This window comes from Phyllobates terribilis, unplaced genomic scaffold (assembly GCF_046119375.1).
Source record: "Phyllobates terribilis strain yellow unplaced genomic scaffold, ASM4611937v1 Scaffold_12__6_contigs__length_324123572, whole genome shotgun sequence".
In the NCBI taxonomy this organism is placed as follows: Eukaryota; Metazoa; Chordata; class Amphibia; order Anura; family Dendrobatidae; genus Phyllobates; species Phyllobates terribilis.
The window spans coordinates 70,172,848-70,244,936 of NW_027362772.1; positions in this window are offsets into that span (position 1 = coordinate 70,172,848).

A 72,089-nucleotide genomic window follows, 5' to 3' on the forward strand; every position below is an offset into this window, starting at 1 on the left:
ACACCGGCCCGTCCTATCAAAAAACAACTGATAACTTCTGTTACTGGACGGGCTACTCGACTCCCTTTCTCTGGCAGCCGCACAGTTGTGTAGATGAGGGCCAGAAAGAGCATGTGCTCCACTGGATGGCAAATTCTGCATTAAGTGGCCTTGTCTCCTCTTTCTCCACCTTAACATCACACACAGTACAGTCTTCAAAGATGGAACCCCAATTACCCTTCTTTCCCCCCGCATCACAACTCTCCAACCCCCCAACTGACTGTGGGGAACCACAGACTGGTGACTCTGCAGAACTTTTCACACATTCTATGCCATGGGCATCAGAGGTCTGCTCCAAAGATTCACAGACTCAAAAAGAGGAAAGCATCTGCACCAATGCCCAAATATTTTTCAGCTGGATCCAGGGCCGGATGAAGTAGGGTCGGAGCATAAACCTGACCCTCGTCACCAGACAATAACTCCCATGTGTGGAGGTGATCCTGATGAGACTCAGATACCTGAGGAGTAGTGTTGAGCCACCCCCGTAGTGTTCGAGTTCGGTTCGGTTCGTCGAACACCCGTATGTTCGCCGAACTGTTCGTCGAACTGTTCGTCAAACACCGTCGAACACCGTTAAAGCCAATGGCAGGCAAACAAAAACACATAGAAACACATAGAAAATACCTTCAAAGGTGTCCAAAAGCTGACAAACTGCTCAGAAGACACAAATAACACATGGAAAAGTGACAAGTACATATAGTCATGCGAAAAGAAAAGAGGTGGAGGAGTAAAAGGAGGGGGAGACACAGATATAGGCATGTCATGCCCTTCTAAAACCAAAAAAGTGCGAAGCCGACACGGCCAGTCCGTTCCTGCCCGTGCGACCTCCGTGTCTCCGAGTTTGTGCCAGAGCTGCAGTGGACCCTGACGGCTAGATCCCCTCTCTCAATACTGGTGCCTGACCGCTGGTGGGTCGAGCCCCCCCGCGGTGGGGGGGAGTAACATCTGCAGAAGAAAGACCATCTTCCAGCCAAACTAAGATGTCTACTTCTTTTCGTGGACAATGTGATACGATCCCTTTCTTACGGACACGCCCATCGCTACAAATTCCAGATGAGGCACAAAAACAGCAGGTGCTTCAACGTATATCAAGTGCTCCTTCAAGTGGGCTCTCCTCCACCTCAACTTCAACATCACAAATACTCCAGTCCTCAGAGGTGTCACCCCAATCGCACTTGCTTCCTCACAGCTCCCAAGTCTCCAGCAGCCCATCTGAGTATGGGGTAACACAGATAGTTGAGTCTGCACAGCTGTTTACTCATACTATAGCCTGGGAAATGGAGGTCTGCTCCAGAGCTTCTGTTGCTTCAGACGAGGAAATGATCTGCACTGATGCCCAGAATCTTTATGAGTCGGATCCAGGACCAGATGAAGAAGGTTCTGAGCATAATGTAGACCCTCATTCCCAAACTGTAACTCCTGTTGGTGGAGACAATGATGAAGACGATGATGAGACTCAAATACCTGATTGGAGCGACAACTTGTCTTTTCGGTCAGGGCAGGAAGAGGTTGGCTCTGAGGACGACGGGTGTGAGAACACACAGGGTGATGATGACGAGGTTGGAGATCCCACTTACTGTCAACCCACAGTCAGCCAGTCGATGAGGTCAGTAGAGGAGGTGGAGGAGGATGTGAATAGCCCAGGGGATGGGCATGACTCGGTACCCGGGCCTTAGCCTGGCCTTTGGGATGTCGCGGTGGTCGGCTCCCGGGCCCGTACCCTATAATAATAATAGTTTTTATTTTTATATCGCCAACATATTCTGCAGCACTTTACAAATTTTAGGGGGGACATATACAGACAATACAGAATAAGCATATCTCATATCGAAAGGAGTGAGGGCCCTGCTCGCAAGCTTACAGTCTATGAGGAAGTGGGGGAGACACAAAAGGTAAAAAGTACATATATTGTATAATGCAGCCTTGATATACTTAATAGGATAAATAATAATACATGGACTGGTCGCCAGCCAGTATGTGTGCAGTCCTGACAGAGGCTATTATGTGCATGGTTGGTATGAACCCGAAGTTGAAGAAGATTTTAATATGGGGGAAAACTGGGACGGACAGAGTGTGTTTAGGCGATACGCCAGTCTAAAGAAATGTGTTTTTAGGGTTCGCTTGAAACTGTGGGTATTGGGAATTAATTGAACTGTCCTGGGTAGTGCATTCCAAAGAATTGGCGCAGCACGCGAGAAATCTTGGAGACGGGAGTGGGAAGTTCGGATTATGGAGGATTTTAGTTTTAAGTTATTTGCAGAACGGAGGGCACGTGTAGGGTGGTAGACTGAGACAAGGGAGGAGATGTAGGGGGGTACTGAAGTATGGAGCACTTTGTGGGTAAGCGTGATAAGTTTAAATTGAATTCTATATTGGATGGGTAACCAGTGCAATGACTGGCACAGGGAAGAGGCATCAGTGTAGCGGTTGGTGAGGAATATGATTCTGGCTGCTGCGTTCAGGACGGATTGGAGAGGGGAGAGTTTAGTAAGAGGGAGACCGATTAGTAGAGCGTTGCAATAGTCAAGACGAGAATGAATAAGAGCTACAGTAAGAGTTTTTGCTGAGTCAAAGGTGAGAAAAGTCCTGATTCTTGAGATGTTTTTGAGGTGTAAATGGCATGAACGAGCGAGTGATTTGATGTGAGGAGTGAAAGAAAGATCTGAATCAAAAATGACCCCAAGACAGCGGGCTTGTTGCTGGGAGTAATGGTTGAGCCACAAACGGAAATGGCAATATCGGGCACAAGTAGGTTAGTGGAGGGAGGAAAGACGAGTAGTTCAGTTTTTGACAGATTCAGTTTTAGGCAGAGGGAGGACATGATGTTAGACACAGCAGAAAGACAATCACTGGTCTTTTGTAGTTATTCAGGGGTGATGTCCGGAGCAGAGGTGTATAATTGGGTGTCATCAGCATAGAGATGGTACTGAAAACCGAATCTACTGATTGTTTGTCCAATAGGAGCGGTGTATAAGGAGAAAAGAAGGGGGCCTAGGACTGATCCTTGAGGAACCCCGACAGTAAGAGGAAGTAGGGAGGAGGAGGAGCCAGCAAAAGACACAGAGAAGGAGCGGTCAGAGAGATAGGAGGAGAACCAGGAGAGAACAGTGTCCTTGAGGCCAATAGTGCGGAGCATAGTGAGGAGGAGCTGGTGATCCACAGTGTCGAATGCTGAAGAGAGATCCAGGAGAATCAGCAGGGAGTAGTGACCATTAGATTTAGCTTTTAGTAAATCATTAGAGACTTTAGTGAGGGCAGTTTCAGTAGAATGTAAAGAGCGGAAACCAGATTGTAAAGGGTCAAGAAGAGAGTTGTCTGAGAGATAGCGGATTAGACGGGAATGGACCAGGCATTCCAGGAGTTTAGAGATAAAGGGAAGATTGGAAACAGGTCTGTAGTTGGCCGTGCAGTTCTGGTCGAGGGATGGTTTTTTAAGTAATGGTTGTATGCTGGCATGTTTAAATGAAGAGGGAAAGATACCAGATGAGAGTGAAAGGTTGAAAATTTTAGTTAGGTGAGTGGTGACAGCTGGAGCAAGGGACTGAAGGAGATGTGAGGGAATAGGGTCACTGGTGCAGGTGGTAGGGCGAGAAGATGCAAGGAGCCTGATCACTTCATCTTCCGTGACTGGTTCAAAGTCAGAAAATGAGCAAGATACAATGTGGCGGGGGAGAGCATGCATAACATTTGGGGATTGGGAGAAAATTTCCTGTCGGATATGGTCAATTTTTTCTTTGAAATAATTGGCCAGATCTTCAGTGCTGAGGTCGGTGGTCGGGGCCTGTGTTGTTTGATTGAGGAGAGAATGAAACGTGTCAAAGAGTCGTTTAGGATTATTGGAAAGTGAGATTATGAGGTTGTTAAAGTAGGTTTGTTTGGAGAGGTGAAGGGCAGAGTTATATGTTTTCAGCATAAATTTATAGTGGAGGAAATCTTCGGGCAGATTTGATTTTCTCCACACCCTGGGGTCACTCTTTAAAAGGGTGGATAATTGTTAATTTTATAAGAGTTCATGACGCCACCTGTGGTATCTGGTGAGAAGCACCAGCGCTGCAGTAGTCCACTGAGGCCGGTGATAAGGCAGCTCGATGGTATAGCTCCCCACAGGTGGAGCTAGGCCTCAGAGCAGCGTATGCAGGGGGAATGCAGGACAGGCGAGACCCAGCTGGGTCAGAGCAAAAACGGGAACGGACACGGTAGTCACTTCAGTACCTTTTACTGGTGGAAATTCAGGCACATCCGGAGCACTGTAGGGTGAAGGGTGCATATCAGGATCCTCCCCAATGAGCGGGTGTAGGGCCTCCTGTTTCTTGCCTCTGCATAGTAAGTTTCTGACCTGCCTGGAGCTAGGTCTAACTTTGTCTCTGTCCTGCGCTGGCTGACCTTGTGGTAGGGACTTGTCTTGGAGTTCACGCTCCCAGTATGCGGGGCCTAAGTGTCTCCTGGCTCTGTTACGTATCAGCACCTTAGCGATCCTGGGACTTGTAGTTCTCCAGGGATTCCGGTTATGCCTTACTGGGTCATAGAGATCCCGGTAAGCTCGGATCCGGTGTCCGGTAAATGCTTCGGGGTGAGCTGGTTAAGCTCCTCTGCCCCCTATGTACTAACTCTCCACTCGCCTTCGGCCTACTAGGGCCCTCACTAGGCTATACACACTAACGACAACTTGCCGCGCTTCACTGATCTTATGGCGCCGGCACACCTTAAGCTCTAACTGGGCTCCCTGAATTTAGCTAACGAGCCTCGTGCTCCACTGCTGAACTATTAACTGAGTTCTCTAGACTAGACTGAGCTCCACTGCAGACTGACCTCTCTTAGGCTTCTCTACTGCAGGAACTCTTCAGAGGAACTGAACTGCCTGGCTCCACCTTCCCTATTTATATCCCTAACGGGCTCCCTCTGCTGGTCTGAGGTGGAAGGTGAAGATGTGTGAATGTTTATGGGGGCCTCTTGTGGAGGATTCCATCAATGAACTCTTCTAGGATCTGTGATACCAAGCGCAGCTGGGTGTCACAGATGCTATTGACGACTAGGTTAGTTTGCGCCTTCCTGGACAGAGACGGAGTACAGGAAGCACGTCAACAACTGCATCCTCAACCACAACTCTGCCTCTGACCACAAGTCGTAGTGGCTCTTCAGGTCGCATGGGCTCTAAGCCTTGCATAGCCTGGGTATTTTTTCAGATCGATAAGGATGACCCAACTCGTGTTATCTGTAATATTTGTCACCAAAAGCTAAGTAGAGTACTTCATGCATGAACAGGCACATGGATATGAAGCATAAGTTGCAGTGGGAAGCTCACTGTGCTACAATGCGGCCTAGCGGGCCGTGCCAACCACCGTCTGCCCCATCTTGTGCATCCACGGCCTCTTCATCCTCTGTGACTGGGGGGACAGCAGTCACACATGTTTTTGGACACAGACCTGCCACCTCTTTACCCACAACAGCCAGTGTGATTGGCAGGTCATCATTTCATTTGGAAGTGGAAACACCAGCTGGTGTTGAGCTCTCTCCGACATCGAGAGCACCACCTTTGGATCAAGGCAACCTAACTTTTTCGCCTGCATCTTCCTCACAGACCAGCAAGTTTGCTGGGGACACCCTACTCAACCCCGTCTAAGCACAACAGCCAGCTCTCGGTCCCTCAGATGTGGACAAGTAAAAGACCATTTCCTCATAGCCATGAGAAAGCTAAGAGGTTGAATTTCACCATCTGCAAGCTGTTGGCTACAGAAATGCTGCCTTTCCACCTGGTGGACACAGAGGATTTTCGAGACCTTATGTCCGCCGCAGTGCCCCAGTACCAGATGCCCATTCGGCACTACTTCTCAAAGAAAGGTGTGCCTGCGCTCCACCAGCATGTTGCACACAACATCACCGCTTCTTTGAGAAACTCTGTGTGTGACAGGGTGCATTTCACCACAGACACTTGGGCGAGTAGGCATGGACAGGGGCGTAACATGTCGCTGACTGGGCACTGGGTAACTATGGTGACAGCATGACAAGGGGCTGCTGTCCAAGTCTTGCCGTCCCCACGAGTTGTACGTCAATCCTCTTTCTCTAAAAGTTCCTCCACTGCTTCTTCCTCCTCAACCTCCTCTCGGTCCTCCACCTGCACCCAAAGCCTGTCTGGTAATGCCACCCGCTTTCTAACTGCGCAGAAGGAATCCTGCACACCTCCTTACTATGCTGGCAGCAGGGCTCAACAGCATCAGGTGGTGTTTATGTGGCACCCCAGGGGTCTGGTTTCCACAGTAATAGCAATATTATGTCTGAGAGCAGGTGGGAGGTCTCTTGGTCAGGAATCCTATGCATGCCACACCTCCTGCCCAGTCCTGGGAGGGGAAGAACTTCCCCTATATAAAACTGGGGGCTGAGGCAGGGTTAGAGAGAGAAAAGAGTAGAGAGAGAAGAGGAGAAGCAGCTATAGGAAAGAGAGATCAGGAGCTCTGGGGAAGTCGTGCTAAAAGAAATCAGGGGCTGGCAGCTGTAGAGCTCGCCCTGATTGATGAGTTACCACCGGACCCGGAGTCCGAGGCTGTGGGGACTAATCCTTACCAAGCAGCAGAAACCGACCGGCAGGGGATTTCAGGTCCTCTGGCCAAGAAACCCGAAGGCACGGTCACACGCGTGGGACCAGCACCGCCGTCGTGGAGCGGAAGCCACTAGAAGGCCCCGAGTCACCGGCCATACGGGTGAGCACCACACGGTACACTCAGGGACGTGGGCTACTTTTACTCGCCTCTAGCAAGGTAGCCAGAAGAGTACAATTAGTTGGGGAGGCCTACAACTCCGCCTGGCCAGGGGAAATCCCATCTGCTCAAAGACTAACCAGGCCCCGATCGCTAGCCAGTACTCCGGGAGGGTCTATCTTTATCACCAGTAAAGATCCTGAACTACACCGCATCGTCTCTGAGTGGTTCCTGCTACCCCCATCATCCACGTCGGCTGCCCTGAGGCCATACCCCTCCCGTTGGGGGTTATACCATCCACGCTGCACAATCCTTCCACCGGCCTCAGCGGTCTGCCCTGCAGCGGCAGCTCCATAGCTGCATTCAACGGGTGGCGTAGTCGTCCAACATCTACTGCTAATACTTAGCCACACAGTTTGACTCCCTGGGCACGGACCGGGTCACCGCCACGAGACTACTACCCCCAACAGGCCCGGCTCCGGGTAGTCCCCGTGTGCGCAACGCTACACCAAGTAGGCCCAGGGGCGCGTCATTTACTTTAAAATGTCTGGGAAATATGAGTCACACAGCTGAGAAGTTGTGGTCAGCTCTGGAGACCCAGTTTCATGAATGGTTGTCTCCACTGGACCTGAAACCAGGGAAGGCCGTGAGCGACAATGCTGCAAACCTGGGTGCGGCCCTTCGCCGGGGCAATGTCACACAAGTGCCTTGTATGGCTCACGTGTTGAACCTGGTTGTCCAGCAATTTTTAGCCCACTATCCCGGACTAGATGGCCTTCTGCAGAGGGCACGGTCGCTGTGTGCTCACTTCCGCCGTTCGCATCCCGCAGCTCAACGACTTACATCTCTACAGAAGTCGTTGGGCCTGCCAGTTCACCGGTTGAAATGCGATGTGCCGACACGGTGAAATTCAACTCTGCACATGTTGCTGCGACTGTGGCAGCACCGACAAGCCCTGGTGCAATACGTTCTGACGTATAGCCTGGGCCAACGAGATCCAGAGGTGGGGCAAATCACGCTGCAGGAGTGGTCTCAGATCAGGGACCTATGAAGTTGACGCGCCGCCTGGGCCATGGGGTACCCGGAGCCGGGCCGGTATATGCTGGGGGTTGTAGTCACTGTGGCGGCGACCCGGTCCGTGACCCATGGCGGTCAATCCAAGGGTAATTTGTATGTATGGGTTTTATAATGTCCGACTACGCCACCTGTGGAGTGCGGCCAAAGGGGCCGCTGCTGCGGAACAGTTCTCTGAAGCTGGTGGTTTTGCAGCAATGGTATTATTACTCCCCACAGGAAGAGTGTAGCTTCAGGGCAGTGTGGGTGGATGATGGTGGTTGTAGTGCAGGGAGTCAGTAATGAACACAGAGTCCGTGTGATGCAGTCCCAAGATCTTTACTCACAGTTGTTGCAGTCCAGATTACAGGTACCAGAGCAATCTCCCCCGTCGAGCTGTGCGTACTCAGTGAGGGGTTCAGTACACCCCCAGATAGCTCCGGAGTACTTAGCAGGACCCCCTTCTGTGTGTCCTTTCTCTGGCCTTCTCCCTGCACCTCACACCCAGTGACACTTCTATCCGGTATCCTCGGGCCTTGGCTGGCGACGTGTGTTCCGTCCCCTGGGTCCTATGTGGCTACCTTCTTAGTGAGACTGGTGTGGACTTTGGCCTGCAGTACATGAAATGCTGCAGCCTCCGGTTTCTAGTTGAGCCTTGCTGTTTCTCTGCTAGTTGAGGGACCGGTTCCCCTTATCTGGCCTGACCCCTCTACCTCCTGGTAGCAGCGGTCGTACGGGTGGCCTTCTGCACGGCCCGTACCCCTAGGGTCCCTTCGGTTCCTGGAGCCTTCCTGCTCCCACTTCTCTCTTCCCTCCTTCAGTCCTGGGCCTCCCAGGCTAGGCCCACCTCCGGAGCAGAGCTCATGCAGAGCCTCTGCTCCTGTCACTTCTCCTCTGACTGGCTTGCTCTTTCTAAGATGGCTTCCTCATTATACTCTCCCTGTCATGTGCTCCCCTAAGCTGCTTTCTCCACCCACACCCACTACATAGGACCCTCCCACCAGCTAGGGACCTGGGACTGTGCTCTCCCTTAGGAGCAATCTCGCCCTACCCCCATTGCGGGTATGTGTTGGATGCAGGTGTTAGGGTCCCGAGCCATACTCCTTCCTTACCTGAGGGTGAGATACCACACCTCTGGGTGAGATGCAGTAGCTCTGTGGCGACTGAACCCTCAGGGGCGCCACACATCCTTCTGCACAGTTTTGAAATGGCGACGAAGATGTTTAGTGCTGACGACGATGCCATTATCAGCATGAACATTCTGGTGATTTACATGCTGGAGCACACGTTAAACAGAATTCAGAGTCAGGTGGTGGGACAACAGGAGGTGGAGGAAGTAGAGGAGGAGTCGTATGTGGAAGGGATAACATCTCCAAGGTCCAGACGGTTGGCAGCACCAAGGCGGCAGGCATGGGAGGGTGGGGGAGAGGGATTAACCAGGGCGCATGGTAGCAGCCAAACTGTTGAGGAAGGTGCAGAAGCCGAGGAAGAAGTGGAGGACGAAATGGCGATGGGCATGTAAGACTCATCAGATGAAAGAGACCTTGATCACATTTCTGTTCTGTGAGGTTGGGGGGAGAGGGCAGAGGAAGGAAGCATGATTCTTACCTCGCTACCAACACAACAAGAACTTGGTCCTCCTGGATGCGCTAGACACATGAGTGCCTTCTTGCTGCACTACCTGCAACATGACCCTCGGATTGTCAGAATTCGAAGTAATCCCGACTACTGGGTTGCCACACTCTTAGATCCCCGGTACAAAAGTAAATTTGCCAAAATAATTCCTGCCATAGAAAGGGATTCACGCATGCCGGAGTATCAGCAGAGGCTGTTGCAGAATCTTACATGTGCTTTTCCGCAAAACACCAGTGGTGCACGTAGTGAATCTCACAGTTCTAACTTGCCAACCGTGGGACTGTCGAGTCTTCATCACTCAAACCGTAACAGTAACACAGTATCTGCTGGTAACAGCAATTTTGTGGAATCGTTTCACCACTTTTTTTAGACCATCCTTTGCAAGGCCACAGGAGACAAGAAGTCTGACACATAGTCAACGCCTAGAGAGGATGGTACAGGAGTATCTCCAAGTGAACATCGAAGCTATGACTGTGTTACTGGACCCTTGCTCATTTTGGGCTTCCAATCTGGAAAAATGGCCGGAGCTCGCCACTCACGCCTTGGAGATCTTGTCATGCCCTGCAGCCAGCGTTCTCCCTGAACGTGTGTTCAGCGCTGCTGGTGGTGTGCTGACAGATAGGCACATGCGGCTGTCCACTGAGAATGTAGACAGACTCACGTTCATAAAGATGAACAAATCATGGATCCGCAAGGACTTTTCTACCCCTGTGTCATCCTGGGGAGACTAAAAGCTTGAGGATTTGGTAAAATCACCTCACCAACCGTTTTAAGCAACTCTGGGGCAATTGATGCCACTTAAGTGGTGTCTGTGCCACAATTTTTGGAAAAAATGGAGACTCTTTTTGGAGTCCCCTTGCTGTGTTTTACGTGACGTTGGCATTGTCAATTCCAGGTGGGTTGGGTTGCTCCCCCCCTTTTAACTGTAAGAAACTACATACACTATGGCTTGGGGTAACACAGATGGTTGAGTCTGAAGAGATGTTTACTCAGAGGTCTGCTCCAAAGTTTCAGTGTCTGCTAGTCAGCATAGAATTTTTAACTGCATCTAGCCTAGGCAATACTTTGGGCGTAGTAGCCCAGCTGCGAAGCAAGCTGCACCGCCTGTGTATCTAATAAGAATTTTTAAATGCATCTAGCCTAGGCAGACTGTGGGGACCCCCAACCAAACCCAGACGCTCAGCCCCCCTACCGCCCCCCTTTCCTTGACAATACAATAATGTAACTCTTACAACTGGATGGGTGAGGATCGGTCACAGCTTTATTAACTCTTTATACTCATTCTATTAGAAAGGCATTTTATTTCTAAAATAATTCAGCTTGTTGCAGCATGCCCTGGGTCTCCACACCGGCAAGTTGGCCAACAAGTGTAACTCTCCAACATGTACTTTCTATTTCCAGGCCACGGAGGATCCTGCGTACTCGTATGCAGGACTCTGACACCCATCCATCACTCTTAACGCTTGTTCCACTCCGTCCTGGAGTCCTGACAGGAATATGTCCAGTCCAATATCCATTAAGTGAACAACGTCGAGCCGTATGAGGCCTGCTTTATCTTCTTCCAGTTGTCGGTGTTGTATCACTACACCGCCTCTGTCTCTTCTAAATTTTGCTATCTGAATATTTATTACCCACCTTGTCCGTTCGATGGCCGTGATGTCTCGCGCACCTTGCCATACCGCTATCGGCACAATCTCTGACCATACTATAGTTAGTTTTGTGAAAAATTCTCTGAAGCGCTCAGTGTCTAGTTTCATTATTGCCATTAGTTATGCGTTCTTGTGATGACCTAGGTCGTTTCCCCGGGCCTGTATAACTAAGATGACCGGACCTCTTGCTTCTCTCCCTACTTTGATTACCTCCATTAGTACCTGTGGCCATAGCAGGCCTCTAATACCTCTCCAGTTGAAATATGTGTTATGAAACTCTAATTTCCTCCCGCCTGGGTGGACTTTCGCCCTTTTTTCTGCCCAATATATATACGAGTGGCCTATCACCCACACTGTTGGCTTAGCGTCACCTGTAAAAGAAACAAACCAGGATAACAAGTCCTATGTATCTCGCCAAACACGTGGATCGCCATCTCCCTATCCTCTGAACTTCCGTTTCTGACAGTCCTGCCCTTGCTGCTTCCGTGGCCGCGCCTATGCGGAATGAGTGTGTCCCGTAATCTTTGGGGTAGTTCCCTGCTGATGTTATGCATTTATTAAGTATAGCTTGGAACTGGTATCTTGATAATGGCGTTCCATCAATGTGTGATAGGAAGAACTTTCTTTGTGATCTGACAGTTATATATGTTTTTACTATTGTTACCCGACTCAGTGTAACATTTGTGGGTTGTAGAAGTACCCAAGTGCCCCTGCCCGCTTGAACCATTTTCGATTGGCGTATCCGTAGACGTATTGCATTATTGGCTATGACTACGTCCTGGTGTAATAAGCCTCCACTGGTGGTAATTTTGGATTGAGGGACTAATTCGCTTATGCATAGCGCCCCGAAGAAGGCTATCGCAAATGCAGTAGACAGTAGTGTTGCTTCAAATTGTGAGTGTCATGTTAATCGTGTTAGGGATATGATGTGAGAAATCAGTTTTAGTGACACGGGACGGGACGTCTACACTCCTGACTGGGCTGACCCCTTTTCCACCTTTTTATGGATTGTCTGATGATTAATCTCTTTGTCACATCTCCCAAATTCAGTAGTTGGAAGTGAAATGCTACTCCGGTCAGACACCGCTGTGCTGACGCCCCTGATATGCCCCTCATCATTAGCTGGTGGAGAAATTCTATGGTGACTTGTAATCTGGCTTGTTCACATTGGTCAACCGGTCTGCCTGCTACTAGTCGTGTCCACTGTTCCCATGCCTTACCGTATGCTTGCCACGTCGACGGGGCAACTGACGCTCTGATTAATGGCATCAACTATTCGCCACTAGATCCCAAAGGGAGGGTGGGCAACTGTTGCCCGATGGGTGGGCGTTGGGGAGGAGCTCTGTGAAAATCTGCCAATTGAATTGTGATAAAGCAATAGCAGCAGCTTTAGACCCCTCAGCATCATGGCTAGCGCAGACCCATGCATTGTGTTTTAGGCACAGGAATGCTAGCCGGCGTAGACGGGAGAGACGATGATGCCATCTTATTAATACAGTGCGCTAGGCTGGTGTTTTTTGTTATGAAGCGTATATTTTTGTTAGCCAGGAGCGCGCCCCATATTTCTATTGCTACCACTATTGGGAAGAAAAAAAATTTTCCGGGCTAGATGCAGCTAAAAATTATTATTAATTTCAAAGCTGGTGGAGCTTGGTATAGATGGCCTAATACAATGAGCACCACACACTGCTACTATGCCCAAAATTATTTTCCAGGCAAGATGCAGCTAAAAATTATTAGTAATTTGAAAGCTGGTGGAGCTTAGTATAGATGGCTTAATAGAATGAGTACCACACACTGCTAATATGCCCAAAATTAGTTTACAGGCAAGATGCAGCTAAAAATTATTATTAATTTGCAACCTGGTGGAGGTTAGTATAGATGGACTAATAGAACAAGTCCCAAATACTGCTACAAGCCGAAATATTTTTTCAGAGCTAGATGCAGATAAAAATTATTTTGAATTTGCAACCTGGTGGAGGTTAGTATAGATGGACTAATAGAACAAGTCCCACACACTGCTACAAGACTAAATATTTTTTCAGAGCTAGATGCAGAAAAAAATTATATTGAATTTGCAACCTGGTGGAGGTTAGTATAGATGGACTAATAGAACAAGTCCCACACACTGCTACAAGCCGAAATATTTTTTCAGAGCTAGATGCAGAAAAAAATGATATTGAATTTGCAACCTGGTGGAGGTTAGTATAGATGGACTAAAAGAACAAGTCCCACACGCTGCTACAAGCCGAAATATTTTTTCAGAGCTAGATGCAGAAAAAAATGATATTGAATTTGCAACCTGGTGGAGGTTAGTATAGATGGACTAATAGAACAAGTCCCACACACTGCTACAAGCGAAATATTTTTTCAGAGCTAGATGCAGAAACAAATTATATTGAATTTGCAACCTGGTGGAGGTTAGTATAGATGGACTAATAGAATAAGTCCCACACACTGCTACAAGCCGAAATATTTTTTCAGAGCTAGATGCAGGAAAAAATTATATTGAATTTGCAACCTGGTGGAGGTTAGTATAGATGGACTAATAGAACAAGTCCCACACACTGCTACAAGCCAAAATATTTTTTCAGAGCTAGATGCAGAAAAAAAATATATTGAATTTGCAACCTGGAGGAGGTTAGTATAGATGGACTAATAGAACAAGTCCCACACACTGCTACAAGCCGAAATATTTTTTCAGAGCTAGATGCAGATAAAAATTATTTTGAATTTGCAACCTGGTGGAGGTTAGTATAGATGGACTAATAGAACAAGTCCCACACACTGCTACAAGCCGAAATATTTTTTCAGAGCTAAATGCAGAAAAAAATTATATTGAATTTGCAACCTGGTGGAGGTTAGTATAGATGGACTAATAGAACAAGTCCCACACACTGCTACAAGCCGAAATATTTTTTCAGAGCTAGATGCAGAAAAAAATTATATTTAATTTGCAACCTGGTGGAGGTTAGTATAGATGGACTAATAGAACAAGTCCCACACACTGCTACAAGCCGAAATATTTTTTCAGAGCTAGATGCAGAAAAAAATTATATTGAATTTGCAACCTGGTGGAGGTTAGTATAGATGGACTAATAGAATGATGCTGTGCCCAAAAGGTTTTACTTCACTAGGTGCAGTAAAAAAATTGGTATTCTATACACAGGTGGTGTAGCTTGCAACACAGATAGGCTACTCCACTGACTAACACACACTGCAAGAGGCCAAAAAGGATTTGCTTTGCTAGATTTAGCCAAATGCTGTGAAAAACACTTGCACAGCACTAAAACAGACCTGCCTGGCAAAAACTGATAGGAACTGATGTAACCTAGCCCTCAAAAGGACTGCAATTACAATTAGTCTTTACTCCAAACCTATCTATTTAAGAGCACAGACCTGCCTGATAAAAGTCGTAGGAAATGATGTAACCTAGTCCTTAAAAGGACTGCAATTACAACTATTCCCTACTCCCAAGCTATCTGTAGATTTGTGCGAAAATTGGCTTGAAATTAACAAAGTATAGCGCACACAGCAACAGCGGTGCCGTCTAACACGCAGCTGCAGCAGTGAGAAAATGGTGGCGACGGGGAAAATGGCTGGGTCTTATAGGGCAAGGACATGTGACATACACTGCCAATGACACATGCCCTTGCTTGTGTGAAAAAAAGCAGTTCGCTCCGTGTGTGCTCTGCTGATAGGCTGACAGATTGCACCTCCCCACTGTAAATGCGGGAAAGAGAAAAAAAATGGAGATCTTCATTATTTCTGCAGAGATCCATCCCCTGCCCCTCCCCCCGCCCCGCTGTACACTCAAACTGTGTATTAACATTAACTTTCAGCATTACTGAGAAAAAATCCAGTTATGATTTTGGTGCACGAACAGTTATCGAACATAACCTTGAACAGCCGTATTTTTTTCAAATTGTTCGTGTTCGCTGAACGGCTCGAACACCGCCCAAAACAGCTTGAATTTGAGATTGGCGAACAGTTCGAGTCGAACACCGCTCATCTCTACTGATGAGAACATGGACTGTACTGTTCTGTCAGGGCAGGAAGAGGAGGAGGGTGACTCTCAGGGCGAAAAGGGGGAGAAAAGAGAGGATGACGATGAGGTTGTAAATCCCACTTGGTGTGAACCCAGAGGCACACAGCTGAGTAGCTCAGCAGAGGAGGTGGAGGAGAAGAAATATGAGGGAGTTATGTTGCAGTTTCCCACACAGACATGGAGTGATACAATCATGACAAGCACTGCATCCTCAGTCACAGGCATCCTCAGCAGTCAGGGGTCTACAGCTCACAGGGGTGGCAAGGGTTGCCTACCCTGGGCCTTTTTTGAGACCGCAAATGATGACCTAACTCACACTATCTGCCAACTTTGTAAGAAACGATTCAGTAGAGGCAAAAATTCCCATAATTTGACTACTACATGCATGAACCGGCACATGCGCTATCAACATGTGTTAGTCTGGTAATCTCACTGTGCTAAAATGCAGACTAACGAGCCTCGCCAAAAACCGGCCGCCCCATCAACCGCATCTGCTACTTCTTCCTCCTTCATCACCATGGCAAGTGTTCTCACACAGGTCTCCGGCCGCAGAACCTCCACTTGTTTACCCGCTACAGTCGAGGTGAGTGAGAGCCCGCTGTTACAGAAGTGGACATGCCTGCTGTTTTTGACCGATCTGTGATACCAAGCACACCACATCTTTCTCAATCCAACATAAAATCTCCGCCTGTGCCTCACTTACAGTCCATCAGTTTGTCGTATTTACCCTACTCCACCCTCTCTCAGCACAGTAGCCAGCCCTCGGTCCCACAGTTGTGGTCAAATAAAATATTGCTTCCTCCTACACATGCCAAAGCTAAGAGCTTGAACTTCACCATCTCCAATCTGTTGGCCATGGAAATGCTGCCTTTCTGCCTGGTTGATACGGACGGTTTCTGAAAGCTGATGGTCGTCGCAGTCCTCCAAGAACCAGTTGCACAGTCTCCATTACTTCTCTAAGAAAGCTGTGCCTTCACTACAGCAGCATGTCGCAGACAACATCACCCGTTCCTTGAAAAAATTCATGTCTAACTGTGCATTTCATCACTGACACCTGGACGAGCAAGCATGGCCTTGGGCTTTACATCTCGCTGACAGGTCACTGGGTGACTCTGGTGGCAGTGGGGGCAGGTGGGGAAGGGTCTGCTCCACAAGTCTTGGAATCCCGAAGGCTTGCAGGGCAAACCTCTGTATCTAACACTTCCTCCACTGCTTCTGCCTCCTCCACCTCATCTAGGGCCTCCACCTGCACCCCCAACCTCTCCCTTAATGAGACACGCGTTCCAACAGTGCAGAGAGAATCACCCCCACCTCCATACTGCACAGCCAGGGCTTACCACAATCAGGCAGTGTTTAAATTAATATGCCTTGGAGAACGCAGTCATTCCAAAGACATACTGATAGGGAATTTAGATTGTGAGTCTCCATGGGGACAGTGCCCATAATGTCTATAAAGTGCTGTGGAATAAATAGCGCTATATAAGTGAGTAAAAATACTAATAATAATAATAATACAGCTCAAGAGTTGTGGCTAGCTATCCAGGCCGAATTTGAGCAATGGCTGTTTCCACTGAACCTGGAGCCAGGAAAGGCCGTGTGTGATAACGGTGCCAACCTAGTGGCGGCCTTATGCCAAGGCAACCTCACACACGTGTCTTGCATGGCTCACTTCCTGAACCTGGTGGTACAGCAATTTCTCCGCCACTATTCCGGCCTGGATGTGCTGCTGCAGAAACCATGGTTGCTGTGTGCTCATTTCTGCCGTTCGCACCCCGCAGATCATCGACTTGCATCGCTACAGATGTCTTTCGCTCCTTTCCAGTTCACCGGTTGATATGCGATGTGCCGACACGGTAGAATTCCACTGAGCACGTGTTGCAGTGACTGTGGCAACAGCAACGAGCCCTTGTACATTTAATTTTGCATAGCCTGGGCCAACGCAGTACGGACATGGTGCAAATCATGCTTGTGGAGTGGACACAGATGAAGGACCTCTGCCCCCTTTTGCACAGTTTTGAAATGGCTACTAAGATGGTTAGCGCTGACAATGCTGTCATCAGCATCACTATTCTGGTCATCTACATGCTGGAGCCCACTTTGAATAGCCTGCGCGAGGAGGTGGTGGTGACGCGCCCCCTGGGCCGTGGGGTACCCGGAGCCGGGCCGGTAGATGCTGGGTGGTTGTAGTCACTGTGGCGGTGACCCAGTCCGTGACCCAGGGCGGTCAATCCAGGGGTAGTCTATGTGTAAAGGTGTTTAATGTCCGACAATGCTACCTGTGGAATGCAGTCAATAGTAACCGCCACTGCGGAACAGTCCTCTGAAGCTGGTGGTATAGCAGCTAAGATAGTGTAACACCCCACAGGAAGAGTGTAGCTCCAGGGCAGCGAGTGTAGATGATGGTGGTTATGGTGCAGGTAGTCAGTAATGACACGGAGTCAGATCGTGCAGTCCCAGGGTCTTTACTCGTGGCAATTATACAGGCCCCAACGGGAGTACTGGCTAGTAATAAGGGTCCGGTCAGTCTAGGAGCAAGCATAGAGTCCCCCTGGCCAGGTGGAGTTGTAGGCCTGCCGTTCTTACTATGCTCTTTGGCTATCCTGCTTATAGCTGTGTTGTAGCCCACGTCCCTGAGTGTAACGTGCTGTGCTCACCCGTATGGCTGGCAACTCGGGCCTTGTGGATTCCTCGCTCCTCCGTGGCGGTACTGGTCCCCTTTGTGCTGCTGAGCCTCCGGGCTTCTGATGGGGCCAGGAGACCTGCAATCTCCTGCCCTGTGGTATCTGCTGTTGGGTTTGCAATCCCCACAGCCTCGGACTCCGGTGTCCGGTACTCTGTGTATACTGGCCAGGACGAGCTATCTCCAGCTCCAGTCCCTGGCTCCTTGCTCCTTCGTGTCCACAACTCGACTCCTCACACTGAAATCTCCTAACCCCGCCTCCATACCCAGTTATATAGGGCAGGATCCTCCCCTTTTTGGTCTGGAGCCAGGATGTGTTGCATGTATTAGGTTCCTGACCAGGGAACCCCCCACTTGCCTCCAGACATGGTATTACCTCTTTTAAGGGAAGCAACACCACTGTGGCAACCAGACCCTCTGGGGTGCCACAGTGGTCCCAGAGGAAGAGGAGGATGCAGAAGGGATAACAATATCTCTAATTTCCGGACTGTCGTCGCACATGAAGGTGCCATGGGAGGTTGGATTACAGCAATTGACGGGGGGCTCTTGGTTCCAGACAAACTGATAGTGAAGGTGCAGGGGCCAAGGAATAAATGGAGGATGACCAGGAGGAAGAGGTGATGGGTGTGCAATAGTCAGGAGATGAAGAGGATAATGATCCCTATCTGTTGTCCGTGGTTGGCGGGAGGGGATGGAGGAAGCAAGCTTGAATGTTACCCCGCCACCAACACACCATGGACTTGGATCTCATGGAAGTGCCCGACACATGAGCGCCTTCTTGCTGCACTATCTGCAACATGATGCCCGTATTGTTAGGATTAGAAATAGTGCTGACTTCTGGGTTGCCACTCTATTTGATAGATGGTAAAAGAGTACATTTTGCCAGATGCTTCCCATCCTGGAAAGGGATGAGCACATGCTGGAGTATCAAAACATGCTTGTAGACAATATTAAGAGGGGTTTTCCCCAATAGAGCAGTAAGGCACACAGTGTATCGCAGTTCTACACTTCCAACCCCGGAACATTGAGTCGTCAACACAAAAACATTAGCAGCAGCAGTGTAAGTGGCAGAAGAAATTTTGTTTCGTTTCACACATTTTTTAGACCAGCCTGTGCACCAGCAGAACAGAGTACAAGTCTGACACATAGAGAATGAGTGGAGAGGATGGTGCAGGAGTATCTCAAGCTCAATATCAATGTCATCAAGGGGGGTTTGGACCCTTTTGCATTTTAGTCTTCAAAAATGGAAGAGTGGCCTGAGCTCGCCTATCATGCCTTGGGGGTTTTGTCATGTTCTCTTTGAACGTGTCTTCAGCGCTGCTCGTGGTGTTCTGAGGGATAAGAGCATCCGGCTGACCCCTGAAAGTGTAGACAGCCTAACTTTTATCAAGTTGAACAAGTCATGGATTTCCAATGACTTTTGCACCCCAGTCGCAGACTGGGCAGACTAGGCGATGGTGTAGTTTTTAGTGTGCTGTATTGATCTCTCATTATTGCAGTCTGTGACATCTTTGTTATCGCTTCTGTGCCTGCTGATGCTACTGCTGCTGATGTTACTAACAAGTTTTTGAAATGTGGAGACTCCAAGTTGGGTCTCCATCTGTTGAGTTGTCTGTAGTGGAAGGAGTGTCAGAGCCCCATTAAACTATTTCTACTCTGGGGAAATTGATGCCCCTTTAGTGGTGTCTGCCCCCATTTTTTGGAATTGTTTGGACTCCAATTTGGGTCTCCTTCATGTGTGTTGCCTGTAGCAGTAGAACTCCCAGACTGGCAGGCCTGCACTTACTTTCAGTCAACTACCTGTGTTACTATTAGAGATGAGCGTTGTTCTACTCGAACTGTTCGCCAATCTCAAATTCGAGCTGTTTTGGGCGGTGTTCGAGCCGGTCGGCGAACACGAACAATTTGAGAAAAATTCGGCTGTTCGAGGTTATGTTCGATAACTGTTCGTGCACCAAAATCATAACTGGATTTTTTCTCAGTAATGATGAAAATTAATGTTAATACGCAGTTTGAGTGTACAGCGGGGCGGGGGGAGGGGCAGGGGATGGATCTCTGCAGGAACAATGAAGATCTCCATTTTTTTTTCTCTTTCCCGCATTTGCAGTGGGGAGGTGCAATCTGTCAGCCTATCAGCAGCGCACACACGGAGCGAAGTGCTTTTTTTCACACAAGCAAGGGCATGTGTGATTGGCAGTGTATGTCACATGTCCTTGCCCTATAAGACCAAGCCATTTTCCCCGTCGCCACCATTTTCTCACTGCTGCAGCTGCGTGTTAGACGGCACCGCTGTTGCTGTGTGCGCTATACCTTGTTAATTTCAAGCCAATTTTCGCACAAATATACAGATAGCTTGGGAGTAGGGAATAGTTGTGATTGCAGTCCTTTTAAGGACTAGGTTACAGCATTTCCTACGACTTTTATCAAGCAGGTTTGTGCTCTTAAATAGATAGAATGTGGGAGTAAAGACTAATTGTAATTGGAGTCCTTTTCAGGACTAGGTTACATCAGTTCCTATCAGTTTTTGCCAGGCAGGTCTGTGCCAGTGCTGTGCAAGTTTTTTTCACAGCATTTGGCTGAATCTAGCAAAGCTAATCCTTTTTGGCCTATTGCAGAGTGTGTTAGTCAGTGGAGTAGCCTATCTGTGTTGCAAGATATACCACCTGTGTATAGAATACCAATTTTTTTACTGCACCTAGTGAAGTAAAATCTTTTGGGCATAGCATCATTCTATTAGTCCATCTATACTGACCTCCATCAGGTTGCAAACTGAATATAATTTTTTTCTGCATCTAGCTCTGAAAAAATATTTGGGCTTCTAGCAGTGTGTGGGACTTGGTCTATTAGTCCATCTATACTGACCTCCATCAGGTTGCAAATTAAAAATATTTTTTTTCTTCATTTAGCTCTGAAAAAATATTTGGGCTTCTAGCAGTGTGTGGGACTTGTTCTATTAGTCCTTCTATACTGACCTCCAGCAGGTTGCAAATTGAATATAATTTTTTTCTGCATCTAGCTCTGAAAAAATATTTGGGCTTCTAGCGGTGTGTGGGACTTGGTCTATTAGTCCATCTATACTGACCTCCATCAGGTTGCAAATTGAATATAATTTTTTTCTGCATCTAGCTCTGAAAAAATATTTGGGCTTCTAGCGGTGTGTGGGACTTGGTCAATTAGTCCATCTATACTGACCTCCATCAGGTTGCAAATTAAAAATAATTTTTTTCTGCATCTAGCTCTGAAAAAATATTTGGGCTTCTAGCAGTGTGTGGGACTTGGTCTATTAGTCCATCTATACTGACCTCCATCAGGTTGCAAATTGAATAAAAAAATTTTCTGCATCTAGCTCTGAAAAAATATTTGGGCTTCTAGCGGTGTGTGGGACTTGGTCTATTAGTCCATCTATACTGACCTCCATCAGGTTGCAAATTAAAAATAATTTTTTTCTGCATCTAGCTCTGAAAAAATATTTGGGCTTCTAGCAGTGTGTGGGACTTGGTCTATTAGTCCATCTATACTGACCTCCATCAGGTTGCAAATTAAAAATAATTTTTTTCTTCATTTAGCTCTGAAAAAATATTTGGTCTTCTAGCAGTGTGTGGGACTTGTTCTATTAGTCCTTCTATACTGACCTCCAGCAGGTTGCAAATTGAATATAATTTTTTTCTGCATCTAGCTCTGAAAAAATATTTGGGCTTCTAGCGGTGTGTGGGACTTGGTCTATTAGTCCATCTATACTGACCTCCATCAGGTTGCAAATTAAAAATAATTTTTTTCTGCATCTAGCTCTGAAAAAATATTTGGGCTTCTAGCAGTGTGTGGGACTTGGTCTATTAGTCCATCTATACTGACCTCCATCAGGTTGCAAATTAAAAATAATTTTTTTCTGCATCTAGCTCTGAAAAAATATTTGGGCTTCTAGCAGTGTGTGAGACTTGGTCTATTAGTCCATCTATACTGACCTCCATCAGGTTGCAAATTGAATAAAAAAAATTTCTGCATCTAGCTCTGAAAAAATATTTGGGCTTCTAGCGGTGTGTGGGACTTGGTCTATTAGTCCATCTATACTGACCTCCATCAGGTTGCAAATTAAAAATAATTTTTTTCTGCATCTAGCTCTGAAAAAATATTTGGGCTTCTAGCAGTGTGTGGGACTTGGTCTATTAGTTCATCTATACTGACCTCCATCAGGTTGCAAATTAAAAATAATTTTTTTCTTCATTTATCTCTGAAAAAATATTTGGGCTTCTAGCAGCGTGTGGGACTTGTTCTATTAGTCCATCTATACTGACCTCCATCAGGTTGCAAATTAAAAATAATTTTTTTCTGCATCTAGCTCTGAAAAAATATTTGGGCTTCTAGCAGTGTGTGGGACTTGGTCTATTAGTCCATCTATACTGACCTCCATCAGGTTGCAAATTAAAAATAATTTTTTTCTTCATTTAGCTCTGAAAAAATATTTGGGCTTCTAGCAGTGTGTGGGACTTGTTCTATTAGTCCTTCTATACTGACCTCCAGCAGGTTGCAAATTGAATATAATTTTTTTCTGCATCTAGCTCTGAAAAAATATTTGGGCTTCTAGCGGTGTGTGGGACTTGGTCTATTAGTCCATCTATACTGACCTCCATCAGGTTGCAAATTAAAAATAATTTTTTTCTGCATCTAGCTCTGAAAAAATATTTGGGCTTCTAGCAGTGTGTGGGACTTGGTCTATTAGTCCATCTATACTGACCTCCATCAGGTTGCAAATTAAAAATAATTTTTTTCTTCATTTATCTCTGAAAAAATATTTGGGCTTCTAGCAGCGTGTGGGACTTGTTCTATTAGTCCATCTATACTGACCTCCATCAGGTTGCAAATTAAAAATAATTTTTTTCTGCATCTAGCTCTGAAAAAATATTTGGGCTTCTAGCAGTGTGTGGGACTTGGTCTATTAGTCCATCTATACTGACCTCCATCAGGTTGCAAATTAAAAATAATTTTTTTCTGCATCTAGCTCTGAAAAAATATTTGGGCTTCTAGCAGTGTGTGGGACTTGGTCTATTAGTCCATCTATACTGACCTCCATCAGGTTGCAAATTAAAAATAATTTTTTTCTGCATCTAGCTCTGAAAAAATATTTGGGCTTCTAGCAGTGTGTGGGACTTGGTCTATTAGTCCATCTATACTGACCTCCATCAGGTTGCAAATTGAATAAAAAAAATTTCTGCATCTAGCTCTGAAAAAATATTTGGGCTTCTAGCGGTGTGTGGGACTTGGTCTATTAGTCCATCTATACTGACCTCCATCAGGTTGCAAATTAAAAATAATTTTTTTCTGCATCTAGCTCTGAAAAAATATTTGGGCTTCTAGCAGTGTGTGGGACTTGGTCTATTAGTCCATCTATACTGACCTCCATCAGGTTGCAAATTAAAAATAATTTTTTTCTTCATTTATCTCTGAAAAAATATTTGGGCTTCTAGCAGCGTGTGGGACTTGTTCTATTAGTCCATCTATACTGACCTCCAGCAGGTTGCAAATTGAATATAATTTTTTTCTGCATCTAGCTCTGAAAAAATATTTGGGCTTCTAGCAGTGTGTGGGACTTGGTCTATTAGTCCATCTATACTGACCTCCATCAGGTTGCAAATTAAAAATAATTTTTTTCTGCATCTAGCTCTGAAAAAATATTTGGGCTTCTAGCAGTGTGTGGGACTTGGTCTATTAGTCCATCTATACTGACCTCCATCAGGTTGCAAATTAAAAATAATTTTTTTCTGCATCTAGCTCTGAAAAAATATTTGGGCTTCTAGCAGTGTGTGGGACTTGGTCTATTAGTCCATCTATACTGACCTCCATCAGGTTGCAAATTGAATAAAAAAAATTTCTGCATCTAGCTCTGAAAAAATATTTGGGCTTCTAGCGGTGTGTGGGACTTGGTCTATTAGTCCATCTATACTGACCTCCATCAGGTTGCAAATTAAAAATATTTTTTTCTGCATCTAGCTCTGAAAAAATATTTGGGCTTCTAGCAGTGTGTGGGACTTGGTCTATTAGTCCATCTATACTGACCTCCATCAGGTTGCAAATTAAAAATAATTTTTTTCTTCATTTAGCTCTGAAAAAATATTTGGGCTTCTAGCAGTGTGTGGGACTTGTTCTATTAGTCCTTCTATACTGACCTCCAGCAGGTTGCAAATTGAATATAATTTTTTTCTGCATCTAGCTCTGAAAAAATATTTGGGCTTCTAGCGGTGTGTGGGACTTGGTCTATTAGTCCATCTATACTGACCTCCATCAGGTTGCAAATTAAAAATAATTTTTTTCTGCATCTAGCTCTGAAAAAATATTTGGGCTTCTAGCAGTGTGTGGGACTTGGTCTATTAGTCCATCTATACTGACCTCCATCAGGTTGCAAATTAAAAATAATTTTTTTCTGCATCTAGCTCTGAAAAAATATTTTGCTTCTAGCAGTGTGTGGGACTTGGTCTATTAGTCCATCTATACTGACCTCCATCAGGTTGCAAATTGAATAAAAAAATTTCTGCATCTAGCTCTGAAAAAATATTTGGGCTTCTAGCGGTGTGTGGGACTTGGTCTATTAGTCCATCTATACTGACCTCCATCAGGTTGCAAATTAAAAATAATTTTTTTCTGCATCTAGCTCTGAAAAAATATTTGGGCTTCTAGCAGTGTGTGGGACTTGGTCTATTAGTCCATCTATACTGACCTCCATCAGGTTGCAAATTAAAAATATTTTTTTTCTTCATTTATCTCTGAAAAAATATTTGGGCTTCTAGCAGCGTGTGGGACTTGTTCTATTAGTCCATCTATACTGACCTCCATCAGGTTGCAAATTAAAAATAATTTTTTTCTGCATCTAGCTCTGAAAAAATATTTGGGCTTCTAGCAGTGTGTGGGACTTGGTCTATTAGTCCATCTATACTGACCTCCATCAGGTTGCAAATTAAAAATAATTTTTTTCTTCATTTATCTCTGAAAAAATATTTGGGCTTCTAGCAGCGTGTGGGACTTGTTCTATTAGTCCATCTATACTGACCTCCATCAGGTTGCAAATTAAAAATATTTTTTTTCTGCATCTAGCTCTGAAAAATTATTTGGGCTTCTAGCAGTGTGTGGGACTTGGTCTATTAGTCCATCTATACTGACCTCCATCAGGTTGCAAATTAAAAATAATTTTTTTCTGCATCTAGCTCTGAAAAAATATTTGGGCTTCTAGCAGTGTGTGGGACTTGGTCTATTAGTCCATCTATACCGACCTACATCAGGTTGCAAATTAAAAATAATTTTTTTCTGCATCTAGCTCTGAAAAAATATTTGGGCTTCTAGCAGTGTGTGGGACTTGGTCTATTAGTCCAACTATACTGACCTCCATCAGGTTGCAAATTGAATAAAAAAATTTTCTGCATCTAGCTCTGAAAAAATATTTGGGCTTCTAGCGGTGTGTGGGACTTGGTCTATTAGTCCATCTATACTGACCTCCATCAGGTTGCAAATTAAAAATAATTTTTTTCTGCATCTAGCTCTGAAAAAATATTTGGGCTTCTAGCAGTGTGTGGGACTTGGTCTATTAGTCCATCTATACTGACCTCCATCAGGTTGCAAATTAAAAATAATTTTTTTCTTCATTTAGCTCTGAAAAAATATTTGGGCTTCTAGCAGTGTGTGGGACTTGTTCTATTAGTCCTTCTATACTGACCTCCAGCAGGTTGCAAATTGAATATAATTTTTTTCTGCATCTAGCTCTGAAAAAATATTTGGGCTTCTAGCGGTGTGTGGGACTTGGTCTATTAGTCCATCTATACTGACCTCCATCAGGTTGCAAATTAAAAATAATTTTTTTCTGCATCTAGCTCTGAAAAAATATTTGGGCTTCTAGCAGTGTGTGGGACTTGGTCTATTAGTCCATCTATACTGACCTCCATCAGGTTGCAAATTAAAAATAATTTTTTTCTGCATCTAGCTCTGAAAAAATATTTGGGCTTCTAGCAGTGTGTGGGACTTGGTCTATTAGTCCATCTATACTGACCTCCATCAGGTTGCAAATTGAATAAAAAAATTTTCTGCATCTAGCTCTGAAAAAATATTTGGGCTTCTAGCGGTGTGTGGGACTTGGTCTATTAGTCCATCTATACTGACCTCCATCAGGTTGCAAATTAAAAATATTTTTTTCTGCATCTAGCTCTGAAAAAATATTTGGGCTTCTAGCAGTGTGTGGGACTTGGTCTATTAGTCCATCTGTACTGACCTCCATCAGGTTGCAAATTAAAAATATTTTTTTTCTTCATTTATCTCTGAAAAAATATTTGGGCTTCTAGCAGCGTGTGGGACTTGTTCTATTAGTCCTTCTATACTGACCTCCAGCAGGTTGCAAATTGAATATAATTTTTTTCTGCATCTAGCTCTGAAAAAATATTTGGGCTTCTAGCGGTGTGTGGGACTTGGTCTATTAGTCCATCTATACTGACCTCCATCAGGTTGCAAATTAAAAATAATTTTTTTCTGCATCTAGCTCTGAAAAAATATTTGGGCTTCTAGCAGTGTGTGGGACTTGGTCTATTAGTCCATCTATACTGACCTCCATCAGGTTGCAAATTAAAAATAATTTTTTTCTTCATTTATCTCTGAAAAAATATTTGGGCTTCTAGCAGCGTGTGGGACTTGTTCTATTAGTCCATCTATACTGACCTCCATCAGGTTGCAAATTAAAAATAATTTTTTTCTGCATCTAGCTCTGAAAAAATATTTGGGCTTCTAGCAGTGTGTGGGACTTGGTCTATTAGTCCATCTATACTGACCTCCATCAGGTTGCAAATTAAAAATAATTTTTTTCTGCATCTAGCTCTGAAAAAATATTTGGGCTTCTAGCAGTGTGTGGGACTTGGTCTATTAGTCCATCTATACTGACCTCCATCAGGTTGCAAATTAAAAATATTTTTTTTCTGCATCTAGCTCTGAAAAAATATTTGGGCTTCTAGCAGTGTGTGGGACTTGGTCTATTAGTCCAACTATACTGACCTCCATCAGGTTGCAAATTGAATAAAAAAAATTTCTGCATCTAGCTCTGAAAAAATATTTGGGCTTCTAGCGGTGTGTGGGACTTGGTCTATTAGTCCATCTATACTGACCTCCATCAGGTTGCAAATTAAAAATAATTTTTTTCTGCATCTAGCTCTGAAAAAATATTTGGGCTTCTAGCAGTGTGTGGGACTTGGTCTATTAGTCCATCTATACTGACCTCCATCAGGTTGCAAATTAAAAATAATTTTTTTCTTCATTTAGCTCTGAAAAAATATTTGGGCTTCTAGCAGTGTGTGGGACTTGTTCTATTAGTCCTTCTATACTGACCTCCAGCAGGTTGCAAATTGAATATAATTTTTTTCTGCATCTAGCTCTGAAAAAATATTTGGGCTTCTAGCGGTGTGTGGGACTTGGTCTATTAGTCCATCTATACTGACCTCCATCAGGTTGCAAATTAAAAATAATTTTTTTCTGCATCTAGCTCTGAAAAAATATTTGGGCTTCTAGCAGTGTGTGGGACTTGGTCTATTAGTCCATCTATACTGACCTCCATCAGGTTGCAAATTAAAAATAATTTTTTTCTGCATCTAACCCAGCCAATAGTTTTGGCCTAATACCACAGTTTGGCCACTCAGCTCTGCTCGGTTACCATCCATTGTTTTTTTGTGCAAACAACTCCAGAGTTGTGAATTAGTTAACCACCAAAATGAGTGGAAAAAGGCCTGCTGCTGGTGGAAAGGGGAATAGGCGTGTTGGGAAGGGGAAAAAAGGTTGTGTCCGTGGGGTAGGTGCAGAAGAAAGACCATCTTCCAGCCAAACTAAAATGTCTACTTCTTTTAGCGGACAATGTGATAAGATCCCTTTCTTACGGCCACGCCAATCGCTACAAATTCCAGATGAGGCACAAAAACAGCAGGTGCTTCAACGGATATCAAGTGCTCCTTTAAGTGGGCTCTCCTCCACATCAACTTCAACATCACAAATACTCCAGTCCTCAAAGGTGTCACCCAAATCGCACTTGCTTCCTCACAGCTCCCAAATCTCCAGCTGCCCGTCTGAGTATGAGGTAGAACAGATGGTTGAGTCTGCAGAGCTGTTTACTCATACTATAGCCTGGGAATCAGAGGTCGACTCCAGCGCTTCTGTGAATCCAGACGAGGAAATGATCTGCACTGATGCCCAGAATCTTTATGAGTCGGATCCAGGACCAGACGCAGAAGGTTCTGACCATAATGTAGACCCTCATTCCCAAACTGTAACTCCTGTTGGTGGAGACAATGAGGAAGACGATGATAAGACTCAAATACCTGATTGGAGCGACAACTTTAGTTTTTTGTCAGGGCAGGAACAGGTTGGCTCTGAGGACGACGGGTGTGATAACGCACAGGGTGATGATGATGAGGTTGGAGATCCCACTTATTGTCAACCCACAGTCAGCCAAGAGATGAGGTCAGCAGAGGAGGTGGAGGAAGATGCTAGTGACGACGAGGTCAGGTTGCGCCTTCCTGGACAGAGACGTAGTACTGGAAGCACGTCAACAACTGCATCCTCAAACACAACTCTGCCTCTCACCACAAGTCGTGGTGGCTCTTCAGGTCGCATGGGTGCTAAGCCTTGCATAGCCTGGGCATTTTTTCAGATCGATAAAGATGACCCAACTCATGTTATCTGTAACATTTGTCAGCAAAAGCTAAGTAGAGGCCAAAAAATACATAGTTTGAGTACTTCATGCATGAACCGGCACATGGACATGAAGCATAAGTTGCAGTGGGAAGCTCAGTGTGCTACAATGCGGCCTAGCCGGCCGGGCCAACCACCGTCTGCCATATCTTGTGCATCCGCGGCCTCTTCATCCTCTGTGACTGGGGGGACAGCAGTCACACCTGTTTTGGGGCGCAGACCTGCCACCTCTTTACCCGCAACAGCCAGCGTGATTGGCAGGTCATCATTTTCTTTGGAGGTGGTAACACCAGCTGGTCTTGAGCGCTGTCCGACATCGATAGCACCACCTTTGGATCAAGGCAACCTAACATGTCCGCCTGCATCTTCCTCACAGACCGGCAGTTTGCCGGGGACACCCTTATCAACCCCGTCTAAGCACAATAGCCAGCCCTCGGTCCCTCAGATGTGGACAAGTAAAAGACCATTTCCTCCTAGCCATGAGAAAGCTAAGAGGTTGAATTTCACCATCTGCAAGCTCTTGGCTACAGAAATGCTGCCTTTCCGCCTGGTGGACACAGAGGATTTTCGCGACCTTATGTCCGTCGCAGTGCCCCAGTACCAGATGCCCAGTCGGCACTACTTCTCAAAGAAAGGTGTGCCTGCGCTCCACCAGCATGTCGCACACAACATCACCGCTTCTTTGAGAAACTCTGTGTGTGACAGGGTGCATTTTACCACAGACACTTGGACGAGTAGGCATGGACAGGGGCGTTACATGTCGCTGACTGGGCACTGGGTAACTATGGTGACAGCAGGACAAGGGGCTGCTGTCCAAGTCTTGCCGTCCCCACGAGTTGTGCGTCAATCCTCTTTATGTCAAAGTTCCTCCACTGCTTCTGCCTCCTCAACCTCCTCTCGGTCTTCCACCTGCACCCAAAGCCTGTCTGGTCATGCCACAAGCTTTCTAACTGCGCAGAAGGGATCCTGCACACCTCCTTACTATGCTGGCAGTAGGGCTCAACGTCATCAGGCGGTTTTTACATTGAAATGTCTGGGAAATGTGAGTCACACAGCTGAGGAGTTGTGGTCAGCTCTGGAGAACCAATTTCATGAATGGTTGTCTCCACTGGACCTGAAACCAGGGAATGCCGTGTGCGACAATGCTGCAAACCTGGGTGCGGCCCTTCGCCGGGGCAATGTCACACACGTGCCTTGTATGGCTCACGTGTTGAACCTGGTTGTCCAGCAATTTTTAGCCCACTATCCCAGACTAGATGGCCTTCTGCAGAGGGCACGGTCGCTGTGTGCTCACTTCCGCCGTTCGCATCCCGCAGCTCAGCGACTTACATCTCTACAGAAGTCGTTGGGCCTGCCACTTCACCGGCTAAAATGCGATGTGCCTACCCGGTGGAATTCAACTCTGCACATGTTGCAGCGACTGTGGCAGCACCGACAAGCCCTGGTGCAATACGTTCTGACGTATAGCCTGGGCCAACGAGATTCAGAGGTGGGGCAAATCACGCTGGAGGAGTGGTCTCAGATCAGGGACCTATGCACCCTTCTGCACAGTTTTGAAATGGCGACGAAGATGTTTAGTGCTGACGATGCCATTATCAGCATGACTATTCCGGTGATTTACATGCTGGAGCACATGTTAAACAGAATTCGGAGTCAGGTGGTGGCACAAGAGGAGGTGGAGGAAGTAGAGGAGGAGGAGTTGTATGCGGAAGGGTTAACATCTGCAAGGTCCAGACGGTCGGCAGCACCAAGGCGGCAGGCATGTGAGGGTGGGGGAGATGATTTTACCAGGGCGCATGGTAGCAGCCAAACTAGTGAGGAAGGTGCAGGAGCCCAGGAAGAAGTGGAGGACGAACTGATGGAAGACTCATCAGATGAGGGAGACCTTGATCACATTTCTGTTGTGCGAGGTTGGGGGGAGAGGACAGAGGAAGGAAGCATGATTGTTACCTCGCCACCAACACAACAGGGACTTGGTGCTCCTGGATGCGCAACACACATGAGTGCCTTCTTGCTGCACTACCTGCAACATGACCCTCGAATTGTGAGAATTAGAAATAATCCTGACTACTGGGTTGCCACACTGTTAGATGCCCGGTACAAAAGTAAATTTGCAGATATTATTCCTGCCATAGAAAGGGATGCACGCATGCAGGAGTATGAGCAGAGACTGTTGCAGAATCTTACATGTGCTTTTCCACAAAATACCAGTGGTGCACGTAGTGAATCTCACAGTTCCAACTTGCCAACCGTGGGACCGTCAAGTGTTCAGCACTCAAACCGTAACAGAACCACAGTATCTGCTGGTAACATCAATTTTGCGGAATCATTTCACCACTTTTTTAGCCCATCCTTTGCAAGGCCACAGGAGACAAGAAGTCTGACACATAGTCAACGCCTAGAGACGATGGTACAGGAGTATCTCCAAGTAAACATTGAAGCCACGACTGTGTCACTGGACCCTTGCTCTTTTTGGGCTTCCAATCTGGATAAATGGCCGGAGCTAGCCACTTACGCCTTGGAGATCTTGTCATGCCCCGCAGCCAGCGTTCTGTCTGAACGTGTGTTCAGCGCTGCTGGTGGTGTGCTGACAGATAAGCGCACGCGGCTCTCCACTGATAATGTAGACAGACTCACGTTCATAAAGATGAACAAATCATGGATCCGAAACGACTTTTCTACCCCTGTGTCATCCTGGGGAGAGTAAAAGCTTGATGATTGGTTAAAATCACCCTACCAACCGTTTTAAGATTTCAAATTACTAATCATGTTTATCTGTATCTTGACTGGAAAATAATTTGGGCTTTGTAGCAGTGTGCAGCACTGATCCTATTAGGCCATCTATAATAAGCTTCACCAGATTTAAAATTAAAAATAATTTTTAGCTGCATCTAGCCCGGAAAATAATTTTGGGGCTCCGAGATGCGCAAGACAGATAAGTGCCTTCTTGCTGCACTACCTGCAGCATGACCCTCATATTGTCAGAATTCGAAGTAATCATGACTACTGGGTTGCCACACTCTTAGATCCCCCAAACTTTTCGATCAACCTTTTCATTTTAATAAAGACCAAAAAAATGGTCATTTTTGAAATTATAAGCATTAGCAGGTTGTTAGAAACTGAAATCAAACAGTTTTCAACTCAAAACTTTATTCTAGGTGATGTTATATTTTCACATAGGACCCCTTGTTCGAAAGGAGCTTCTGAACTCTCTCGTCCATTGAATTTGTCAGGTTTTGGATGGTTTCTGCTTCAATTGTTTTGCATGAGGACAGAATACCCTCCCAGAGCTGTTGCTTAGATGTGAACTGCCTCCCGCCATCATAGTCACTCCTTTTAATGATGCTCCAAAGGTTCTGAATGGGGTAGAGGTCAGGGGAGCATGGGGGTCACACCATAAGTTTGTCCCCTTTTATGCCCATATCAGCCAGAGATGCAGATGTTTTATGTGCAGCATGAGATGGTGCATTATCATGCAGAAAAATGATCTTGCTGTGAAATACACGGTTCTTCTTCTTCAACCATGGCAGGAAGTGCTGTTTGAGAAAATCCACATACATTATGGAGTTCATCTTTAGCGCCTTCAGGGATCCTAAAGGGGCCGACAATCTCTCTCCCCATGATTCCAGCCCAAAACATTACTCCACCTCCTCCTTGTTGGCGCTGTAGCCGTGTTTGCGTGGGGTGTCCATCAACCAGCCATCCTCCACTCCATTCATCTGGACCATCGAGCGCTGCACGGCACTCATCCGTGAACAAAACAGTTTTGAAATCAGTCTTCATGTAATGTTTGGCCCACTGGAGCCGTTTCTGCTTGTGTGAAGTGGATAGAGGAGGTCGACAGGATGGCGTATGCACAGCTGCAAACCTCTGAAGGACCCTGCATCTTGTTGTTCGGGGGACGTTGGAGGCACCAGCAGCTTCAAAAACTTGTCTGCTGCTATGACAAGGCTTTTTTGCCGCTGCTCTTTCAACCTGACGTAATTGCCTGTAGGAAAGAGTCCTCAATTTGCCCTTATCAGCACGCACACGTGTGTACTGTGAATCAGCTACATACTTCTTGATTGCCAAGACACTTCATCGTGATCATCGCACAATGTTGATTGTAGTCATGCCTTGACCTAAACACTCCACAATTTGTTGCTTCTCAGCAGCCGACACATCCTTTTTCTTTCCCATTTTGGCAGAAAATGTAGGCTGCTTAATAATGTGAGAGAGCCTTCTTAAGTAGTCTTGCCTTTCATTGGACACACCTGCCAAACTAATTAGCACAGGTGTCTGCAATTGCTTACAGTGATATAAAGAGCCCTGACACACATCACCATCAATGAGTTTAACTGACAAACAAACAAATTCTTCCCTTATCACTCCTAAACACTTTTTGCATAATAATTTGGAACGCGGTGTACATGTGCTTTTCCACAAAACACCAGTGGTTCACGTAGTGAATCTTACAGTTCTAGCTTGCCAACCGTGGTCTGTATGGAATTGTTCAATAAAGGGCCCAAAATTAAGATAACATAGATGGGAGAGGTCTCTATGAATAGGAATTCCTAAGTATTTGATACCCTGTGAGGGCCAGGCAAAGGGAAAGTTGGACTGGATGGAATCCTATATGGATTTAGGGAGGGAGACATCGAGGGCCTCAGACTTCGCTGCATTGATTTTAAAATTTTACCATGTAACAAAGTGATCTATTTCAGCCATAACAGCAGGGATGGATATATGTGATTGAGTGATATATACTAGGACATCATCAGCAAATAGAGAGCACTTGTACTCGGTGCCTCCCACCTCAATCCACCTAATATTGGGGTTATGGCGAATTGATGAGAGCAGGTGCTCCGTCACTAGGATGTATAAGAGAGGGGACAGAGGACATCCCTGCCTTGTCCCATTGGTGATTGTGAAAGGTGATGAAAATGTTCTGACGCACCCCCTGGGCCTTGGGACACCCGGAGCCGGACCCTTTTTGGTGGATGCTGGTGGTTGTAGTCTTCGTGGCGGCGATCCGGTTCCGTGGCTCAGGGCGGTCAAACCAGTGGCGGAACTATTTATGTGGTTTTGATGTTTAAATGTCCGACTACGCCACCCGTGGATTGCGGTCAGAGTGAACCGCCGCTACAGGGCAGACCGCTAAGGCTGGTGTTGTGGGTGCAGCAGAGCGTAGCATAACTCCCCACGGGAGGAGTATAGCCTCAGGGCAGTGTATGCGGAGGATGGGGGTGATGGTGCAGGGCAGCAGCAGTAACGACACGGAGTCAGTGATGCAGTTCAGGGCCTTTACTCACAGTTCTTATTATCCAGACCACGTCTGCAGGTAACGGCTGCCCACGTCGTACTGTGCTCACCAGGTGAGGGGCTCAGACAACTCCCAGATAACTTTGGAGCGCTTCACAAGACCCCCTTTGTGTGTCCTTTGTCTGGCCTTTCTTACCAACACTTCTGTCCGGCTGCCTCGGGCCTCCACTTGGTAAACTTGGCGCCAGTTTCCCTGACCCTATGTGGTGCCTTCCTAGCGGGTGGAGCAAGGGGCTGCGCCACATAAAATGTCAGAGCCTCCGGTTTCTAGCTGAGGGTCGTTTCCTGCCTCCACTAGTTCGGGGACCGGTCTCCCCCTTTGGCCTGACCCCTCCACGCAGGTGGATTCGGGCGTGCGGTGGCGACTCGCCCGTCCGCACCCCTGGGATCCCTTCATTCCTCGTTCCTGGAGCCTTCTCCGCTCCTCTTCCTTCCTTCTCCCTCTTGCAGGCCTGGGCCTCTGTTACTAGGCCCGCCTCCGGAGCAGAGCTCATGCAGAGCCCCTGCTCCCTGCCACTTCTGCTCAGACTTCTCTGCACTGAACTAAGATGGTGCCCACCTTTTATACTCCCTTCTCAATGCACCCAGGAACTGCTTCCTCCCTGCTCCTGCACTACAGGGTTCCCCTTCCTCAGTGTTCCCTCCCCCCACTCCAGCCAGGGACAGGGACTGTCGTGCCCATCTCAGGGGCATATTGGTCGCCCTGCCCCACGGCAATGTGGTGTAATGCATGCAGGTGTCGGGTCCTGATCCACACTCCATCCTTACCTGAGAGTGAGATATCACACCTCTGGGTGAGGTGCAATACGTCTGTAGCAACCGAGCCCTCAGGGTGCTACAGTTCCATTTATCTTCAGCCTAGGTGACGTATTGCGATACAGGGCCGTGATTTTGGCTATAAAAGGGTCCCCTAGACCCCTACCCCAAGCTCTTTAAGAGAATCATATATGGCGTGCCAGGAGACTCTATGGAATGCTTTCTCAGCATCCAACGAGAGTATCTAATTACAAATTTTTAACTGCATCTAGCCCAGGAAATACTTTGTGCCTAGTAGCAGTGTCTGCTAGTCAGCGGATTATCCCGGCTGTTAAGCAAGCTACACCACCTGTAGTTTAGACACTTAATTTTTTCAAAGGAAATGCTTCGGGACCATGGGATACTTAGTGAAGAGCATCAGGTGGCACCCCAAGGCATAGGGGCTGGGACTGGCAGTAGGATGCCTTGCGGTGGACAGCCGAGCTCGATCCTTATAAAAGCTTTTTAACTGCAGCAGCTTTAGTGGACGCTACTGGAGCTGGAATTACCGCGGCTGCTGGCATGAGACTTGCCCTCCAATAGATCCTTGTAAATGGATTTAAAGTGTATTCATTCAAATTAGAGAGACAATTTAAATTAAAAAGCTTAGAGCTGCCTCCACCACAGGGGGGCTCGCTCGACCCACCAGCGGACAGGCACCAGTATTGGGAGAGGGGGGCTGGCCGTCAGGGTTCACCGCGGCTCTGGCACAAACCCGGCGACACGGAGGTGGCACGGGCAGGAGCGGACTGGCCGTGTCGGCTTCTCACTTTTTGGATTTTAGAAGGGCATGACATGCCTATATCTGTGTCTCCCCCTCCTTTTACTCCTCCACCTCTTTTATTTTCGCATGACTATATGTACTTGTCACTTTTCCATGTGTTAGTTATGTCTTCTGAGCAGTTTGTCAGCTTTTGGACACCTTTGAAGGTGTTTTCTATGTGTTTCTATGTGTTTTTGTTTGCCTGCCATTGGTTTTAACGGTGTTCGAAGGTGTTCGACGAACAGTTCGACGAACAGTTCGGCGAACACACGGGTGTTCGACGAACCGAACCGAACTCGAACACTACGGGGGTGGCTCAACACTAGTTACTATCCTTAAATTTTTCTAACAATAGTAGTCTACAAAGCTGATATTTGTGCCTCTTGAGTGTGGCTGAGCTGAAAAGCAGTTTGAGCTGTTGCATGAGGTATTAGGGCTTCCAGCACAGCACACCTACACCGGTCCCTCACCCACCTCTTAACTTGAACTTAAATTCAAAGCTGTAAATGCTGGCATACCCTGCCTCACGCATGGCCCATGACTGACTGCTGCTGTGCCTTTATAAAATGTCTACTCTGGATCAATTGATGCCACTTTTCCTGGTGTCTGCCCATAATTTTTGGAAATATTTGGACTCCAAGCTGGGTTTCCTTCATGTGTGTTGCCTGAATTTGGCAAGGCTATCAGAGCACCAGGCCTACAACTGTCACTCATCCACCTGTTATTGATCAATGTTTAAGCTAGAAATGCTGGCTCAAGCCCTGTCCTAGGCCCTGTTCCATGCATCCATGCTGCACAATTATATTATTTGTACTCTGGGTCAATTGATGCCACTTTTTCTGATGCCTGCCCCTAATTTGAGCTGTTTTGGCAGCTTTTGGGCCACCGTGAAGGAGTTGTCTATGCGTTTGGTTTTGCCTCCCATTGAATTCAATGGGGTTCAGATATGTTCGCTCATCTCTAGTGGTAAAGGCCATTATGTTCGTCAGTGCCCAGTGAAGCCTGGAGAACCCTTGCATTTAAGGTTCATTGGAGAGGAGACCCTAGGCGTGAGAGATTGCTCTCAAAAACTGATGACTGCAGTTACCCTGGCCTGGAAGGAGAGGTTTTTCTCCATGGTTTCCCATCTAGCTATCAGGTCCTCGGGCAACTTCATCCATCAGGATCCATTATTTCTACTTCAGCTCCCTATGCAACAGCTTGATGATCCTCTGGTTTTTGCTTCTGTTAACTGACAACTCCTTGCAAAACTTATTCATTATATCACGCTTCCAGTCACCCTGCAGATGAGATTTCAGCATTTCAAAAAAAAATTATTTTTACGTGCTACCTAAGTTTCCTAGGTCTCCCATGGTTGCGTCGACAATTGCCGGTTGTTAACTGATCCACCAGCCATGTGCATCAGTGGAGATCAATGGAGATCGTATTGTCCTACCAACTGCCTTGCCAAGATCGTGCCCAAGATTCCTCCTTCTGTGCCTTGGGGCCGTTCCTCTCCAACCTGTGGCTGGGTGTTTCCTCTATCCCTGCCTGAAACTTGTGTCTTGTCTTGATCCTTCGTTATGACTAGTGATCGATGAACCCGAACAGTAAAGTTCGGGGTCCATACCAAACACCTGCTGTTCAGATTCTGGTTCGGGTGTTTCCCGCACTGTCACTTGCATGACAGCGCAGGAAACACAGGCTCTGATCGCATTGTAATAGCATCAGAGCACTGTGGCATCATGCTGACAGTTGTCAGCATGATGCCACAGCTGTGACAGTGACCCTTGGTAAAAAGCTTACCGCGGGTCATAGGCGCTGGTTAATGGTACTACTACCACCATCAGCCGGCGCCTACTGCCATAGGAAACAGTGAGCGCAGGCACCACTGGATGGGAGCAGTAGTCTCTAGTGTTGAGCGAGTATGTTCTGTTCCGAGTATGCTCGGGCCGAGCTCCGAGTATTTACAGCTGCTCGGTGATATGGTTGAATCGCTCCAGTGTGCATGATTTGCAACTGTTTGACAGCTTTATTACATGTGAGGAATGTGTAAGAAATAGACATTCCTCACATGTATTAAAACTGTCAAACAGTCACAAATCATGCACACGGGAGCGATTCAAACATATCACCGAGCAACTGTAAATACTCGGAGCTCGGCCCAAGCATACTCGGCGAAAGGGTTAATAGAACATAATCGCTCAACACTAGTAGTCTCCCATCTGCCGGCGCCTGTGCTCTGATGAAAGTAAAAAAACAATGTCAAAATGAATAAAAAAATATTAAAATAAAACACATTATACTCACCTACACCTATTTTCACGTATTTACACGTATTTTCCCACCCTTGCACTGACGTCAATGAGTTGAACTGAGTTGAACTCATTAACGCAAGCGTGGGAAAATACTTAACGCGCATGCGCTGACCTCATTTGCCAGCAATAAGCTCAGTCTATTGCTGGCAAATGAACAGAGCGGTCACATTTTACAATGTGGCCATTCTGTTCATGGGATCTTTGTGGGACCTTCGCTATTTGGCTGCGGTGGACAGGTGAGGATGAGGTTGCTTTATTATTTTAACTTTATTACAGGTGATCATGGGCTTCAGGGATTAGCTGTAAGATGAGTATGTGTTTTTTTTTAGTTTTTGCAGGGGCGGAGAACATAGGGGACAATGTGTAGGTGAGTATAATGTGTTTTATTTTTATTTTAATATTTTTTTATTAATTTTAATATATATTTTTTTACTTTCAGCAGAGCACAGGCGCCGGCAGATGGGAGACTACTGCTCCCATCCAGCAGTGCCTGCGCTCGCTGTTTCCTATGGCAGTAGATGTCAGCTGATGGTGGTAGTAGTACCATCAGCCGGCGCCTATGACCCGCGGTAAGCTTTTTACCACGGGTCACTGTCACAGCTGTGGGATCATGCTGACACGTGTCAGCATGGTGCCACAGCACTTTGACAGTGGTAATGCTATTACCGCCGATCAGAGCCTGTGTTTCCTGCGCTGTCACACAAATGACAGCGTGGGAAAACAGGTAAATTTGGCTCCCCCATTCACATGAATGGGGTTCATGTTCGGGTTCGGGGTTCGAGCACTGTTTTGGTAACCGAACCCGAACTTTTAAAAAACTGTTCAGGGTTCGGCTCAATTAGCCGAACCCGAACAGTCACAGGTTCGCCCATCACTAGTTATGACTGATTCGGAGGAGGAACCACAACACATCCCTTGCTCGGCTATGGTTGGAGAAGCGGCTCCTGTTCTTTAGAGGGACATTCCTCCAGCTAAAACCTTTGTTCCACTGGCTATCAGGAGAAGTCTGTCCGGGGGACATAAATCCAAGTTGGTCGGCCATGTGGGCATATGCAAGTCTCTAGCTTCTTGCTAAGGTGTACCTCTGTTTAGTCTCATCTGTTATTAACCCTGTTATCAAACCAATGTGTCCATCGGTTAATTCCTATGTTCCAAATACAGCACAGGAGAGTCAATACTTTTCCAGTCTAAGGCTACAAAATCTACTAGCTCTTTAGGGACCACACAGGCACTTACTTAACTTGAAGCAGCAAAAATAATTGCCAGGTTGCAAACCATGATTTTTTTCACACTGTCTGGTTCTGAACATTTTGGAGAAAGGTATCATCCCCATATCTCAGGAGCCCAAACATTAGGGGTCCCCAGAGAAAGATTACTTTCCATCTTTCCCCAGAACAGGGGAATGTTGCTCCTGCCTGCATCAGAATTAGGCAGTGCACAGGCCTATGCTGGTGCCAGGTTCCTCCATCTCCCTACCGGATGGCTGTATACTCAATTTTTGGTGAACCAGAAACACTTTAAGTGTTCATCAGCTGCTTCATCCACAGCCTACCAAACAAACGTGTTATCATGTGAAACTAACTCTTGATGGGGGAATTCATTTTGACTTTTGACCCCTTTTAGTACATCACTTTTTAAAGTACACATGAGTATCTTGATTTTGTGGGAAGTTGTCAGTAAAGATGTGCGAATTGTGAATTTTACTTAGATTTTCTTGTAATTTGCTTCAGTGCAGATTAAGCAAAATGTCAGTTGCTGACCACCATTTTTATGAACCTTTATTGGCCATGAAAAGGTAAAAAAATAAAAAGTAATACTTATACCTTACCGCTCTCCACTCCGGGACCCTTCGCTCCTCTCCATCACCTTCAGTCCTCATTGCATGTTCTGATTGCTGCCGTGAGTGCTTAAATCTACGTTCCTCTCCTGTTAGGCCAGGACCTCTGGCTCTGATGAACCTTTAAGGGATCGAGCGATCACGACTTGAGCTATGACCTTGTATACACATCAACAGAACCCTCTTGGGCCTTTCACGGTAGGCTAGGACTTTTGACTCTCAAGGGATTTCGGTGCTTATGGCGGCAATTGGAAGATGCAATGAGGTCCGGATTGGTGACAGTAAGGAGCAGAGGGTCTGGAGAGGTGAGCTGTGTGGTGAGTATACATATTCTTTTTGTCTACATCATATGTTTAGTATTATCTGGGGTCTGCAGAGACCACAGAGCATAATAAGGAATATTCAATTCGTGAAGAACAAATTATTTTTAAATCAAATTTCCCAGGAAAATCCTCACAAATAGGCAAATTCTAATTTTGCCTGATCCGTTCATCTTTAGCAGTCACCCATCCATCTTGTCAAGGGGGTATTAACTATGATAAGACATAACATCCATTGGTATATTAAATATATTACCTTCTCAATTAAAGTTCACGAGGCAGTTTGCATAGATATTGAATGGTGAAGAGCAGGAAATTCTGGATTGTCACACTCCCTGCATTTCTTTGCAATTCTAAATAGACGTTGACGAGCTACTGACAAGTGCCTCTGAGTGCTTCAGTACTGTCTATATCATGTCCAGCGAACTCTGGATAGATCTGCTTCTATAATTACATAGCTTATGCTCTTCTATCTATTCCAAGCATAATTACATTTTTGATTGACCCTTGTCATACGTTACATTAACATCTCTCATAATTCCCAATTATTAACTGCCCCTCTCTGGGACGGCTCTGTGAATGACTCAGGTGGTCACTGATGGGTTGCAGAAGATGTATATAAAAGGTAAGATAGGCTATGTTCAAAACACCAAAAGCAATTAGAAAATAATTTCCAAAGTCGACAAAAGTCTTTTTTATGGATCAGGGTATTTTTGGACTTTTTTAGTTACTATTCTTTATCTAGATAGGAAGTGATGGCTTGTGGTTGTTACTGGGACAAGTAGTAGGTAACTGTAGGTAATAATGAGGGCACTGTGGTGGATTTTAGATTGCCATGGCTCTCATTGTGGTCAGTGTGGCTAGCCCTGTGATAAGACACTGTGGGATCTAAGATATTGGTTGTGATACACTATAAAAGCTGTGTCGATAATGGGAGAGACAGAACAAAACATGCACCCACAGGAACCAGAGACAAGCAACTAGGAACCAACCATCGGGCAAGGAGTGGTGGGAGGAGCTGCCTAATAAACCCCCTTCTGCCTAGGGATAGGCTGGGGAAGGCAAACCCTGCAGGATGCAGCAGGGTTAAATTTCTGCATGATCTGGCCATGCTTCCCTATAGCCAGGTGGAGAATCTCTAAGAGAAGAGTTGGCAGTGAGCACAATGCAACTCAGGGTGATGGTCTGAAACTGGGGAAGCAGAGTGGTGAACATAGTGAGTAGGGCGACGTTGAGAAGGCATGTGAGACAGTGTGACATAAAGTTTGCCAGTGCCGTATGCTGAAAAACAGCCCCGCACCATGATGTTCCCAACTCCAAACCTTACTGTTATTATGGTGTTTTGGGGGGTGATGTGAAGAGCCTTTTGGCCTCCAAGCATGTTGTGTATTATGACATCCAAAGAGTTCAATTTTGGTCTCATCTGACCAGACTATATTCTCCCAGTATTTCACAGGCTTGCCTAAATGTTGTTGAGCAAAGTGTAAACATGCTTTTTGCTCAGTAATGGAGTCTTGTGTGGTGAGCGTGCATACAGGCCATGGAAGTTGAGTGCATTACTTATTGTTTTCTTTGAAACAATTGTACCAGCTGATTCCAGGTCTTTATTTAGATATCCACAGGCCGTCCTTAGTTCTTGGACAACTCTTCTGATAATTCCTTTCAATAATCTGTCTGAAATCTTGTGCAGAGCACCTGGTCGTGGCTGGTTTATGATGAAATTATGTTCTTTCCACTTCCGGATTATGGCCTGAAGAGTGCTCATTGGAACCTTCAGTAGTTTAGAAATTCTTCTGTAACCAATGCTATTAGTATGTTTTGCAACAATAAGGTTGTAAAAGTCTTGACACAGCTCACTCTTTTTACCCATCATGACATACTTCTTGCGTGACTCCTTGGTAAAGAAACACCTTTTTATAGGTCATCTGTTGAACCAGCTGATATTATTTTTCACTAAGTGGCAGGATTGTTTTCTAATTACTGATAGATTTCAGCTGGTGTCATGACTCTCCATGGCTTTTTGCACTTCTCTCTCTTCATGTGGTCAATACTTTTTCCCTGTTTCATTTTTCATTATTACACGTAACTTTATGGACATTTATGGTTTAATTTCTTTGCCTGTGTGGATTGTATGGATTGTTACCGACATCAAGTGAGAATTTCATGTCAATAGTACCTTTAGAAATATATTTACTTTGAAAATTGGTGACGTGTTCAATACTTATTTCCCCCACTGTACATCATATTTAAATGTCCTTCATTTGACATGGATATTAACTTCTTGACTATTGTCAAGACCTTGAGAGAAGAAAGTAGAGAATCCCTGGTCTACCATGACTATTTTACACAAACTTGCTTGATAATATTCCTGAGTTAAACTGGGATCCTGTGGACAAGAATCCTTGATCTACATAAAGGGAGGGATTGTCTGATTATTACTGATGCTTGGAATGAAGAGTCTCATATCCCTTTGACCCAAGAAAATACATTAGTTGCATAGATCAGATTGTCAATGCTCAGAAGACTTATTATTTCAGAGGAGTCATAAATTAGTACATACAGTCCTCACACAACTGAAATCACTGTGCTAGCCCTACTCTAAAGAAGACATGTTGCGTTTGGGTGAAAATGTAGTGTGATATAAATGGACTGCCAAATGACTAAGTCATAGTTGGCCCAAGTCTTTTTTTATGTAGTTGTCTTCTGCTCCGGTAGACCTCCTCCATAATACCTACTGTATATGCCCTTATGTTGATCAGACCTGAAACTTTTAATTAGGCCATTTTCATGCTCTACGTGTATCAGTGATTGAAAAACCTCTTTTGTGTTTTTTTTTCTAAAAAGCATCTAGATGTCGTGTTAAGTTATTCTAAAAAAGACAGTGATGGAAAGTTTCAAAGAACCTACCCATAGCAGAATGAACTGGTCTTTTCAGAAATTTGCCACTTTAGCTTTGTAACAAAAGTCCCACGGGTAAGAAACAGAAATTAAGCTACAGTATGTATTTATCACAGCCCATCTGTATATTATTTATAATTTATTTACTTTGTTTTATATATATATATATATATAAATTATATTTGTTATCAAGTATCAATCAATAACTGGCATGATGTATTCATCTAATTTCTTTCTATTTACTAATGTATCTACCTATCTAACTACATTGATGCTCGGTAGTTTGTGAACCCTTCAGAATTTTTCATCTTTCTGCATAAATTTGACCTAAAACTACATCAGATTTTCACACAAGTCCTAAAAGTAGATAAAGAGAAACAAATATAACACACAAATCAAAAATATTAGAGGATAATTATTTAATATCACATGTCTGTGAGTGTCAAAAGTGCGAAAAGTTTTGTTATCAGCAGATGATTCGAAGGTGAAATTAAGAGTCAACAGGATGTCAATCAGGTGTGAGTGGGAGACCTGTTTTATTTAAATAACGGAAATCTATGACTTATTTGGTCAGTTTTTTACATCAGTATTTCTAAGCCAAAATCAGGAGTGGAAAAATCAGAGGAAAAGTATCATAGAAACACGTCACCACTTCTGTATTTTTTCCTACTCTTGATTTTGACATATAAATACTGATGTAAAATACTGACCAAATACTCAAATACTGAACGTGTGAAAGTAGCCAAAGTCTAATCCTCACGACATACATTGGGTAACTGTATCTTGGCCCAAGCAAAGAAGATTTCTTACGATGAGTTATTGATGCTCATTAGGCTGGAAAAGGTTACAAAAACCATCTCTAAAGAGTTTGGACTCCACCAATCCAGTCAGACAGAGTGTGTACAAATGGAGGAAATGTAAGATCATTATTGTTCTCCCAATTCATGGTCAACCAGCAAAGATCCCTTCAAGATCCAGGTTCATAATAGTGCCAGAGGACACAAATGAACCAATGAATCTGGTTTGTGTCACCATTTTCTGAGGTCTGTTACTTTTTACTCTTCTAAGCTGACAATTTTACTATTTTGCAGTACATGTGATATTTTGATCAATTCTATTTTTTCTAGTCGTGCCGATTTTAGCATTTCGATTTTTTTTTACTCTTTACGATTTTTATCATACGGTTTACATCATCTTATATTTTCATAGCTCAGACTTTTACAGTCCCCGAGATCCTTATTTTATGCCTTTTTTAACTAGGCATTGAGATGAACTACTGTATGTACTATATTTGTCAGACTATAAGACGCACCTTTTTCGCCCAAATTTGGAAGGAAAATGGGGATGCACCTTATAGTCCGAATGTAGCTTACTGGGGGGAGGAGGCGGCAGTGGAGAGGGGTCACAGGAAGCAGAGTCGCTGCTTTAGGGAGCCAGCAGCAGGAGTGGAGCGATGTGGCGGACCCTGGGCTGGGAGGAGGGGTTATCCCCGGTGGTGCGAGGTTGGAAGGCACTGGGATTCAGCAAGATGTCGGTGTTGAGGCACGAGCGGAGACCCCCTCCGCCAATTGATTTCCTGGCAGTGGGCATCAGGACAACGCGCATACGCAGATTTAGATCTCGTCTCAATAGTCCGCAAGATACGGTATATAGCTCCTTACTTCTGCCCGTACAGGTACATAAATGTGCGTAGAGGTAGAGGTACATTTTGTGGTCAGGAAGGGGGTAATGACAGATTTATGAATTGCCACTTTTTTAAAAAAATTGAGAAAAAAAGTTGCAATTCTCACATCATGTCTAAAACTAAAGAAACATCAGTATGCAGAAGTGCAATATCTAAAGATGTGGTAAATTTATCAATTTACAATACTTTCGATAAAATTGGCGCGGATTACGGCAACGTAGCCACAAGCAAAATGGACTTTAAAAATTATCCATATGATCAATTCCCACCTTTATCTTTATTTTTCTTTTCTTGACATTTTTCATTTTATTTTTAACTTGTAGACCTCAGACATGGAGGAAGTAAAATACTGCGAGTCTGAGTGTGAGAAAATTTGGGTTGTTAAAAAAAAAAAACTGCTTGCTGCAGAACGAACTGGTCTCATCTCATTTTGCCCCAGGTAATTTATCAGTCTCAGGTTCATCTCACCTTTGGGCCATTTGAAAAGATTGTATAGCACATGTAAAGTAGCCAGCATTATAAAGTCTCTAACCAAATGACATCAGATATCTAAAAAGACAAGATGCTCCAGTTGGTTCAGTCTGTGGACATTTACATACCATATAGATAAGACCACACACGGAGGGGGCATTTCCTAATTATGTATATATTTTAATTTCTTTTTATTACATCTATTATTAATCAATGATCGTTAGTTATTTCCTAAACATTAACCTGTAACCTGATAACAATTACACGCTGACAATTATATAGTAAATTGTACCTGTTTGTGCGCAAAGTGAAGAAGAAAAAATCTTAGGATTTTTAAGATCTAAGAATATTCTGTATTGAGTACATCTAAAGGTAAGAAAGCATTTTTCTTTTCAATTTTGACATTTTTAGAAATGTATATATATATATATCTATATATATACAGTGTATATATATATATATATTAATTATTTTTTAATCTGTTCATGAATGGAAATTGTAAAACATACATTTTGCTTAAATTTTTCTTTTTTAAAAATAATTAATCTTTGTTTTCATATATTTGTTTTTTTTTTGTTGTTTTTGTTTTTTAGTATGTTTTTTATAAATTGAGGATTTATTGCCCATTGTGACCAAATTTTAACTTTTCAGGAACCATTTTAAAAATTTAAATCACAATGGTTCCATTTTTTCTTCCCCCATAGTGTTCAGCATTTGTAATAGAGCATTGCCAAACATTTTTTTTCCAAAATGCAAAAATGCTGTAAAGTAATTTTTCAGGTATGTTGAAAAATATTGTTGAAAACGCCATGAAATATAACAATCTTTCTCCTTTCTAATAAGGAAATGAATTTGGTTGCGGTATTGACTGTAACAAGTTATAAGTACTTTGGTGCGGTAGCAATTTTCTACTTAAAGGGGTTTTCCCACGAACAAAGTTAATTTTAATCAACATTTTAATCAATAGATCTTGGAATAATAATAAGTTTCACAATTGGATGTGTTTAAATAAAATGTTCCTGTGCTGAGATAATCTTATAAATGTGCCCCTGCTGTGTACTGTGTAATGGCTCTGTCTGACCATGCTGGAACATGGTCGGCACATACCACATCTCCTGGCCAGGGGAGGACACAAAAGAGTATACAGAGAGGATAGCATGGGATCACAAATAATTTGTTCTTTCAGGTAAAACATTGCATTTAAACAAACAGTGAAATGTTTCCCTTCACAAAAAGAATAATTTGCGATCCCATGCTGTATACTCTCTTTCCTTCCTCCCCTGCCCAGGAGATGTGGTATAATCAGACCATGTTCCAGCATAGTCAGACACAGCCATTACACAGTACACAGCAGGGGCACATTTATAAGATTATCTCAGCACAGGAACTTTTTTTTTTAACAAATCCAATTGTGGAACTTATTAGTATTCCAAGATCTATTGATTAAAATGTACTTTGTTTGTGGGGAAAAACCCTTTAAGTCATTGTAAAAAAAACACTCAAAATGGACCATAAAAACTTCACAAATAGGGTATGCTGTAACTTTCTAAAATTACAGCATGAGCATTAGCGGATGCTGTGTTGCACAGTTAAATAGTTCATAGGGTGGAATAAAGACACATGTCTATCAACGTCAGTTGAAGGATGGAAAAAAGATATAGGGAATGGAGTATTGATACAGCCATAGTGCATGATCCAGTTTGCCGTAAATAGCAAGTTTTTCCCTCCTGATCCCGAGTGTCGATCAACTGGATCAACCTTCAGAACAAGAATTGAAACCAATGCATGTGAGTAGTGGGGGGGACGGACAATGACATAAACTTAGTTGCACGATGATGTAATTGATGACATCACAGCTATCAAACTGTGCAAATAAATAACGGACCCCTATATTGTAGATAATTTCCATGTATCGTATGAAGCCGGACGTGAAACTCTGGACTGGTTTGAGGCCATCTTGGTGGACTATGTTATCAATGATTTTATCTTAAATTAATATTCAGAATATTGTTGGTCTATTTGTTGGTCTGTAATATCAGATCTAAAAAAATGAAAAAAGTTTCTAAAGAGTGCCTTCTTTTTAAATTCTTTTTATTGTACTTTTTTTTTTATTTACTGCCTTTAATTGTTAACGGTTATTCAGCGGAAGAGGAGTTCACAGCATGGTGATCAACGCACAAAAAAGTGCTCTCAACTGCAATTATTTGCAAATGTTTTTGGATGAACCATGGGGATACACCGGCTGTGACGCAGCCGTACTACTTATGTACAACAACATGATTTTTTTGATTTTTGCATTATTCTTGAAAAAAATTGAAACAAAAGAAAAGATAAAGAAAAGGCACAAAAGTATTGAAATGCTGACTTGGAATTCACATGTGCAACCCTAGTTTCTACAGAGATGTCGAATATTGGAATGAAGTTTTACAATTTTACTGGCTATTGCACAACTGTCGGGAAATTATCTACTCATTCCATACCACAACTTTTTTTTTAACTGTTTTCAGAACTTTAAGGCTATGTTCACACTTACTTTTTTTTCTCAGGAGTTCTTTTTCCCAAAATCTTCCTAAAAAAAATTGTTTAAAAAACTCTTGGAAAACTCTTCCGATTAATTTCTATAGGAAATCCAATTTGCTATTCATACGAGAATTTTTTTTTTAGCATTTTTTTTTCTTACGTTATGTGCATACAGCGTCTTTTTCACATGGATTCCGGGTGGACAAAGCGCCCCATAAAATTAATGCACAGCGATATCAAAACGACATTGCTGTGCACATGTTCTGTCTTATGTCACTTCTTTTAACCACTTCAGGGTTCAGTTAAAAGAAGCGACATGCTCATTCTTCGGGCGGCTTCTGCTTGAAGCCGCCCGATCTCTATACTCCACAGTATAGAGTAAAAAACGCTAGCAATGGAGCAAGAACTATGGCAAAACAACCATAAGATTAGCTTTAGGGAAACTTTGCTGTGAACGTGTCCTGTCTCATGTCACTTCTGTTAACCGCTTCAGGGTTCAGTTAAAAGAAGTGACATGCTCATTCATTGGACGGCTTCTGCTTGTAAAAGTTGCTTTAGGGAAAACAGCATTTTCCTGAAGCAGCTTCACCTGTGAAAACTCAGCTGCTGTGCTGGCATCTAAAAAACGTTGTGTGCATATAGTCTTACATAGGTTTTGAAAAACTTTTAGGGTGGGGGGAATAAAGTGCAGATCCTGAAAGAAAACTATCCAACCAAAAAGCTGCAAAAAACTGTTCGGGGAGAAAAAATTCTTCAAATCAGCTTCAGGAAAATAAAAACTCCTCCAAAACCTCCATGCCCCTGACCACCTGAGTCTTTGGAGTCTTTGTGACTTGATCCTTGTACATCCCCCAAGGATGGACAGAGACACATATGGTCATATTTTAGAAAGTAATATTTAGAGTAAATAGAATCTCATTCATTCTTTTTTTGGGGGTGGGTGGTAAAAAAAAACAGCGATTCTGTAAATAATTTTTAGCCTTTTTTATTGTTTTCAAGTTTCAACTTTTTTTTGTTTTATAGGCTAGTAGAGTAATGAAATAACAAACTAAGCTCGCACTCACTTTCCTCTACTTCAGCACTAGTGACGTGCATGAGGTGAGCCGAGTTCATTGGACATTAACTCGGCTCATCTGGATGCCCTCACAGAGAGACACTGTGGAGCGCAAGCAAGCCTGCGCTTCTCAGTGTCTGCGGGATGACAGACTGGATGGCAGCGTTCTGCTGCGGTCCAGCCTGTCATCTCGATGTAGCAGAGCTGAAGCTGTCCTGGGAACCATGGAAAGGTAAGGATGATGTTGGTTTATTATTTTTCTTTTATTTCAGGAGATCGTTGGCTTCAGCTGGAATGGGCATGACGGTAAGTATTTATTCTGGGTGTTGTGTTTTTTTTAAATACTTTACTAGAAATTCATGGTGGTCATGTCTAATATTGGCGTGACCCCATGAATTTCGGGCTTAGGGCCAGCTGATAATGCCAAGCTGGCCCTAACCCCTTTATTACCCAGTGAGCCAGCGCACCAGGGCCCTGGATGAGTTGGGTACAGCGCCAGAAGATGGCGCTTCTATGAACGCGCCATTTTCCGGGGTGGCTGCGGACTGCAATTTGCAGCGGGGGTGGCACAGAAAGCTTGGTTCTCCCTGCGCTGCGGATTCCAGCCCCCAGCTGCCTAGTTGTACCTGGCTGGACACAAAAACAGGGCGAAGCCCCACGTCAATTTTCTTTAAATTATTTCATGAAATAATTAAGAAAAAAAGGGCTTCCCTACATTGTTGTGTCCGGCCAGGTACAAATAGGCAGCTGTTGGTTGGGGGCAGCCCGGTCCTGCCTGCTGTACCTGGCTGGACCCAAATATAGTGCGAAGCCCCACCTCAATTTTTTTTTAATTATTTCATGAAATAATTAAAAAAAAAAGGTCTTCCCTATATTGTTGTGTCCGGCCAGGTACAAATAGGCAGCCGGTGGTTGGGGGCAGCCCGTTCCTGGCTGCTGCACCTGACTGGACACAAGTATAGTGCAAAGCCCCACGTCAATTTTTTTTTAATTATTTCATGAATTTCCTGAAGTAATTTAAAAAAATTGAAGTGGGGCTTCGCACTATATTTGTGTCCAGCCAGGTACAGCAGGCAGGAACGGGCTGCCCCCAACCACCAGCTGCCTATTTGTACCTGGCCGGACACAACAATATAGGGAAGGCCTTTTTTTCTTAATTATTTCATGAATTTCCTTAAATAATTAAAAAAAATTGAAGTGGGGCTTCGCACTATATTTGTGTCCAGCCAGGTACAGCAGGCAGGAACGGGCTGCCCCCAACCACCAGCTGCCTATTTGTACCTGGCCGGACACAACAATATAGGGAAGGCCTTTTTTTCTTAATTATTTCATGAATTTCCTTAAATAATTAAAAAAAATTGACGTGGGGCTTCGCACTATATTTGTGTCCAGCCAGGTACAGCAGGCAGGAACGGGCTGCCCCCAACCACCATCTGCCTATTTGTACCTGGCCGGACACAACAATATAGAGAAGGCCTTTTTTTCTTAATTATTTCATGAATTTCATGAAATAATTAAAAAAAAAATACGTGGGGCTTCGCCCTATTTTTGTGTCCAGCCAGGTACAACTAGGCAGCTGGGGGCTGGAATCTGCAGCGCAGGGAGGCCCAAGCTTTCTGGGCCCCCCCCCCCCGCTGCAAATTGCAGTCCGCAGCCACCCCGGAAAATGGCGCGTTCATAGAAGCGCCATCTTCTGGCGCTGTACCCAACTCATCCAGGGCCCTGGTGCGGTGGCTCACTGGGTAATAAAGGGGTTAGGGCCAGCTTGGTATTATCAGCTGGCCCTAAGCCCAAAATTCATGGGGTCACGCCAGTATTAGACATGACCGCCATGAATTTCTAGTAAAGTATTTAAAAAAAACACAACACCCAGAATAAAGTCCTTTAATTGAAATAAACACACAATTCTTTATTGTTCTAAATTAAACCATACTTACCATCACGCCCATTCCAGCTAAAGCCAACGATCTCCTGAAATAAAAGAAAAATAATAAACCAACATCATCCTTACCTTTCCATGGTTCCCATGACAGCTTCAGCTCTGCTACATCGAGATGACTGGCTGGACCGCAGCAGAACACTGCCATCCAGCCTGTCATCCCGCAGGCACTGAGAAGCGCTGGCATGCTTGCGCTCCTCAGTGTCTCGCTGTGACGGCATCCAGATGAGCCGAGGTCATGTCCAATGAACTCGGCTCACCTCATGCACGTCACTGACAGCGTGGGAAAATTCTCACGCTGAAGCGCTGAGTGCAGGAGAATTCTCCCCCGCTGTCAGTGACGTGCATGAGGTGAGCTCATGTCCAATGAACTCAGCTCACCTCATGCACGTCACTGACAGCGTGGGAAAATTCTCCTGCACTCAGCGCTTCAGCGTGAGAATTCTCCCACGCTGTAAGTGACGTGCATGAGGTGAGCTGAGATCATTGGACATGAACTCACCTCATGCACGTCACTGACAGCGTGGGAAAATTCTCACGCTGAAGCGCTGAGTGCAGGAGAATTTTCCCACGCTGTCAGTGACGTGCATGAGGTGAGCTGAGTTCATTGGACATGAGCTCACCTCATGCACGTCACTGACAGCGTGGGAGAATTCTCCTGCACTCAGGGCTTCAGCGTGAGAATTTTCCCACGCTGTCAGTGACGTGCATGAGGTGAGTTCATGTCCAATGATCTCAGCTCACCTCATGCACGTCACTGACAGCGTGGGAAAATTCTCCTGCACTCAGCGCTTCAGCGTGAGAATTCTCCCATGCTGAAGCGCTGAGTGCAGGAGAATTTTCCCACGCTGTCAGTGACGTGCATGAGGTGAGCCGAGTTCATTGGACATGACCTCGGCTCATCTGGATGCCGTCACAGCGAGACACTGAGGAGCGAAGCAAGCCTGCTCTTCTCAGTGTCTGCGGGTTGACAGGCTGGATGGCAGCGTTCTGCTGCGGTCCAGCCTGTCATCTCGATGTAGCAGAGCTGGAGCTGTCCTGGGAACCATCGAAAGGTAAGGATGAGGTTGCTTTATTATTTTTCTTTTATTGCAGGAGATCGTTGGCTTCAGCTGGAATGGGCGTGATGGTAAGTATGGTTTAATTTAGAACAATAAAGAATTGTGTGTTTATTTCAATTAAAGGACTTTATTCTGGGTGTTGTGTTTTCTTTTAACTTTCACTATGGGGTTAGTAATGGGGGTGTCTTATAGATGCCTCTCCATTACTAACCTGGGCTTGATGTCAGCTGGCATTATAAGCTGACATCAACCCCAACCCTATTACCCCACTGCCACCGCTACAGGGCAGTGGGAAGAGCGAGGCTAAGTGCCAGAATTGGCGCATCCTATGGATGCGCCATTTCTGGGGCGGCTGACGGCTGGTGTTTCTAGCCTGGGAGGGGGCCAATATTCATGGCACCCTTCCTGGGCTATTAATATCAGCCCCCAGCTGTCTGCCTAGCCTTTGCTAGCTATTAAATTAGGGGGGACCCCACATCATTTTTTTGGGGGGTCCCCCATTTTAATAGCTAGTAAAGGCTAGGTATTCAGCTGGGGGCTGATATTAGTAGCCTGGGAAGCTCCGTGGGTATTACCCCCTTCCCAGGCTTCAAACATCTGCCCCAGCCGTCTGCTTAACCTCCGCTAGAGACTAAAATTACGGGGAACCCCACGCTAATTTTTTTTTTAATAAATCCTTTATTTTAACACTAAATGACAAGTACAGTAACCAACACTATCACTGTACTTATTATATATCTGACTGACATGTTTCTATCTATCTAATCTATGTGTGATTCTCTATTCTTTCTGTTCTAAATTGTCGAGTACAGATGCTGAAATGCCGGCCGGCTTTTTTAAAGAGACAGTGCATGAAAACACTAATATTTTTTTTAATAAATCCTTTACACTAAATGACAAGTGCAGAAACCAACACTGTCACTGTGCTTCTTATATGTGTGACTGACATGTTTCTATATATCTAATCTATGTGTGATGCTCTATTCCTTCTTGTCTAAATTGTCGGGTACCGGTGTATGCCGCTGCTGAATTGCCGGCCGGCTTTTTTAAAGAGAGTGTCTTCTGAGCAGTTTGTCAGCTTTTGGACACCTTTGAAGGTGTTTTCTATGTGTTTTTGTTTGCCTGCCAATGGTTTTAACGGTGTTCGACGGTGTTCTAAGGTGTTCGACGAACAGTTCGACGAACAGTTCCTCGAACATCCCGGTGTTCGACGAACCGAACCGAACCCGAACACTATGGGGGTGGCTCAACACTAGTGTTAACCTCTCTAGTTGCTGGATGCTTCTGAAGCAACAGCATTACTTCTGCATGTCACATGACTATCTGGATTAAAGGGATAAACGTTCAAAGTTTGAAAATTGCACATTTTTTAACATTTTTGTCAAATTTTTGATATTTTTATAAATAAACGCAAAACACATTGATCTAAATTTACCATTATCATAAAATATAATGCGTCACGAAAAAATCACTGGGTTTTGTTGAAACTTTCCAGAGTTATTGCCACATAAAGAGACACATGTAAGATTTGAAAAATTTAGACTGGTCAATAGGGTTTCTGAAAAAGAAGATTGAGCGCCACAAAAATTACAAACGACATTGATTTACACAAAAGAAAAACAGAATGGTAATAGGTAGTGTAGAGTTCATCTATAATTAAACTATGTTATATGGATAAACCTATATTATCGCCAAGTGGTGTGGAGTCTTAATGTAATCTCCTCTTGATTGCATGTTGCACCTAGGACTTTGGCAATAATATCTCCTATCAAGTGGCTTGTGCAATTACACATGCTGCAATTAGGAATTTAGCAATTATATCTCCTATCTAATGTTCACAATTAAAGAGGTTGTCCACTACTTTATCATTGATGACCTATTCAAATCAATAGGAGGCAGATGTGCAGTACCCGGCCATGGCCACTATCAGAAGACGGAGCAGCTCCACAATTAAACATTTCCAAACTGTGGGAATTAGGTCTATAATATCACATGATTAAAAACTGACTAGCTGAATCCTTCTAAGCTCTATGTAGAAACAGGATGTCAATTTTCTCTGCACAAGCCATGAATCCCATGAATCAATAGTCTATGGCAGAGGGGAGGAGCTGAGCAACTGGGTCAAGAGTTAAAAAGAAGAATGAGTCATATTGTCACAGGTGTGTCAGGTGCAATAGACAGTCGCCCTGGATCTGGATGTAGAAGGTCACTGCGCTTGGCATTACAGACGGCTTCTTAATCATTCTTCCTTTAGGATCCAGCGGCAACCTCCCTCCCACTGCTGTGTGACACACCCTTGCCTGGGAGTTAAAAACACTCAGTTTGCTCCAGGGTATCACCGGTGATACTTCTAGGTACTTTGGTGCAGGCTTAGAGCACTAGCCGTCGGCTAGCTTCTTCTCTGGTGCCCTTGGAGGACAGTTGGCATTACTCCTCTGGTGTCTGCACAGGCTAAGTTTGTCCCCTTTGTTCGTCTACCTTGTTGTCTTTAGTTTGTAGTGGGGCTTGACCTGTGCTCACCACTCCCCCTGCCTATCTAAAGCCAAGCTCTAGGGACTTCCAGGGCTTAGGTTCCGGCTTGGCAATAGGTGTGGAACCTATATAGGGACGGTAGGGTAGGCCGGGTGATATTAGATCTCCCTAGGGTCTCCACTCCCCCTTTCCCGAGTGTTTGGGCTTCCTCCCCCTCTTCCCTTCCTGTTGTACTTATTCTTTCCCACACCTTGCGTGACACATATAGGGACAAGAGACTTCCTGTTTCTACATAGAGCAGAGAAAAGAGAAGAATTAGCTTCGTAGAAAGGCAAAATGAACAATTGTAAGTAGATGTCATATAATATGCTGACTGAAATGTATTAAGAGGATAAAAACATTGATGGGAGTGCTTCTTTAAGGACTCCATTTTCCAAAAAAATTTCACAATGAAATCACGCTCCTCTAAACTGTATCTGTACATTGTTAACAAATGAAGAAGGAATTCGGCAGGAGTAAAATGCAAGCACCACACATAAAGTACTGACGCGTAGAAAGGCGTACAGCAAGTCAATGTCGTAGTGAAGACGACCGGTGGGATGGCAAGTTGGGGAGACCACTCAGCACGAGGATGTTTCTCGTGCCTGAGGGTCATTGCACTCTCACTTCTGAATCAATGTATGTACAGTCCAAATTTTAGTATGGTCGACTGTCCCTTTTAGAAGTTACAGCATTTTTTCCAGGTAAAGTAGCCAGTCAATCACCCTGATTATAGAGGAACTATACACTAGCTATTATCGTTCTGATTTTTTTGTATAAATCTATGTTGTTTGTAATTTTTTTAGCGCTTGATCTTCTTTTTAAAGATATTTAATAAAGGTTCCATTTTATTGACCCTTAATAATAAAAGTGAGATTTTTACAAGTATCACCAACTGTCATGGCGGCGCCAGGATCCGTGCAATCCACAGATTCTGATACTCTTCCTTCTAACGCCAATGATAGCTATGATCAGCGCAGGGTGACTTGGGTGTCAGCTCTAAGAGCTGCAGCTCCTAGGCAGGTTAGCAAGAGTTAAATCTTTGTTGAGCTAAGCTTGTTAATCCCTTCAGTCACATGCTGTGGGAAAACCAGTCATGTCTTCTCTCCTTCTGTGTAGGCTGGCTTTTTTTATGCATTTAATTCCAGCTATAGTTAGGCTCTCCTGGTCTGGAGAGGTGGACACATCCTGAATAACTGGTGGTTATTCCAAAGTTGTTGCAAGAGGTGTTTCGTGAAATATTTCCTTTTGTCCTGGTGTCTTTATGTTACTTTGTTGCCTGACGGGATCTACACTTTTATACCTTAGTGTTTTTCCCTGTGAAAGTGCTGAGTGACTGTGCATCTGTTTTGCCCTATCTGTCTTGTTTGTGTTCTCCCCATACACTTAACAGACTAGTTCTACTCAGGAGCATATCGAGGAACGAGACCCAGGCGTCCCCACCATCAGGTGTAATCCTGGGGACAGTAATAACTAGGGACCCCTAGGTTGGGGATCAGTATAGGAAGCCATTTGCTATCCCGCAGACACACCGTGACAAAATCAGTGAATTATTTTGATAGTTAATTTTGGGATTTTTTTTGTATCTATTTTTAGTGAAGTATATGTTGTACCCCATAGAAAAAAATACAGAGTCAGCAGGAAAGAGGCAGTCTGTTAAATAGCCACGGAATACTGATGTAGCTGCTGAATTTATTTGTTCTTCTCTTTCAGATTCGTTTGGAGGTTCCCCTGTTGAACCCCAGCCCCGCCTGCCCATATTAATAGACATTTTGAAGATGTATTCCACACCCTGCCCCCCCCAATGTCTTCAAGAACCACTCATCGCTTCATGATTTCCCTATGGGGATATTTCATTTCTATTCATAGACATGTAGGCAAATCTTTGACAGGCAAAGTTATGTTTCTCGAGCACTACACCTAGAAGTTGTTTCAGGCGTTGTTTGCGATGTTAACTGCATTAAAATATTGGGTGAAGCAGAAACCTACTTGTAGCAGAATAAACCAGTCCTGTTGAGATACGACACTTAAAATTGAAACTGAGCCTCAAGGAAGAAAGTGCATAGAGAGCATCTTGCATCATGATATAAAAGAAAACCTAATTAATGGTTTCTCATGTTTATCACGCCCAATAATAAGGTGGCATACTGATTTTACAATGTTTTTTCATAACATTCCTCTATAAATAGGTGCATCTGTACATAGTCATTTGGTTGTGCCACAGTCGTTATGAAGTACAGAACATATAACCCATGAGGACAACTTAAAGCACCGGGTCAGTTTTGATGTGAAATAATATGTTGTAAATTACTCCTTAGTAAAAGAATACATAAATCAGAGATTTACTGAAACCGCCTTAGATGCCATGGTCAGTAAAGGCTGTGGCACCTTAGTGGTTAGACAGAGGGACAGTGGCTATAATAATAATTTCATTTATATGGCACCAACATGTTCCGCAGCACTTTACAGTTAAGCGGTTACATGTATGTTTTCAGTCGGCACTCAAGATGAGCGTGGTGCTCATGTTTAGGGGTGGTGTCCCACTTGTCAAGCAAATCTGAAGACCAGCACTCATGTAAGTTTCAATTAATTCTTGACTTTATTTCATGAATAGTTCAGTACATATATATATATGTATATACTGTATATACAAATATATCTATACATATATATATATTTATGTACTAAATACTTAATGTACTAAATGTAATGTAGTATTTATGTACTAAGTACTTAATGTACTATTTATGGAATAAAGTCAAAAACTAATTGAAACTTACCGTTTTATGTGGAATATCAGACGCATTTTTTTCCCAAAATTGGGAGGAAAATGGGGGGTGCGTCTTATAGTTCAAATGTAGCTTAGCGATGGGGCCGTGGAGCAGGTTCACAGTTGGCAGTGTCACCACTGCAGGAAGTGATGCTGCGGGCCCTGGGCTGGGAGGAGGGGGTGTACCGGCGGTGGGCTTCAAGAAAATGTCGGTGGTGCAGGCAGGAGCGGAGTCCCTGCTCTGCACATTGCTCTCTCGGCCTTGAGCTTCAGGAAAAAAGGCCGCCAGAGGCAGAAGATGCGCGGATTGAGGTTTAGCATGTCCTTTTCTTGAAGTCCACCACTGGGACCCCCCCCCCCCTCTCAGCCCAGGGCCCACAGCATCGCCCCTCTCCTGCCACAGCCAGCTTCCTGCAGAGGCAACTCTGCCTCCTCTGACCCCCATTTGACACATTAAAAAAATATTTTTCCCTATTTTCCTCCTCAAAATTTTGGGTGCTTCTTATCGTCCGATGTATCTTATAGTCCAAAAAATACGGTACATGAGTAGCAGTATTCAGAGTTGCTTACGGGTGCTTTCAAATTTCGCTTATCTTCACTTTCAAGGGTCCAGTCGGGCTTATTTCAAAATCCCCCAGCAGAACTGGATTCAGATGTATGCGCCCATGGATTATAATGGTGCCGACAGAATGAACGTGCGCTCTGAGGTGCATCACATTCGGATGTATACACCTACTTGAGGCGGACACTCAGATGTATTAAACTGTCTGGGAGTCCGTTTCCAGTAGTCGTATATCCCCAAAAATGATGCACGAAAAAAAAACATAACACAAAATACACCTAATAATACAAGCTCATCATTCATTTTTTAAGAGCAGAATATAAAAAGAAACCTGCATTGTGATTTAGTATGGTCAACAAAGATGGTTTTCTTACATTTTTTTGGAGAATCCTCTAATTGAGCTTATTGCAATTCTCATCAATGGGGCTAAGCTGCGATGCCGCACCTATACAGAGGTGCAGTCATGTTTTTTTATTTTATTTTTTTTTTTTTAGACAATCCCTTTAATACAAGCAAAGTGGTACTTTTATAGGATGGATTATGGACTATCGACTTGAATTGTGTTAATCATGACTCTCTAATAAACTCACGCAAGAACGTAACGATCGCGGTTGTCGATAGTGCGATAGGGAGGCCCGCCAACTCCAGCGTCTATTCAGCTACGTTAGCGTCCGAGGACACATATTCAGCTAAAATTAATTGCTATACAGAGACCTGTCAGCTCCCTGCACTGCAATACACAGCACCAGCAATAAGAGGCTGGCAAGACGTTGGCTTGTCAGTAATGGGTGGCGCATGTCAGTGACATCATGCACCGTCCATGCCTGGCACTACAAAGTCAGCTGCCAGCTTCTCTACTGGCAGTGGAGGAGGATGCCACACATCATGGGAGCAGGGGAGGGTGAACAGAGCTATTAGGGAATGTGAGAACAGGCTGTATTTTGTAGTATACAGGACGAAAAAGATTTTTCCACCACCAGGAGCAAAACAGTAACATTGCAGGCACATGACAAGAATCTCACTGGAAGGGGTCCAGGATGAAGGACATGATTACTCAAAGTGGCCCAATGGGGGACATTGTTATAGGAAGAGGCCCATAATTGGGGACATTATACCAGAAAGGGGCCCAGGATGGGCGTAATTATGTCAGGGAGGGGCCAAGAATAGGGGACATTATTACTTGAAGAGGCCCAGGATGGAGAATGGAGGACATTGTTATTCAAAGGGGCCCAGGATGGAGGACATTATTACTGGAAGGCGCCCATGATGGGGGACATTTTTACTGGAAGGGGCCCTGGATGGGAGACAATATTACAGAAAGGGGCCTATGATGGGCAATTTTATTACAGGATGGGGGACAGTATTACATGAGCGGGCAAACATGTATGTCTTTATGGGATCTGGAATCGAAGGGGTAAGGTTTCTCCTTGCAGACAGTGACAAACCAGGCCTGGCATGGCAGAGTGAGACACCGTGTCTGCAAATTGAGATTCTGGTTTGGGTTTTATCATAAGTCATATGGCAAGGGCTCATTAAAAGGTCGTGGCGCTAAAGTTCAAGTCCTCTTCCTCTATGAAGAGTAAATTTGCATATTTAATTTCCCAGAAGAGCATGAATGGCGTATGCATCTTTTCACCCTGACATGCCAGGCCTGGTTTGTCACTCTCCACAATAATAAACCTTACCCCTTAGATCCCAGTCTTAAGCCTCTCTCACAGCCAAGTCAGATCTCATAATTTTCACTGATGAAGGGTAACACCCCGAAACACTGTGTCTGAAAATTGAGATTCTGGTTTGGCTTTTATCCCAAGTCATAATGCAAGGCTCGTTAAAGGATCAACATTGACTTTTAGGGTTTCTGCTTCCAATTGGTGACACTAGAGTCCAAGTCCTCTTCTTCTCCAAAGAGGCTATTCGCATATTTATAGGATCTAGAACGCTACTAGGGCCCATGCAGGTCAACATGCAGGTGGGGATCCAGGTCCAAATTTGTACCAGGGCCCATGGGACTCTAGTTATGCCACTGAACTCACATGTTCATAGAGTATATGTTAGGGATAATAATTCTGGGACGAACAAGTCTAGCAGCGGCATAGACCTCCCGGGAATTCCCAGAGCAATGTTATACAAGAGGCTTATGCAATCCCATGAACAACATTTAGGGAATGTATGTAGTGGTAAGGAGAGCTATAGCAATGCAATGGTTTTTGCAAGAGTAATCAACCATCTTGGACATGACCTGACCCCTGGGGGATTTTTAATGCATTGTATAGTCCTCCAGGACTCAATAACAGATTGTAAATATCTGCAACTGTTCTGTTATTCTCTTCATTAAACCCTTCCTCATGGTGCTTTTCTATTTCTAGTTCTCACAATTTGTCTCTGATGTTTGGTTGTTTGGAGTATCAGAGGTGGACTGTTCAATGTTGAACTTTGCTGTTTTTTGCCTACATTTTACAACGCTGGGGCTATAGATTCCTTTCGCATGACCAAAGTTAGGTAAATGTTGCTGCTATATTACATTTACAAGTTACTGGGGTCGTATTGCAACTAGTGATGAGCGAACGTGCTCGCCACTGCTCGTTACTCGCCCGAGCATCACGGTGCTCGACGGGCTCGGCGAGTAATTCCGGGTTGCTCGGGCGGGAACTCAGGTCTCCTCCCTGCATGTTTGGCGCTCTTTAGAGAGTCAAAGAACGTGCAGGGATTGCCTACCACGCACTGTAATGCCGTAGCCATGTTGGTTGTGGGCATTACAGTGATTGGCTGGCCGCACAGCATCATCAGGTCTATATAAGATGGGGCACTGCCATGCTCGTCACAGTCTACCCTGGAATCAGACAGTGTAGGGAGAGGTGCTGCCGTGTCAGGGAGAGATTTGCTTGTTTATAGTTCGTATAGGTATTCCACAACATATATCTATATCCATCTGAACTAACAGTCCTTCTGAGGACTAATTCAGCTGCATATATTCAGTGGTGACAGCAGGAGTTAGGCAGGCAGGCAGGGTATGTGACAGACTGCAGTGCATGATACAGCACAAGAGGGTTCATTGAACCTCCTGTTAGTATAGTTATTCCACAACATATATATATATCCATCTGAACTAACAGTCCTTCTGAAGACTAATCCAGCTGGATATAATCAGTGCTAGGCAGGCAGGCAGTGTATGTGGCACTTTGCAGTGTATGATACAGCACAAGAGGGTCCATTTAACTTTCCTGCTGCTGCTGTAATAATTACAGATATTTGTAGACATAGACCCAGATATCAGGGGCCAGGGAATTTTTTTTTATCTTAATCCTGGTTATTTGCTTAAAAAGCAATCCAGAGTACACCATTTTTCTGCTCCATTTGCTTGTTCTCACTGCAGAATAAAGCCAGATCTGTTCCATATTTCCACGATAAAAATCCAGAAATTTAAACTGAACGTGGAAAATATTGGCCTCCTTTTCCATTCTGTTGCAGTGTGTCAGTCAAGCTATTCACACTAGGTGTCTGTGAAGAATAGTATTAGTAAATTACAGGCCTGCTATTTAAAGCCGTTGTTCTTTGTCAGGCATAACACCTATAAGAGTGTTGCAAAATCAGACATTTCTTCCATTTTCATTCCGTTGCAGTGTGTCGGTCAAGCAATTCACACTAGGTGTCTGTGAAGAATAGTATCAGCAAATTACAGGCCTGCTATTTAAAATTGTGGCTCTCTGTCAGATATATCACATATAACTGCGCTCCAAAATCAGCCATTTCTCATGAACGTTGAAAATATTGTCCGCCATTAAAAATGGGCAAGGTACGTGGCAAGGGACGGGGAAGTGGACATGATGGTGATGATGCATGCAGAGTCCGAGGACGTGGCCGTGGGCAAGCTGAAATTGTGCCACAACAAACACCCACATCTTGTCGCTCCACCTTCCTGTCCCAATTAGGGGACCGCAGAACACCACTATTGAACACAGAGCAGTGTCAAAAGGTTGTTGGTTGGATAGCAGATAATGCTTCCAGTCACTTAGCCACCACCACCACCCTGTCTTCCACATGGTCAAGTCTCAGTAGCCGTGAGTCTGGACTGCATATTTCTCACCCTGATACTCCTTCCTCCCACCATGCCGAGTGCCCGGAGACAACTGATCCCACACTTGGACACTCAGAAGAGCTGTTCACTTTTCCATTTGTAGACTCGGGGCTCTCGCCCGGCCAGCTTCAAGCGAATCAAGAGGAGAACGCGCGTAGCGATGCCCAAATATTGGAGCAGCCACGGTCACACGAAGGCGACAGTGGGAAAATGCAATTACTGTCGCAAGTGGTGAATGATGATGATGATGCGATACAAGTGCCAGAAAGTCAAGAGGACCAGGGTGGGGAAGTGGAAGACGAGGTGCTGGATGATATAGTAACTGACCCAACCTGGCAGAGGGACATACAGAGCGAGGACAGCAGCACACAGGGGGAGGGAGGTGTAGCACCACAACAGGCAGGAAGAATCAGTGTGGTGGCCGCAGACACAAGGTAGGAAAGCCTTCCTCGTAACGCACGATGGAAGTTGCCAGTACGACTGTTAGGTCTTCCCGAGTCTGGTTATTTTTTAAAGACTCTGCAGATAACCCCAAAAAGGCCATTTGCACCACCTGCCAGGCCAGCATTAGCAGGGGCAGCAAAGCTAGCAGCCTGACCACCACCAGCATGATCAGACACATGGCAGCAAAGCACCCGAATAAGTGGGCCGAACCCCAGGGTCCAGCAACAGTGTCTGCAGGTGACACCACTGCTAGTTCTGCTGTTGTGGTGGATGCCATCCCCTGTCCATGGCGCATTCTAAGATGCCTCCCGCCCTGCACCTGTCATTGAACACTCTCAACTAGCACCATCAGCAAGCACGTCCACGTCCTTGTCCCAGCGCAGCGTTCAGTTGTCCCTACCCAAGTCCTTGGAACGCAAGCACAAAAATAGGATGAGGAGGAGAGCATGGTCAGTCGTCCTCTTGGTGAGGACACGGAAGTCTTGCCTCTTTGCAGTCTGGCACACATTAGAGAGCTGAAGCTGTCGTGGGAACCATGGAAAGGTAAGGATGATGTTGCTTTATTATTTTACTTTTAATGCAGAAGACATTGGCTTCAGCTGGAATGGGCGTGATGGTAAGTATGGTTTAATTTAGAACATTAAAAAATTGTGTGTTTATTTCAATTAAAGGACTTTATTCTGGGTGTTGTGTTTTTTAAAATACTTTACTAGAAATTCATGGCGGTCATGTCTAATATTGGCGTGACCCCATGAATTTCGGGCTTAGGGCCAGCTGATAATACCAAGCTGTCCCTAACCCCTTTATTACCCAGTGAGCCACCGCACCAGGGCCCTGGATGAGTTGGGTACAGCGCCAGAAGATGGAGCTTCTATGAATGCGCCATTTTCTGGGGTGGCCGCGGACTGCAATTTGCAGCGGGGGGGGGGACAGAAAGCTTGGGTCTCCCTGCTCTGCGTATTCCAGCCCCCAGCTGCCTAGTTGTACCTGGCTGGACACAAAAATAGGGCGAAGCCCCATGTATTTTTTTTTTAATTATTTCATGAGATTGATGAAATAATTTAAAAAAAAAGGGCTTTCCTGTATTTTTGTTTCCAGCCAGGTACAAATAGGCATCTGGGGGTTGGGGGCAGCCCGTTCCTGCTTGCTGTACCTGGCTAGACACAAAAATAGGGCGAAGCCCCACGTATTTTTTTTTTAAATTATTTCATAAAATTCATGAAATAATTAAAAAAAAAAAAGGGTTTCCCTATATTATTGTGTCCGGCCAGGTACAAATAGGCAGCGGGTGGTTGGGGGCAGCCCGTTCCTGCCTGCTGTACCTGGCTGGACACAAAAATAGGACGAAGCCCCACGTCAATCTTTTTTAATTATTTCATGAATTTCATGAAATAATTTAAAAAAAATTGACGTGGGGCTTCGCCCTATTTTTGTGTCCAGCCAGGTACAGCAGGCAGGAACGGGCTGCCCCCAACCACCAGCTGCCTATTTATACCTGGCCGGACACAACAATATAGGGAAACCCTTTTTTTTTTAATTATTTCATGAATTTCATGAAATAATTAAAAAAAAAAATATGCTGGGCTTCGCCCTATTTTTATGTCCAGCCAGGTACAACTAGGCAGCTGGAGGCTGGAATCCACAGGGCAGGGAGGCCCAAGCTTTCTGCCCCCCCGATGCAAATTACAGTCCGCAGCCACCCCAGAAAATGGTGCGGTCATAGAAGTGCCATCTTCTGGCGCTGTACCCAACTCATCCAGGGTCCTGGTGCGGTGGCTCACTGGGTAATAAAGGGGTTAGGGCCAGCTTGGTATTATCAGCTGGCCCTAAGCCTGAAATTCATGGGGTCACGCCAATATTAGACATGACCGCCATGAATTTCTTGTAAAGTATTTAAAAAAAACACCCAGAATAAAGTCCTGTAATTGAAATAAACACACAATTTTTTAATGTTCTAAATTAAACCATACTTACCATCACGCCCATTCCAGCTGAAGCCAATGTCTTCTGCAATAAAAGTAAAATAATAAACCAACATTATCCTTACCTTTCCATGGTTCCCAGGATGGCTCCAGCTCTGCTACATTCACATGACAGGCTGGATCGCAGGCATGCTTGCGTTCCTCAGTGTCTGGCTGTGATGGCATCCAGATGAGCCGAGTTCATGTGCAATGAACTCAGCTCACCTCATGCACGTCACTGACAGAGTGGGAAAATTCTCACGTGCATGAGGTGAGCTGAGTTCATTGGACATGAACTCGGCTCCTCTGGATGGCGTCACAGCCAGACACTGAGGAACGCAAGCATGCCTGCGCTTCTCAGTATCTGCGGCATGGCAAGCTGGATGGCAGCTTTCGGCTGTGATCCAGCCTGTCATGTGAATGTAGCAGAGCTGAAGCTGTCCTGGGAACCATGGAAAGGTAAGGATGAGGTTGGTATATTATTTTACTTTTATTGCAGGAGATCGTTGGCTTCAGCTGGAATGGGCGTGATGGTAAGTATGGTTTAATTTAGAACAATAAAGAATTGTGTGTTTATTTCAATTAAAGGACTTTATTCTGAGTGTTTGTGTTTTTTTTTAACTTTGACTATGGGGTTAGTAATGGGGGTGTCTTATAGACGCCTCTCCATTACTAACCTGGGCTTGATGTCAGCTGGAATTATAAGCTCATATCAACCCCAGCCCTATTACCCCACTGCCACCCCTACCGGGCAGTGGGAAGAGCAAGGCTAAGTGCCAGAATTGGCGCATCCTATGGATGCGCCATTTCTGGGGCGGCTGATGGCTGGTGTTTCTAGCCTGGGAGGGGGTCAATATTCATGGCACCCTTCCTGGGCTATTAATATCAGCCCCCAGCTGTCTGCCTAGCCTTTGCTAGCTATTAAAATAGGGGGGACCCCACGTCACTTTTTTGGGGGGTCCCCCATTTTAATAGCTAGTAAAGGCTAGGTATTCAGCTGGGGGCTGATATTAGTAGCCTGGGAAGCTCTGTGGGTATTACCCCCTTCCCAGGCTTCAAACATCTGCCCCAGCCGTCTGCTTAACCTCCGCTAGAGACTGAAATTACGGGGAACCCCACGCCAATTTTTTTTTTAATAAATCCTTTATTTTAACACTAAATGACAAGTACAGTAATCAACACTGTCACTGTACTTATTATATATGTGACTGACATGTTTCTATCTATCTAATCTATGTGTGATGCTCTATTCTTTCTGTTCTAAATTGTCGGGTACCGATGCTGAATTGCCGGCCGGCTTTTTTAAAGAGACGGTGCATGAAAACAATATTATTTTTTTTAATAAATCCTTTAACACTAAATGACAAGTACAGTAACCAACACTGTCACTGTACTTATTATATATGTGACTGACATGTTTCTATCTATCTAATCTATGTGTGATGCTCTATTTTTTCTGTTCTAAATTGTCGGGTACCGGTGTATGCCGCTGCTGAATTGCTGGCTTTTCATGTTTCACTGTGAGCACTGTTCCCATCGATTTGGGCAACCACTGTAATGCCACAACCACCATGGCTGTGGCATTACAGTTAGTGGCAGACAATCCCTGCATGATGTGAAAAAATCCGGTTATGCTTTTGGTGCACGAACAGTTATCGAACATAACCTCGAACAGCCGAATTTTTTGCAAATCGTTCGCGTTCGTCGAACGACTCGAACACCGCCCACAACAGCTCGAATTTGAGATTGGCGAACAGTTCTAGTCAAACAACGCTCATCTCTACTGGTGAATGAATTTGTCTTGGTTGAAAGTAATGCAAAAGGGAAAAAACGCTACGTGTGAGCATAGCCCAAAGTGTGGAGGAGTGTTTTTGTTTTTGGTTATTTATTTTCCTTTATATACAAGTCATTGCCCTGGAAAGGATGTTCCTTAACATATTTCCCAGGAAAATCCATTTTGGATTTGTTTTTGTATGTTTTATTGTGAGTCCGTAAAAGTGGTGTAATACTCTGACAACGTTGTTAACAGCAGTGACCTGGGAGTCAGAAATGCTTACAGAGGTCTTCCCCATGCTGTTCCCATGTCATTTGAGCACTGTTCCTATTAATTTGGGCAATTTTTAGGCCCTCTGCAGACCGCCGGGGGGAGCCGCCTGAAAAATGCTCGAGTTTCCCATAGACTTACATTGTGCTCGTTGTTCACGTTGAGCACCCAAGTATTCCAATGTGCTTGACCCGAGCATCGAGCACCAGAGCATTTTAGTGCTTGCTCATCACTAATTGCAACCCCTTGGGTACTGCGAATGCAGCAAGCAAGTCGCGAGAAGACCAACTTCATCAGATTTTTTTGTGACTTGTTTGTTGCAGTAACTTCGGGGGTCGCAATGTGACCCCATTCACTTGTATTGCTCTACGATGTAGCAGTGATACCTAACAAACTTTGGTCACTCGACAATTGTCATGGCCAATGTCGCTGTGTCATTCCAGCCTTATTGCCTATTTTATTTGACATGTGTATATAGACTTCTATGTTTATATCTAATGGACTATTTTACAAGGGCTTGGGATTGAGATTGATGGGGTTTACATGCAAATGTTTACAGTCGGGCTGTGCATTACTAGGGGTGTTAGCATAAACTGCGTCGTACCGGATCATATTAAAGACTATTCATACGTTGTGGATTCTTGCTGCTTGTTATATTAACTTTGACGTGTACAGTATGTCTCTCATTCTTTACTACTTCTTTGTTGTTCCAGACAGCTGTATTACCTTTGTGCGAAGTGTCAATTTTGACTGCAAGGAAATTGGCGGTGACCCTAACCTACTTATAAGCAGAATGAACCGGTCCTCCTGAGAAAAGCTTTCAATGGGTGGAATGTAAAGGCTTATGGTCACATATTCAATGGTCATATCTATGTACCTAGAGTACTTATATAGGAATGTGTACGGCTCAAAATCAATAAAAAAAACATATTCTTTATTGGATAATATAATAATTAAAAACAGAAAAGTAGACATACTAAAGTCAGACATATAAAATAGTAAAGGTAGGTAAGTGATAGCAACAAAATTCCCTTGTGTAAATACTACAAATCAATACAGGATTATATTGTATGCAACCACAGTATTAAGGATGGATACTCAGAAGGTACAAACCAAAATAGCCAGTGCTGAGTAGGTTAAGGCCCTTCAAACTACATACAGGTATACAAGGAGAGGGTGATGTCACATGAAAGTTCACATAATGATGGCATGGAGTAAACTTTACCTATCAAAGAAAACGCACCAACAAGGGTTTCGCATCAAGCTTAGTCAGGCCCCCTGATGAAGTTTGATGCAAAATGCGAGTCAGGTGCATTTTCTTTGATTGGTAAAATTTGCTCCATGATGGTGAATTGTATGCTGAAGAGCCTTGAAAATATGTGTATAACACTCTGAGGTCTCCTAGGACTGTATTGAAGCCCTTTTGACCTCCTTAATGCAAACACACTAGTGACTTCAACCTCTCTGGCTAGGAGGAAGAGGGTGGCGTGTGCAGGTTTTATATTGGACTACTACAACAAGAAAGTGTGCAAAATAAAAATTAAAAAATTACAATACGCACGCTTTGTGAGGTGGTCAGTTGTGGTTAAATTTATGGGTTATGGGGATTTTTCTTTTTGTTTTGAAAAAAGGAAAATAAATTATTACTCAAAGGAAAAAAAAATGATCAGCTCCAGGGAGATCAAAGAAGATCTTCAGTTACCTGTGAGTCTTGCAATCATTAGAAGATGCCTACATGAAGCCAAACTACTTGCAAGAAACCCTTGTAAAGTACCACTGCTGAAAAGGTTAACCATGTGTTGAAACGGTTACAATTTGCCTAAAGAGAAGTGGCACAACATTCTATGGACAGATGAGAGCAAGATTGTTCTTATTGGGTATGAAGCTGAGTCACTTCTCAAGGACAATCCGTGAGTCAGGATAGTCGAGAAGTCCGAAGTCAATAGCCTGGAGGGTACGTCATAAAAAGAGGAAAGAGACAAATGCGTAGGCAGGTAACGGTCCGAGGTCAAAATACCAGGAGGTTAGCGGATCGGAGTAAAGGTCTTAAACAGACAGATGGTCAGAACGAAGTCAAAAGTCAGGCAGCGATAGATCAATAAGCAAAATACAAGGCACAGAGAAAACAGAAAACCAACCACACTTAGCTGGAGCTACGGCTGACAGCTCTCTGGGACTCTCAGCTCAGTTAAATAGCTAAGCAATACTGGGAACTCAGAGTACCTGATGAGAGCTCAGCACCTTCTGGTCTCAGATTGGACAGCCGAGCTGTCAATCAAAACACAGAAAGCTCAGCACGCCCCTGCACCAGACTGGACAACTGAGCTGTCAATCACTGCACAGACAACTCAGCATGACCCTGCTCCAGACTGGACAACTGAGCTGTCAATCACTGCACAGACAGCTCAGTAAGCCCCTGCACCAGACTGGACAAATGAGCTGTCAATCAATGCACAGACAGCTCAGCACGCCCCTGCACCAGACTGGACAAATGAGCTGTCAATCACTGCACAAACAGCTCAGCACGCTCCTGCACCAGACTGGACAACTGAGCTGTCAATCACTGCACAGACAGCTCAGCAAGCTCCTGCACCAGACTGGATAACTGAGCTGTCAATCACTGCACAGACAGCTCAGCACGCCCCTGCACCAGACTGGACAACTGAGCTGTCAATCAATGCACAGACAGCTCAGCACGCCCCTGCACCAGACTGGACAACTGAGCTGTCAATCACTGCACAGACAGCTCAGCACGCTCCTGCACCAGACTGGATAACTGAGCTGTCAATCACTGCACAGACAGCTCAGCACGCTCCTGCACCAGTACACTGTGAAGACTGTAAAACATGGAGGTGCAAGCATAATGGTTTGGGGATGTTTCTCATAATATGTAGTTAAGTTCATTTATTTATAACAGACACCATGGACCAGTATGAATATATCAAAATACCGGTAGGTCACATTGCCTTATGCTGAAGAAGAAATGCTCCGGTGTTTCTGCAGGACAATGACCCCAAACACATCAGCAAGTGGGCAACATCCTGAATCCAGGATTGATTGATGTTATGAAGTGGCCGTTCAATCCCCAGACCTCAATCGGATTGAGAATGTGTAGAGTGATACAAAACCTAAGAATGCAAAAGAACTGTGGAATGTAGTGCAGTCAGCCCAGGCTGGAATATCTGTTCGCAGGTGTCAGATGTTAGGTGACTCCATGAAACACAGGTGTAGAGCAGTTATCAGAAATAAAGGTTATACAATTAAATATTAGTTCAGTGATTAAAAGAAAAGCGAAGTCTGGAAACAAATACTGTATCAGTTTATCCTGTAAACATTCGAGTTTGGAAATGAAAATGTAGACACTGCTATTTTTTTGAGCAGCCAATTATTCCTTTTTCTTCATTTCTTCACGCTTTGTGTATTTTTCTTTCACTTTTTTTGTTGCCTTTTTGTATTCTCTGTAACAGATCTCACCATTGTTTTGTTTCCTCTGTTTCTTGGAGAAAATATTATACTGTGAGAGTTGCTGAACTTGAAAATTGGGTGGGTGTGAAACCTACCTGCTGCAGAATGAACTGGTCCAGATCGCAAAGGTTTCAATATGCCTCAAAGGAGTTATCGGAATTGCAGATAATTTTACCATAGGTCATCTAGACTGATCTAACTTTTTTTTTGTAGATTTTCTTCTTTTTCTCTTATCTGTTCTCACTGGGTTTTTTTTTATCATGTATCGAACAATCACAGTCTTTGGGGCTGTTCACATGGATCAAACTCATCAATGTAAGTCTGTATTCTGTGAAAAACTTTGACAGCTCACTGATAGTTTCCTAGTTGCCTCCTAATGCTGTCCAATGCTGTCCAATTTTTCACTGACTGATAGAGAAGCTTGAAAAACTTCTATATATTTTTTTGCATACCTGATACTCTGGCTCATGGATCAAACAATAAGGGCTCATTCAGATGACCGTTTTTCGCGTACTGTGTTAATCAAGGATAGCAATTATATCAAGTATAGTCTATTGGGCTGTTCACATGTCCGAGTTTTCTGGAGGACCGTGTGATCCACGTAAAATTTCGGAAAGGTCTGATATTGAGCTGGATGTCTGGTCAAAATAGGCAATGCAAGCCTATGGATCTGGGAAAAAAATCAAGCAGCACTCGGATGCGATCAGAGTAATGTCCATGCTTCAGGGACTGGTAGATAGGAAAAGGTGGAGAAACTGATGAAACTTGAACCAAACTGATGAAACTCTGTCCTTTTTTTTTCATACATTAAAAAAAAAATGGATGCCTTAATGAGCCCTAATAAAAATCTCATCTACAACATTAATGAAATCTGTCAGTTTTTTTCATATACGCGAAAAAAAAAAAGAAAAACCAAACACCCCAATGGGGCGTTACATTAATGTGATGATTGTGTCTACATACTAAGTAACAAACTGAGGTTTCATTCACACATAATATATTTGTAGCAATTTTTTCCAGGTAAAAAATGCCTTTTTTTTTTACAAGCATTTTATTCTGGTAGTTTTTTTTATTGTACATTCATTTTTTTATGTTTTCTTTTTCTTATTGAAATAGTAACAAAAGTTTAAAAAGCCAACAAAACACAATTAAAATTACTGTTTGCAATGAGTTTATCATTTTCCTATTAAATTATAGAAACAAAACCTACAGCAATAAATGCACATTTGGTGTTCATACCCCAAGGGTATTATATATACCGGTATATATATATATATATATATATATATATATATATATATACTAAATATTTTATGAGCCTTTATGCTCATTTTATAAGGCATTGCTATTATGCTAGTTTGTGCACTACAAATTATATAGATATTTTATTTATAGGAATATAATAGAAAATAATAATATAGTAATAATACTACTACTGTTAATAATGCAAATAATACATATAATAATAATACAATAATGCCAATACTACTACTAATAATAATATAATATAATAATAATAATAATAATAAAAACAATAATAATACAAATATTATTATTAGTATTATTGTTATTATACTTGTATTATTATTAGTCGTAGTACCGTATATTATTGTTATTTTATACATTATTATTATATGTCTTATTATTTATATACTAATTATTATTTTTATTATTAGTAGTAGTATTGGCATTATTATTATATTATTATTTATTTATTTATTTTACTCACTTATATAGCGCCATTAATTCCGCAGCACTTTACAGACATCATCATCGCTGTCCCCATTGGGGCTCACAATCTACATTCCCTATCAGTATGTCTTTGGAGTGTGGGAGGAAACCGGAGAACCCGGAGAAAACCCACGGAAATAAGGGGAGAACATATAAACTCCTTGCAGATGTTGTTCTTGCTGGGATTTGAACCCAAGACTATTTGTATTATTATTGTTATTATTATTGTGTTAGTAGTAGTAGTAGTAGTATTGGTATTATTATATTATTATTATTTGTGTTATTATTGTCATTATTATTTGTAGTGGTATATTATTATTATATGTCTTATTATTATTTATATAATTATTATTATTAGTAGTAGTATTGGTATTATATTATTATTATTATTATTTGTATTATTATTGTATTATTATTATTAATAGTAGTAGTATTGGTATTATTATATTATTATGATTATTATTTGTATTATTATTATTATTTGTAGTAGTAATAGTATATTATTATTACTATATGTCTTATTATTATTTATATTATTATTATTATTATTATTAATAGTAGTAGTAGTATTGGTATTATTATATTATTATTTTTTTATTATCATTTGTATAATTATTGCTATTATTATTGTATTATTATTAGTAGTAGTATATTATTATATGCGTTATTACATGTCTTATTATTATTTATATAATTATTATTTTTATAAGACATATAATAATAATACATGTAATAATAATAATAATAATAATAAATTAGATGTATATATGAATTAATCATGTAGGATTTTTATTCTTTAAGATGAAGCATTAACACGCTGGAAATATTTTTCTTCCCTTGAGCACGGTTTCATTTTCACATGAATTGGCCCATCATTTTTTTATATATATTTTTACATTTATGATATGGAATAAATATATAAATTGTTTATCATTTGTTGCTTTTTTTTTGTTTTAATTATATCTTGTTGCAATTGTTAATTGTATAGTTGTTATTAATGATATATAGGTTTAAAAAAAAGGCAACTTGCACTAAGTGCTCGTGCCGACGACTGCACTTGCGGGCGAGTGCTACATGACAAAACCTCGG